General features: G+C 43.3%; 1 protein-coding gene across 2 annotated transcripts; it reads left to right on the top strand.

Moving 5' to 3' along the window:
• The first annotated feature begins 11851 nt into the window (after positions 1 to 11851).
• LOC121282232 (kelch domain-containing protein 8A-like) lies at positions 11852 to 47663 on the top strand. Of its 2 annotated transcripts, XM_041195837.1 has the most exons (6): positions 11852 to 11957; positions 32795 to 33341; positions 37162 to 37326; positions 38766 to 38981; positions 41241 to 41342; positions 44672 to 47663. In XM_041195837.1, the coding sequence occupies exons 2-6, from the start codon at positions 32966 to 32968 to the stop codon at positions 44863 to 44865; spliced, it is 1053 nt and encodes a 350-aa protein (XP_041051771.1). In that variant the 5' UTR covers positions 11852 to 11957; positions 32795 to 32965; the 3' UTR covers positions 44866 to 47663. The 2 variants fall into 2 exon arrangements, with proteins under 2 accessions (XP_041051771.1, XP_041051770.1); XM_041195836.1 differs by lacking the exon at positions 41241 to 41342.
• The last annotated feature ends 13285 nt before the right edge of the window (positions 47664 to 60948 follow it).

Here is a 60948-nt window from a genome sequence, read left to right as displayed (position 1 = left end):
GAGGGGCTTTTTTATTCTAAATCCATGACCCAAGATATCTCAGAATCGCAGAATTGAAGGAAATTAGTATTACTAAAACAATAGTGCCGGAGAAATTAATGTAACTGGAAGTCAATAAATCCCCAGAGCCCAATAATCTACTTCCCAGGGTACTAAAGGAGGTGGCCATGGAAATAGTGGATACGTTGCTTGTCATCTTCCAAAATTCTGTAGATTCTGGAACAATCCCGGCAGATTGGAGGGTGGCAAATGTAACCCCACTATTTAAAAAAGGAGGGATGGAGAAAACAGTGAATCACAGTCCAGCTAGCCTAACATTAGTAGTAGGGAAAATGTTAAGAGCCTATTATAAAGGATGTGATAACAGGACACTTAGGATTAGACAAAGTCAACATGGATTTATGAAAGTGAAATCATGTTTGATAACCTACTGGAGTTCTTTGAGAATGTAACTAGCAGAAAAGAGAATGGAGAACCAGTGGATGTGTATTTGGATTTTCAGAAAGCTTTTGATAAAGTCCCACATAAGAGGTTAGTGTGCTAAATTAAAGCATATGGGATTTGGGGTAATGTATTGGCATGGATTGGGATTGGTTAACAGACTGGAAACAGAGAGTAGGAATAAAAGGGGTTTGTTTTTTTGGAGTGGTAGGCGGTGACTAGTGGCGTACCTCAGGGATCAGTTCTTGGGCCCCAGCTGTTCACCATATACATCAATGATTTGGATGAGGGAACGAAATGTGGTATTTCCAAGTTTCCTGACAACATGAAACTTGGTATTTGAGCAATGAGGGTGTTAAGAGGATTCAAAGCAATTTAGACAGGTTGAGTGAGTGGGCAAATATATGGCAGATGCAATATAACATGGGTAAGTGTGAAGTTATCCACTTCGGTAGGAAAAACAGAATGACAGAATATTATTTAAATGGTGATAGATTGGGAAATGTTGATGTACAAAGGACCTGGATATCCTTGCACACCAATCACTAAAAGCAAACATGCAGTGTAGCAAGCAGTTAAGAAGGCAAATGGTATGTTGGCCTTCATTGTGAGAGGACTTGAGTACAGGAGCAATGATGTTTTACTTCAGCTCTACAGGGCCTTAGTGAGACCACACCTGGAGTATTGTGTGCAGTTTTGGTCTCCTTACCTAAGAAAGGATATACTTGCCATAGAAGAAGTGCAGTGAAGGTTCACCAGACTGATTCCTGGGATAGCAGGATTATCGTATGAGGAGAGATTGGGCCATCTAAGCCTGTATTCACAAGAGTTTAGAAGAATGAGAGCGGATTTCATTGAAACATATAAAATTCTGACAGGGAATGACAGACTAGATGCAGAGATAATGTCTTCTCTGGTTGAGGGTCTAGAACAAGGGGTCACAGTCCCAGGATATGGGGTAGACCATTTAGAGCTGAGATGAGGAACTTCTTCACTCAGAGGGTGGTGAATCTTTGGAATTCTCTACCACAAAAGGCTGTGGAGGCCAAGTCGTTGAATATATTTAAGAAGGAAATAGGTAGATTTCTAGACCCTAAAGTCATCAAGGGGTATGGGAGAGAGCGAGAGTATGGCATTGAGATAGAGAATCAGCCATGATCATATTGAATGACAGAGCAGGCTTGTGGGGCCTGCTATGTTTCTATGATGCAGAATGAGCCAATCGACCCATCTTGTCAGCACTGCCTCTCTAAATGAGCAATATGCTGAGTACCATTCTTCCTCCTTCTCCCGTAACCCTGCACTTTGTTCCTTTTCTCATAAGTCTAGTTCTCTTTTGAATGCTTCAATTGAAGCCTGCCTCCACCATACTCTCAGGCAGTGCATTCCAGGCCTTAACGTTTCGAGTCCATATGACTCTTCTTCAGAATGCGAGTCATACGTACTCGAAACGTTAACTCTGTTTTTCTCTCCACAGATGCTGTTAGACCTGCTGAGTTTTTCCAGCATTTTCTGTTTTTGTTTCAGATTTCCAGCATCTGCAGTATTTTACTTTTATCACCCCAGGCCTTAACCACTTGCTGCATAAAAAAAGCTGTTTCTCAGATCACTTTTGCTTCATTTCCAAATCACTTTAAATCTGTGCCCTCTTATTCTTGATCCTTTAATGAGTGGGAACAATATCCCTTTATCTTCTCTGTCTAGGCCCCTCATGATTTTAAACACGTCTATCAAATCTCCTCTCGGCCTTTTTTTCTGCAAGGAAAACAGTCCTAACTTCTCCAATTTATCTTCATGCTTGAAGTTCCTCATCCACAGGACCCTTCTTGTGAATCTTTTCTGCACTCTCTCCACTGCCTTCACATAGTCCCCAAAGTGCGGCACCCGGAACTGAACACAAACTCCAGCTGAGGCTGAACCAGTGTCTTATACAAATTCAATATCACCTCCTTGCTCTTGTACTCTATGCACGTATTAATAAAGCCTAGGATACTGTATGCTTTGTTAACTGCTTTCTCAACCTGTCCTGCCACCTTCAGTGATTTATGCACATATACACGCCGGTTCCTCTGCTCCTGCACTTCCTTTAGAATGGTACCCTTTATTTTATATTGTCTCTCCTATGTTCTTCCTACCAAAATGAATCTCCCCACATTTCTCTGCATTGAACTTCATCTGCCACAGTCTGCCCATTCCACCAACTTGTCCTTTTGGAGTTCTACACTATCCTCTTCGCAATTTACAATGCTTCCAAATTTCATATCACCTGTAAATTTTAAAATTATGCCCTGTGGACCAAGATCTAGGTCATACTAATGTTGGGACATTTACCTTTCCTTTTTTTTATATGTATATATATATATATATATATATATATATATATATATATAAAAGAAAGGTGAATGTCCCAACACTGACCCTCAGGGAACTCCACCACAAACCTTCCTCCCTGCACTCAGCCAATTTCATATACATTTTCTTTTCCTTTAATTCCATGAGCTATAACTTTGCTCACAAATCTGTTGTAAGGCACTGTTATCAAATGCCTTTTGGAAGTTACAAAATAAACTAAAGTCTATCTCTGTAGTGTAGCAAAGTGATTAAGGGCTGGTATGTTGGCCATAGATGATGGTTCTGCTCCCCAAATAAGAACCTCCTCTTTAAAGACGTTTGCACCTGGGGTGGAAAAACCGGAGTGGGAGGAGACATTCCCCAACCAGGTGAGCATAAAAGGGTTGGTTAAGGGAAGTAAGGATGGAGGTAAGCTGAGCTGAAGATGTAACAAAGACTTTTGTGTTATTTTGCTTTGTGTTGTGCATGTTAGAAGGTATTTGGAAACACAGGCCAGTTAGCTTAACATCTGTCATAAACCAATTAGATTATTATTAGAGACATTATTTGGGAAAATTAAAGGTAATCATGCAGAGTCTACATGGTTTTGTGCAAGGGAAATTGTGTTTAACCAATTTATTGAAGTACTTCTAAGAAACGTGCTATAGATGAAGGGGAACTGATAGACGTACTGGACTTAGATTTACAGAAGGCACTTGATAAGGTGCAACATCAAAGCCTATTGTGAAAAATGAAAGCTCATGGTGTAGGGGAAAATATATTGGCATGGATAGAAGATTGGCTAGCTAACAGGAAACAGGATAGGCATAAAAGGGTCGTTTTCTGATTGGCAAGATGTAACGTGTGGTGTGCCACAGGGATCAGTGCTGGGGCCCCAACTTCTTGCAATTTATATAAATGACTTGGATAAAGGGACCAAAAGTATGGTTGCTAAATTTGCTGATGACGCAAACGTAGGTAAGAAAGTAAAATGTAAGGAGGCTACAAAGGGATATAGATAGGTTAAGTGAGTGGGCAAAGATCTGGCAACTGGAGTACAATGTGGGCAAATGTGAAATTTCCCCATTTTGGCAGGATTTTTTTTTAAAGCATATTACCTAAAAGGTGAGAGATTGCAGAGCTCTGAGATGCAGAGGGATCTGGGTGTCCTAGTACATGAATTGCAAAAGGTCAGTATGCAGGTACAGCAAGTAATCAGGAAAGCTAATAGAATGCTATTGCTTATTGTGAGAGGAATTGAATACAACAGCGGGGAGGTTATGCTTCACTTATTTGGGCATTGGCATTGTTGCTTATTTAAGGAAGGATGTAAATGCATTGGAAGCATTTCAGGGAAGGTTTACTAGACTAATACCTGGAATGGGTGGATTGTCTTATGAGGAAAGGTTGGACAGACTAGGCTTGTATCCGCTGGAATTTAGAAGACTAAGAGTCGACTTCATTGAAACCTTTAAGATCCTGAGGGGTCTTGACAGGGTGGATGTGGGAGAATCTCCTCTTGTGGGAGAATCTAGAACTAGGGGTCATAGTTTAAAAATAAAGCATTCCCCTTTTAAGACAGAAATGAGGAGAAGTTTGTTCTCTCGGAGGACCATGAATCTTGGGAGTCTGTTCCTCAAAAGGCAGTGGAAGCAGAGTCTTTGAATATTTTTAAGACGGGTAGATAGATTCTTAATAAGCAAGGGGTGAAAGGTTATCAGGGCTGGAAGGGAATGTGGAGTTGAGGTTGCAATTAGATCAGCCATGATCCTTTTAAATGGCAGGCTCGAGGGGCCGAGTGGCCTACTCCTACTTCTAATTCATATGTTCGTATGAATTGATTAATGGTCACTGCCTTCACAATGGTAGAACCCCGTAACAGTAAGTATCCCATCATCAATGCTGATAATATGTGGCATGGAGGGAGCAGGGAAGGGTTAAAATTTCTCAAGTAGTTTAACGGTTTTTGGCACTGGGAATGGACCGGCCAGCTAAAGGTTCCAAATTCATATCCCACTGTGACAGGTTGTGAAACTTCATTTAATAATTTTGGTAATTTGTAGGCTGATATGATATTATTGTTAAAATTCAAACTGCTTCACTGATGGTATTTGGGGAAGGGAAACAGCTGCAGGAACATTTAAGAGTCAATCTGAATGCATTAGCTAAGATGGGCTGAATTAAATAACATTATAATAAATGTTGCTTACAGCTTCCTCATTAATGCTTGGAATATACACTATGTTTTGATGCACAGACACTAACGTGTTTATGAAATTAATTCATCCATTATTTAAATGGACTCATTTGAAGTAACAGGTCTGTTAAAATAGGCAAAGCAATAAGGCTTTAAGGGTTTGTACAGGAATAATGAACGTCATCATTTCTGAGCTTATCAAATATGTAAAGTGGTGTAAAGTCTACCTATTTCCACTTGGTTGTTTTTTTAACGTAGCTCCGAGTGTAACTATATTGTCATATTCACACAGTAATATTCCACGTTTTCCTTGAGAAATGGTATTGAATTTCCACCCATTCCCACAGAACAGCATTGACTGAGTTATTAATGGTGTGAGATTATAAGTGAGGATATATTCTTGCCAATAAATATCTCCTGGGACCAAGTTCAAGGGCACTGATTTGTTATGCTAGACATTCTTTGCAATCCTACTGTGCCTGAAGGCAGACAGATCTTAATTATCCAGTGTCTAGCTTTCCTTTCCTTACCTCAGTTGAAGCCTTTGCTTACACTTGTTATTCATTTTTTAAAAACAAAGTGAATGTCCCTGTGGCTGAGCACCATTAGGTTTGTGACGTCCTGTGTTGTATATGATGTGGACAGTGCATTTTTTTCAATATTATCAGAGTTTATTTCAAGTGGGCAAAAGCAGAAAAGAGACAGTATTGTTATTTCTATCGTGAAAGTAATTGGCCAAGAATTTGCTGGAGCAGAGCATCTCACTGCATGTTTTGTTAGTTAGATTTTTTCTCCCCTTACTCTACAGCTTGACAAAATTTTACGCTGGAGCTTGACAAAATTTTACGCTGGAAATTGCACCAAGTGTGAACTGGTAACAGAGCAGCAAGAGGAACTGGATATCTGGGATCAACAGTGAGAAGAAACAGATAAAGTAGAGAAGGAACTCGGGTGAACTAGAGTCAAAAGGGGCACAGAAAGGGAAATAAAGAAAGGAAAAGAAAGATTGGATTAAAAGAGAGAAAGAAAGAGCCAAAAAGGCAAAATAAGAAAAACAAATTTCAAACCTCTAGAAACAATTTACTACCTGAAGGAAAGAGAATTTTTAATGTTTTCTTTCTGGGTGGCGATGCTGAGTATCATTGCAGGAAAATAAATTTAATTAAAAGGATCCTTATATCATGGCAATATACTGCCTAACCTTTTGTATAGTTCAATTAATTTTAACAATAATTTGTATTTATATATCACACCTTTGAATGCAATAAAACAGCAAAGGCACTTCACAGAGGTATTATAAAGTAAAATAGGACTCTGAGCCACATAAGGGAATATTAGGGCTGATGAACAAAAGCTTGGTCAAAGATGTAGATTTTAAGGATGATCTTAAAGCAGGAAAACGAGGTGGAGAGTTGGCAAGGGAATTCCAGTGCTTAGGTAGCTAATACTCAAGAGGCTAGAATTAGTAAGGTGTAGATATCACAGATTGTTGTAGGGGTGGTGGAGATTCCAGAGATAGGGAGGGACAAGGCCATGGAGAGATTTGAAAACAAGGATGATTTTTTAAAATCAAGGCATTGCTTAATCGGAAGCCAATGTGGGTGAGTGAACACAGGAATAACGGGTGAATGGAATTCGGTGCGAGTTAGGACATGGGCTGCAGAATTTTGGAGTGACCTCAAGTTTATGGACCAGTAGAACAAGGGCTCTCAGCCAGGAGTTGATTAGAATAATAAAGTCTGGAGGTAACAAAGGCACAGATGAGGATTTTGGCAGCAGGAAAGCTGAGGCAAGGTGGAGTTGGGTGATGTTATGGAGGTGGAATGAGGCGGCCAAATTGATACTATGGATATGTGGTTGAACACATAAATGCAACAACTTGACAGTGACAGGGAGACTGAGAGCAAGCTCCCATTTTCCTGAAGTTAATGCTGGAGCAACACAACTTGCTTATTTGCAACTAGCAGTCACCTTCGCCACAAATTTCTGGGTTATTTGCACAGTGATAAAGGGATCAAACTCACCGTTATTTTCTCAGCAAATTCTACATGTTTCTGTTCTTGCAGCAAGTTAATGTGTTCTCTTATTATCATCTTCTTTCCCCGCTCCACTGCATTACGCACTTCCTTCACCATGAATAAAACATACTAAGCTCTCCTCGCTTATGGGGAAGGATTTGGCTTACAGCCAGAGAGAAGCACTGGCTTCATGGTAGATTCAAACTTCTTTAAAAACATTCATTCGTGAGATATGGTGGTGGCTAGTAAGGCCAGCTGTTACTGTCTATCCCGAGTTGCCTTTGAGAAGGTGGTGGTGAGCCGCCTTCTTGAACCACTGCAGTCCATATGGTGAAGGTGCACCCAGTGTTGTTAAGCAGGGTGTTCCTGATCCAGTAACCATGAACGATCCAGTAACCATGAACGAACTGATGACATATTTCCAAGTCAAGGGCGATGTGTGACTTGGAGGACAACTTGGAGTTGATGGTGATGCACCCGCAACCTTTGTCCTTCTAGTTGGTGGGAGGTGCTGTTGAAGTGTACGAACTTGTAGAAGGAATGGTTCGTGTAACTGTGGTGTCGGTGTTCCAGAGCTCTGAGCAGTGCCAATTGAATTGTGCTACATTTATCCCAATGTTAAATGTTGCTTTCTATTCTCAAAATCGTCTCAGCCAGCTGCAGGTGATGTTCTTTAACTAACTACTAGGTTACATTTTAAAATGGCATGGGCTGATGTGTGTACAAACACTTTTTCTTTTGTCTGAGCTTCTTGAGTACTGTATGTACTGCAGAGCATTTGGAGTCCAATCAACTAGCCTATATAACTCAGGTTGCTGTTGGTAGCCAATATGGATGTTCTGATGTAACATTCACCCACTATTAAGGCTAAAGCATTAAAGGTAAACTTCTAAACTTCCAGCTTCATGGAATTTAAACAGGACCAACCAGGAAGGAACAAAATAGAAATGAATTGATTCCACCTTTTATAGTACAGTGCTCATCAGCCACAGTTTGAACACTAGACTTAGCTTCTGCTTTGTGCACCTCCATCAACCCAAGGAAATGTCTGGTGCTTCAGCTTAAATCAGTGACTTCCCCACCCCACAATTAATTTAGCATCATATTAGGAATTCACTGTTGGTATAATAGGAGTTTCAGCAATCCATAGTCTAGTTCCTTGGGCACACTAGACTTCTTAGACTGCCAATCCTACTATATTTCACTAAATTGTCCCAGACCCCACAATTTGCAAATTTTGATCTCGTATTGAACATTTCGATCACTGAATAGGAAGATAAAAATGGCCAATACCTGGTAATTTATGTGACCTCAAATGCATCCCATCGTGTGAGATGCCAGTGCAGATCCATAATCAATATCCATCTTAATAGGGAAAATATGATATCGAAGAAATCCCAGCTCAGCAATGGAACAAAGCTCAATGAAATGGAAACCATTCCATGAATTCAAAGCAGCTGACCCGAAAATAAACACATCAGAGAGGGTCAAATACAGTCAAAAATATCAGAATTGATTTTATATTTATCTTCTGACATTCTCAAAATTGCTGTTCAATTTCATTTTATTTAAAAAATGCAACGGCTAGTTCAAAATTAGGTTGGAGTTTACTGTATGTTGTTATTTATTACCTTAATAAATATTTGTACATTCCCCAGTGGAAACGCTTTAATAAAGTCTGGCTCATATTGTTGATTTTTGAATCTCCTGCCTCTGATAGAAAAATATTTTATCTTTCTGAGTTTCAAAGAGGAGTCATAATGGACTCAAACTTCAGTTTCTATATCTACAGATGCTGCCAGACTTACTGAGTTTTTCCAATATTTTCTGTTTTTATTTTATCATTCTATTGTATAATCCCATTTTAACAGGATTAAAACTCTAGGGAGAAATGAAAGGTAAAACAAGAAACCCCCTCCCCCCACAGGGCCATCTGTCACTTGTTTCGATATTGTGCTTTCACAGAGCACTGAGTCTTGTTCTGCTATTAGCACCTTCTGCAATCTTGCCTTTATGCCACTATCAGCACCTTCACCACTACCATTAACACTCTCTTTGTCTTGTGTCCATGGACATCTTTGTCAATCTCTCCTTAGCTGTCACCTATCCTTGACCTTCTAGCTCGTTCCACTTGCTCCAGCCCCTCTTAAACCGTATAAAATCCATCATATTTCTACTTCTCTTTAGCTCTGAAGAAGAATCATACAGACTGGAAACGTTAACTCTGTTTCTCTCTCCACAGATGCTGCCAGACCTGCTGAGTTTTTTGGGGCATTTTCTGTTTTTATTTTAGGTAAAAGAAGATCTTGTCTTTCTGCAGCATCTTTCACTACCTCAAACCACTTGATAGCCAATGAAGTACTTTTGAAGTGTAGTCACTGTTATAATGTAGGAATGGTGCCATGACAAGGTGCAGGATCATGGGCTATCTTTGAAAAAAAAAGTCTCATTGCCCAAATGGTTATTGGGATAGGAAGATCCTAGGATTGAATCTCAGTCTGTGCTGAGCTGGCAAATCTCAGTTTAGACTGCTGCAATAACCACAGTGTCACTGAGTTCAGGAGGGGAAGAGAAAGATATGGATTCTGCTGTGGTCTCCAACCAATGACTCTTACTGGAAAGCAAGTGTTTGAAATTGAACCATAGCCAAAAAGCAGTCAGTTCTGTAAGATTGCAAAAAGAAAACTGGACATACCAATAAAAGATAAAAATAGGAAGTGCTGGAAAGGCTCAGCAGGTCTGGCAGCATCTGTGGAGAGGGAAACAGAGTTAATGTTTCAAGTCCAATATGACTCTTCTCCAGAACTCATTCCAGTGCTTGGCATATGATAAACCAACAGGTATAAACCAGTGAATGACAGTACTTCAATGGCTATAAAGCATTTTAGGATGCCCTGGTATTGTGAAAGGAACTTTATAACTGTAAATTCTCTTTTTCTATAACTAGAATCTAAAAATTATTTCAAGAAAATTGTTTAAAAAATCATTTTTATGTAATAAAAACTATAGACCTATGGCTGACCTGTAAGCATTTAATGCTGGCTCTGGTTGCAAAAAGCATTCAACTCCCAAAATATTTTTTTTATTCTTTTATGGATGTGGGCATTACTGGTGAGGCCAGCATTTGTTGCCCATGCCTAATTGCCCTTGAACTGAGAGACTTCCTAGGCTTTTAAGAGTCAACCACATTGCTGTGGGTCTGGAGTCTCATGTAGGCCAGACAAGGTAAGGTGGCTGATTTCTTTTCCTAAAGGGGTATTAGTGAACCAGCTCTTAGTGAACAATCAATGATAGTTTCATGGACACCGTCACTGAGTCTGGGTTTTGATTCCAGATTGTATTAGTTGAATTTAAATTCCACCTGCTGCCTTGGTGGGATTTCAGCCCATGTCCCCAAAGCATTAGCCTGGACCTCACACAGTGGGTAGAAAATTCAACACAGATTTTTTCAAAAGCCAACAGCATTTTATTGCACTGTATTTTTCAATTAATCTGACTGTGTGGGCATTGCTTGCAATGTGCAATGATAGACATTTCTGGTAAATTTATTCATTTCTGTTACAGAGATATGACTACATAATCTACAATGATATTTCCAGTGCAGTACTGAGGGAGTACTGCACTGTCAGAGATGTTGTCTTTCAGATAAAATATTAAATCGTAGCCTGGCTTGCTGGATATTTCCAGTGTCTTCTGTTTTAATTTCAGATTTCCAGCATCCACAGCATTTTACTGAGAGTTGTGCTCATCTTTGCACCGTACCTGACATTCTCCATCTCAATTACAGCTCTTAAGGGGATGTCCCTCCTATTGCCAAGATGATGAAAGGGGATCAAATAGATCTATTATAGAGCCATAGAGCTATTACAGCACAGGATAAGGCCATTTGGCCCATTGAATCTGTGCTTGCTCTCTGTGGAGCAATCCACTAGCTAGCAATTCCCTGCTTTATGCCGTAATCATGCAAGTTTATTTTCTTCAAGTGTCCATCCTATTTCCTTTTGAAATATAGGAACATAGGTCTTAAGAGCAGGAGTAGGCCATTCGGCCCTTCAAGCCTGCTCCGCCATTCTGTAAGTTCATGGCTGATCTGGTTGTGCTCTCAGTTCCACTTTCCTGTCTGCCCCCACCCCCCCCCCCCCCCCCACCCCAGCCCATAGCCCTTGACTCCTTCATCTATCAAAAATCTATCTAACTCAACCTTGAACCAATTTAAAGACCCAGCCGCCACTACCTTTTGGGGGAGTTCCACACGCTAATGATCCTCTGAGACAAAAAGTTTCTCCTCTCTGTGTTAAAAGGGAAACCTCTTGCTCTTAAACTATGTCCCTGAATTCTATTTTCCCCATTCAAATCATTGGTTGCTTTGGTTTCTACCAAACTCGTGGGCAGCGAAGTCCAGGTCATTATCACTCGCTGTGTGAAACAGCTCTTCCTCACATCCCTCCAGTATCTCTTGACCAAAACCGTAAATCGGTGTCCCTCTCGGTCCTTGTCCTTTGCCTGCCTTATCTAAACGCATCGTCACCGTGTAGACCTTTATCAAATCCCCCCTCAACCTCCTTCACTCCAAGGAGAACAATCCCAACTTCTCCAACCCAACCTAATCAAGGGCTAAAATTATCCCCCCTCCCCCAGTCCCTGGAATCATGCAGGTAAGTCTCCTCTGCACCCTCTCAAGGAACCTCACATCTTTCCTCCGGTGCATTCGGAAGAGGGTTTTTTTTTGTATAAGAGATGCAATGTTCTGAATCCACATCCTTACCCAAATCTGCACGGGGGTTGGCTCTGAATGATGGGCAGGAGCAAGTCCGTCATCTCCTCCGTGGGGAATCTGAAACATCTTACAGCTCCAGCTGATTAAAGTAGCGTCAACCGTGAGCAGAGTCACGTTTGACAAGACCATCGACAGGTTAAACTCCTCTTACAGCCGGTATACAGACAAACAGCGTGAGGAGCAAAACCCTCAGGTATGGAGATACTTAATAAAAAAAAATATTCCTTCTTTACTTGTTTCACTGAAGGAGAAATCTCCCTCGTGTTCCCTTCTTGAAAGGAACTGGGAGTTGAGGCGAGTGATATCTGTCCCTCCCTTCACTGGTTCATTTCAGTGTGAGAGGCTTGGACGACGGGAGCGTCCTTCTGGATTGTTGGGATGTTTGGTAGAGCAGGAGAGGATGTGCCTGCATCTCCCCCTGCCAACAAGCCCGGTCCGCACCGAGCCAGCAGCTCACCCTCCACCCCCCCACCCCCCCCCCCCCACCCCCCTTGTCTGTAAAGTTCACTGTCGCCGCCGCTTCTACACGGCAGCCGGGGAGAGTTGTGACTGAATGAATGTCCGGGGGAGAGAGGGCGAGTGGGGTCGTTCGCTCCCCCACTGCTCCCCTCCTGCTCGCTCTCCGCATTGTATTCGCCCCCAAAGTGAATCGAGAGGGTTTTACAGCAGAGTCAAGTTTTCTGATTGTGACTAGTCTATTGGGCAGCCGTCTCTCGCGGGAAATTATGAAGAATTAGTTTCGAAAAATAAACAGTATGAATATGATCTCCTGGCTGTTGGGACTATTTGCCCAACTCTCGGCTATTTTAGACGTATGCACAATGGGTTATTGGCTTCCTCGCTGCCCAGAATTGGAATCTCTTTTAAACAGTATGATGCCAATGTTGTCACATTACTGTGTGCCCTGAATGCTGCTCTGGGGCATCAGCTTTGATCTTTGTCCTCAAATGTCTGGAGTGCGACTTGAACCAGTTCAGACAGGAGTGAGTTAACAACCTGGTTTGTCCCTTGATCCTTTGACTCATAGACCAAAACTGGATTTAAGTCGGTTGTGTGCTCTCTCTGCTGGGGCGTTGGGATGGACAAATCTAAATAAGGAACAAAAACAGAAACAGAAATACCTGGAAAAACTATGCAGGTCTGGCAGCATCGGCGGAGGAGAGCACAGTTGACGTTTCGAGTCCTCATAACCCTAGAATAGCTGCAGAGAAATGAGGGACTTCTGTATAAAAGCTTCAGTCCATTGGGGGGGGGGGGGGGGTCTGTTGCATATTTATACTCAATATTAAGATGTTGTCTACAGTATTAAAACTTACCATTGCTAAATGTACCTGAGAACAGTAAGTAACTTGTTCCAGAGACAAACTCGTTTGTACAGAGATGTGTGCCACAATGTATTTGTCAATATTCTCTGCTTTGTTGGTGAAGATGCCAACCTTGGCTGAGACCCTGGTTTATGGGCACCGTTCACTCTTCACGCAAGTGCCCCATGAGCATTTCACCAGGCTATTTGACCACGTAGGGCGTCACACCGGAGACTCATATGAACTCCAAGCATTTGTATTTTCTGGGTGGGGGATAATTATCAGACGTAAGAACTCTGGCTGATTTCCTCCACACCCACCCAGCAAGTGCCAAATCTTATCATGCCTGAACTGTTTCCTCATTTAAAAATCATGCAGCTGGCCACAGACTGTTTTTATACTGTTACACCAAGCAATATTTTTTCATCCTGCTGACCATTGCAGGATTGTACACTAAGAAAATCCCTCCATCATTAACACTGATCTATGCTGATCTCAGAACTCAGCCCCTTCTCCCATGACAGGTCCACCATTCGCCCAGCCTATAGCATGCAGACAGAGAGTGTAAGCAAGAAAAGCTGAACACCTGGAATGAGAGAACTGCAAGCTTTTAATGAGTCACACACTAGCTGAACAGGACAAGTTGTCCCCCTCTGCGAAGTATGACCTGCATCTGTCATCTCACTGGAACTTATTACCCAGGTTTAATTGATCAAAAGGAAGCTGCCTCATTTCCCACCTCCGTAAGCAGAGTAGATCTGACATGTTTCACTGAATTTGTTTCTCCCTCAGCTGGGATCTCGGGACTGAACCAGACCAGAAACATGCGAATCCCAGTATTCCAACCTGAAAGATAGCACACTTTTTTTTATCTAGCTGTTGCAATTTTAGCAAAAAACTTAAAGAGAGACTTAATCTCTCCCTAATATTTTTATATACAGTAATAACCATCCAGGATGTGAACTCCACATTGCGATGGTTTGGTCGACAATGAAAAAGAATTTGGATTTCTGTAATGCCTTTCAAACTATACAATTTTCCAGAGTTCTTTACAGCCAATCAAGTATTTTTGAGGCTTAGTCACTGTTGCAATGGAGGAAACATGGGAGCCAATTTGTGCACAGCAAGCTCCTAAAAACAGCAATGTGATAATGACCAGATAATCTGTAATTGAGGGATGTTGACTGAGGGATCAATATTGTCCAGGACACCAGACAGAGCACCCCTGGTCTCCTTCAACATAGTGTCATTTTACATCCATCTGAGAGAGCAAACAGGCTCCAGGTTTAATGTTTCATTCAAAAGACAGCACCACCAACTATATAGCACTCTTCCAGTACTGCACTGGACTGCCAGCGTGGATTACATGCTCAACTTTCTGATGTGGGATAGACTTACAACCTTTTCACTCAGAGTGGAGAGTGCCACACTGGCATCTGAAGTTAGTAAAGAACCAGTAGGTCAGTCAACCTTCTTCCTAAAGAAAAATAAAGGCTCAGAAATGAAGCTTGAGGGGTTTCCAACAAACCATTTACTGAGGGTTATTATGCCGGTATGTAATTCCATGAGGTGGCCTCATAACACTTGCCAGAAATGTGTTGACATATTAACAACCATGTCCTGGTTATACTTTATTACTACTGTTGATTTGATATTAGTTGACCCGGGACTAAAAAGGTTAATTTACAAGGACATGTTGCATAGACTAGGCTTGTAACCCCTTCAACATTGAAGAATAAGGGGCAATCTAATCAAAATGTTTAAGTTGATTAAAGCACCTTGTGTAGATAGGGAGAAAAACTATTTCCTCTAGTGGGGCAGTCTACAATAAGGGAGCATAGACTTAACAATTAGACCTAGGTCATTCAGGGCTGATGTCAGGAAGCACTTTTTCAGTCAAATGATAGTGGAAATCTAGAACTCAGACCCCCAAAAAGCAGACGAGGCTGAGGGTTAATTGAAAATTTCAAAACTGAGATTGATAGATTTTTGTTGGGCAAGGCTATTAAGATTTTTGGGGGCAAGGAGGGTAGATGGACAGATGAACAGACTCGAGGGGCTGATTGGTCTACTCCTGTTCATGTTCCATCAATGCAATCAACTGCATTTGAGTCAACATGTTTAAAAGCCTCATCAAAAAAAAAAAGCCTCTGATGATTTCCTGAAATCTACACATTTATTAATTAGGATGTATAGTGTTTATGGAAAAAAGGCCCACTGAAATGAGTAAGGCCACTACCGAGTTAAATCTATGTTCACTGGTCAAACACTCTCAACGTAGCTTGGATTCAAGGTCTAGGCCCCTGACAATGTCACTGAAATATCCAACCTTTGTGTTCTTAAAAGAGCTTCTCATACTGTGACAATATCAACAACAACTGCATTTATGTAGCACCCTTGACATAGTACAAACATCCCAAAGTGCTTCACAGGAGCATTAGCAATCAATATTTGACAAGAGGAGATGTTAGGATAGGACAAAAAAAGGTCAAAGAGGTAGGTTTTAATGAGTGCTTTAAAAGAGGGAGAGGTAGAGAGGGATTTATTCATTCACAGGTTATATTTACCTGATAAAATTTGACCTATTCCATTGGAAATGCTTTTGTTGCAAGCTCGGAGACTGTGAAGCCTGTTAAAACCAAACAGGGAAGAAATCCTCAATCATTTTGTTGCCAGTTACAGCGAGCACGAAGTTACATTAAGAATCATGCACGACACAGCAATAGTTCAAACACATTGAATACTTCAGGGTAAATATTCTCTCAATGGTTTAAGATGAACTTGGTCAGCTTCCTAAATGGCTCAGTGAATTTATCCGGTAAGCAACAGAACCCTGAAGACGAGGAAGTGACAGGTTTAATTAACACTGCACTGAAATCAGTGAGGGCTTTTACCAAAATTGGCCTCAGTACCCTTGAGCTGGCAATGGAATCATGGCCATGGTTCAATGAATGGCACTCTCAGTCAAGAGGATGTAGTTGGTTTCATATAACAATCAGACAGCTTCTTGGCCACTTTTGCTGATACCAGCTTTAACTGTGCTGGTTTTTGAAAACTGAATTCAAGTTGTGGTGAGGTTTGAATTCATTTTTTTGTGGAATACTAGCTAGTGACATAATAAGTACACTGATGTACCTATTAGTACCAGCCAGCCCCCGTCACTAGTCCTGGGCTGTGAGCATTGGAGCAATGCCAGCTTTTATGGTCTATTCCTAATTGCTCTTGAGAAGGTGGTGATCAGCCACCTTCTTGAATATAACTGACATTTTTTATATTTGCTCATGGGATGTTGGCGTCACTGGCTAGGCCAGCATTTATTGCCCATCCCCAATTGCCCTTGAGAAGGTAGTAGTGAGCCGCCTTCTTGAACTGCTGCAGTCCCTGTGTTGTAGGAACACCCACTGTGCTTTTAGGAAGAGAGATCCAGGATTTTAGCCTAGTGACAGTGAAGGAACAGCGATTCTACTGCACCATTCTACTGTTCCGATTAGAATTTAGTGACATCGTTGCTGTCTGGACTGCTAATTAGTGTCTAATTATAGGTGATTTGCCAAAAAAAGTTAACACTCTTTACAAAATCTATTTTAAAATTTAAACAAAAGATGCTGGAAATACTCAGTAGGTTTGGCAGTATCTGTGGAGAAAAAGCAAGAGCTAAAGTGAATTCTGATGAAAGGTCATTGAGCTGAAACATTAACTTTTTTTGTGGTATCTCCAGCATTTTCTGTTTTTGTTTTAGATTTCCAGTAGAATCTGCAGTATTTTGCTTTCTTATTTTCAAACTACCTGTGCTTTACTTTTCAATTGCTATTTTTCCTACTGAGGTATCATGATTCCGGAATACAGTTTGACCTTGAGCTGGACTCCACGGTGAGTAAGGTTTTCAGTCATAAAAGAAAACCAATCACTATCAATAGTGAGGCTGAAGGGGAAGTTTAACACAGCTTTTGTATTGCATGAGTAAGTGGTGTCAGGGAATGAGAAAACAAACTGATCTTTAAACGGCATTAATCTGCAATGATTTATAGCAGTGAAATTATTTAAATGATCCTACATTGTTTCCTTTCATCACAGTTTCCAAAGCTGCATCATCCCTCTGCAAGCCAGCTGCCTTCGCACTCCTTTATTGTTGGCCAAGGCATTTATTTCCATTACGTACCTGAATGTATAAACTTTTGGTTCTGTCTTCCTGTAAGTCAGTAGCTAATGTTCCACCCAGTGTAGAGCTAAGCTATTCAAGGCAGAATGTCAAGGCAGGTAGTACTGGTGCTACAAGTGAACACTGTGCCCCTTGACCATTGTTTCCCTCTTCAGCACTGTGCAGTGAGAGCTAACTACCAGAAAGGATGAGATGCCAACCGCACCCCCGTCCCTTGTCCAGAAGCCAATCTTCATGGATAGGTGTTAGTAAGGAATATCACAGTTAATCCTGATCTGACATCCAGCCCTACCCATGTGTTCCATAAGGAGGCGCAGGACAGAAAACCATGGCAGGAAATATGACAAAAAAAAAGAATTTGCATGTATATAAGGGGGAGGCAGTGGCAGTGAATTTGAATTCAATAAAAAATCTGGAATTGAAAAACACCAAAGACACCAAAAAAGGAATGAAAGCAGATGGACCACTCAGCATCGACCTAGGCACTGGAAACAACAACAGCAACTGCAATTGCAGCCCTGTTGACCCTGCAAAGTCCCCCCTTGCTAACATGGGATGGGGAGAGCTAGTGCCAAAATTGAGACAGCTGTCTCACAGACTAGTTAAGCAACAGCCTGACATAGTCATCCTCATGGGATAATATCTTACAGAAAATGTCCCAGACTGCACCATCCCTGTGTATGTCTTGTCCCACAGCACAGTCATTGTGGAGATGAAGTCCTGCCCTCACATTGAGGATACCCTCCATTGCACTACAACTGTGCTAAATGGAATAGATTTTTGAACAGATCTAGCAACTCAAGACTGGGCCTCTATGAGGTGCTGTGGGCCATCAGCAGCTGCAGGTTTGTACTTGAACACAACCTGTAAGCTCATGGCCTGGCATATCCCCCACTCTATCATTACCATCGAGCCAGGGGATGAACCCTGGTTCAAAGAAGAGTGCAGGAGGGCATGCCAGGAGCAGCATCATGCATACCTAAAAATGAGGTGTCAACCAGGTGAAGCCATAAAACAGGACTTACTTGCATGCCAAACAGCATAAGCAGCAAGTGATAGATAGAGTTAAGCGATTCCACAACCAACGGATCAGATCTGCAGTCCTGCCACATCCAGTCGTGAATGGTGGTGGACAATTAATCAACTCACTGGAGCAGGAGGCTCCACAAATATCCCCATCCTCAATGATGGAGGAGCCCAGCGCATCAGTGCAAAAGATAAGACATTTGCAACAATCTTCAGCCAGAAGTGCCGAGTGGATGATCTATCTCGGCCTCCTGCGAAGGTCCCCAGCATCACAGATGCCAGTCTTCAGCCAGTTCGATTCACTCCACGTGATATCAAGAAACGGCTGAAGGCACTGAATATTGCAAAGGTTAGGGGACCTGACAACATTCCGGCGATAGTACTGAAGACTTGTACTCCATAACTTTCCCCACCCCTAGCCAAGCTGTTCCAGTACAGCTACAACACTGGCATCTACCCAGCTATGTGGAAAATTGCCTAGGTATGTCCTGTACACAAAAAGAAGAACAAATCCAACCCGACTAATAACTGCGCCATCAGTCTACTCTCCATCAACAATAAAGAAATGGAAGGGGTCATCAACGTGCTATTAAGCAGCAATTGCTCAGCAATAACCTGCTCACTGATGCCCAGCTTCGCTTCCGCCAGAGCCACACAGCTCCTAATCTCATTACAGCCTTGGTTCAAACCTGAACTAAAGAGCTGAACTCCCGAGGTGAGATGGGAGTGACTGCCCTTGACATCAAGGCAGCATTTGACCGAGTGCGGCATCAAGGAGCCCTAGCAAAACTGGAGTCAATGGGAATCAGGGGCAAAACTCTCCTCTGGTTGGAGTCATACCTAGCACAAAGGAAGATGGTTGGAGGTCAGGCATCTCAGCTCCAGGACATCACTGCAGGAGTTCCTCAGGGTAGTGTCCTTGGCCCAACCATCTTCAGCTGCTTCATCAATGACTTCCCTTCCATCATAAAGTCAGGAGTGGGTTGATTGCACAATGTTCAGCACCATTCATGACTCCTTAGATGCTGCAGCAGTCCATGTCCAAATGCAGCAAGACCTGTTCTTGGGCTGACAAGCAGCAAGTAACATTCGCACCACACAAGTGTCAGGCAATGACCATGTCCAATAAGAGAGAATCCAACCATTGCCCCTTGATGTTCAATGGCATTACCATCACTGAAACCCCTACTATTAACATCCTGGAGGTCACCATTGACCAAAAACTGAACTGGACTAGCCACATAAATACTGTGGCAACAAGAGAAGGTCAGAGGCTAGGAATCGTGCGATGAGTAACTCACCTCCTGACTCCCCAAAGCCTGTCCACCATCTACAAGGCACAAGTCAGGAATGTGATGGAATACTCCCCACTTGCCTGGATGAGTGCAGCTCCCACAACACTCAAGAAGCTGGACACCATCCTGGACAAAGTAGTCCACTTGATTGGCACCACATCCACAAACATTCACTCCCTCCACCACCAACGCACAGTAGCAGCAGTGTGTACCATCCACAAGATGCACTGCAGGAATTCACCAATGCTTCTTCGACAGCACCTTCCAAACCCATGACCACTACCACCTAGAAGGACAAGGGCAACAGATAGATGGGAACACCACCACCTGCAAGTTCCCCTCCAAGTCACTCACCATCCTGACTTGGAAATATATCGGCTGTTCCTTCACTGTCACTGGGTCAACATCCTGGAACTCCCTCCCTAACAGCACGGTGGGTGTACCTGCAACACATGGACTGCAGCAGTTCAAGAAGGCAGCTCACCACCACCTTCTCAAGGGCAACTAGCGATGGGCAATAAATGCTGGCCCAACCAGCAAAGTCCACATCCCATGAATGAATTAAAAAAATACTGCTTTTCATGACTTCAGGACACCCTAAAGCACTTTATAGCCAATGAACCACATTTGAAATGTAGTCATTTTTGCAACATTGCAAAATGTCAGGTTTGCCCACAACAAGCTCCCACTGATCGTAATGTGAGAATAACCAGTTGATCAGTTTTAGTGATGTTGGTTGAGGGAGAACGCCCCTTGGTCTTCTTCGAAATTAGGGCAATAGGTTCTTTCACATCCACCTGAGGGACAGACAGAACCTCAGCTTGAAGTCTTATCAGAATGACAGCACCTCTGACAGTGCAGCACTCTGTCAGTATGGCACTAGGTTTGTCAGCAGGGATTGAGATGCTGAAGTCTCTGGAGTTGGCCTTGAATCTATATCCTCTTGACTCAGAAGCAAGAGTGCCATCCACTGAGTCATGGCCATGATTCCATTGCCAGCTCAGGGGCACTGAGGCCAATTTTGGTAAAAGCCCTCACTGATTTCAGTGCAGTGTTAATTAAACCTGGCACCTCCTGGTCTTCAGTGTTCTGTTGCTCACGAGATAAACTGAGCCATCTAGGAAGCTGACCAAGTTAATCTTAAACCATTGAGAGAATAATTACCCTGAAGGTTTAATTTATTCAATGTGTTTGAACTATTGCTGTGTTGTGCATGATTCTTAATGTAATTTTATGCTCGCTGTAACTGGCAGTAAAATGATTGAGGGGGCTTTTCCCTTTTCGGTTTTTAACAGGATTCACAGTCTCCGAACTTGCAACAAAAGCATTTCCAATGGAATAGATCAAGTATGATCAAGCCATTATAACTTTGGCAACCTATAGAGAAACATGTACAGAACAACAAGCTACATGTGCCTTCTTGAAACAGTGCACCGCTCTGATGAACCAGTTGGCTTCCTATAACAATCGGACAGTTTCGTGATCACCTTTGCTGATACCAGTTTAATCTGCAGGTTTTTGAAAACTGAATTCAAGTTCTCAAGCTGATGTGGTGAGGTTTGAATTCATATGTTTGTGTATCATTAGTGTAAGCCTCTTAACCAGTGGCTCTCACTTCCCTCTAAGGTCCAGACCCCGTACTTGGTATCAGTGACACAAAACAAACTTTGGATACAATTTCCACTTTATTTAGAAAACCTTTATTAACCCACTAAGCAATAGGGTATACTTACACCAGTTGCTTACTAAGACGTGTGAGCAGGAGCTCGTTCCCAGGTGGTCAGTCTGCTGAATTAATTCTTCCTCATGACATTTTTTTTTGCCAAAATATACTTTATTCATAAAATATCTGAAAGAACATTAGAAAACGTTCCAAAATGGTCATCACAAAAAGTGCTATCGTATTCAAGTTTTCCACATAGATCATGTCGCACCCTGAGGTGCTTCAACACAATCAATGAACATTACAGACATATCATAATAGTCATAACAGACAGTCAGACTGTGCAATGGTGTTTAAATTATCTCCATAGATCATGTTGCACTCTGAGGTGCTTCAATACAATTGTGATACATGTAGTATTCACTGCATACACTCAATGTGAGTCATACAGCCTGAGGGTTCTATACAATTCCCATGACTTCCTGTGACCGACCAAGTCACGATTCCCTGGCTGCAGCAACAATGTCCTTTATGGGCTGTGGCTTTATACCCCTTTCTGACCCTGGTCCTTTGACATAAGATGATTCCTCGAATCGGGTGATCCGATTGGGCTTCTGTTCTTTATTAATCCCACATGGCTATGAAAGACTGTCTGCATGTGGTCATCTCCTGCCTTCAGTGGGGGGTCAGGAAAGGGGATGGGCGGGGGTGTGATCTCCAGGTGCATACCAGGAATGGATGTAATATCTTGCATCTTGTTAAGGCAGGAAGAAAACCATTTACATATATCCAAAGAGACCATTGTCTATGAGAATTGTTGTGAACAGAATGTCTGGTGATGTAATTAGTCTGGGCCACCACCTTAATGACATGTGTGTGTTCCTGTTCATTTAAAACTGTGTTTATTTAAAGAAAAATGTCCAATTTGAGCCTCAGAGTTGATGTCTTAGGTCAGAATTATTCTCCTCTCGTCCCAATGTCCTCTGCATTCTATGTTCCTACCATCTGGTGAGCTCCACACGCTGGTCCACACCATGCAACTGGTTACATTTTATTTACAAACAGAAATAAAGAAGATATTAAAATGCCTTACATTAGTCCAGTGTTATAACCTACACACTATTGCATCCATTAGCACCAGGCCCCACCAGGTCCTGTCAATGATTGCTGTTCCTTTTGGAAAACGCACCAGTGTGGGAGGCAGGCAAGAACAGGTTCAGATATGACTTGTGATGTGCCCTCGCTTTCTTTGTCAAATAAGAACCCACTGTGTATGGACACGTGACAATGGGGAACTAGAGTCAGGTGCCAGAGGACAACCATCATCCTGTGGGACTGCACACTGTCCTGGGGAAAATTGCAGATGTGATTTTTTTTCCCCCTTTGTTTCAATTCTCAAGGTGAGCCCTCACAAATGATCCGGTGTAACTGAAATGTTGAGTGTGCAAGATTCAGAATGTGGTTCTGTCTGCACCACCTCACGGGGCCAGTCCTCATGACCTGTTCAGAGAACATTTCATCTAGTAAGTGATGTGAAATCCAATTCAATGCTGCCTGACTACTGTGTTATCTGAGGGAGACTTCATTAGATGCTGCTCTGGAAATGAGCTGAGAAATTCAGATCCTCAGTCAGCGCAGAGTCAAGATGGAAACGGCTGTCACCTTCTGCATTTTTCATCTCATCAATGCTTGGAGCGGGTCACTGCAGATGAGTTACACTTGATGGGATTATTTAGTGGAGAACTGACAGGTAATCAACAACGGAGGGAGGGTAGGGGAAGAATCTGTTGCCTGGCTACGGAAACGTCACATCAGCTGTTGCTAAGTCTCCTGGTTGCTGCTGAAAGTAACTGAAGAGGACAGGAGCTTTCTGGCACTTAACCCTGACTCTACCACGGGAGAAAGCAACCATGAGAGAATAGACTAGTCAAAGCGCTGTAAGTACTGAGATGTGTCATTGGAACTCAGAGCAGAGGCTTTGGAAATCTGAAAGACTCAGTAGCATGCTGAGAGAATGAAGTGCGTGCTTACGGTTACCTCCTGTGAACATTGTCCACAGGCTAGGTGTTTGCGGTGGACAGCAGGTTACACAGCTTCATGTCTAACTGTTCCCACAATTAAAAGTCGGCTAATAGAAAGAGCTTTCACTTTTAGAAACAATGTCATATTTAAATGGGGTGGGGAAGGAGAATTAGATTCTGTTGAAACAAATATTTCAGTTAGCAAATGGTCAATCTATGGAACAGTTTCCCCAGGGATACAAGTTGGATCTGTTTCTTTCAGAAAATAACAGTGAATAATAAGGGAGATGGTGGCAAAGTGGTAATGTCACTGGACTGGCAATCTAGAGGTCTGGACTAATGTCCTGGGGGACAAGGGTTCAACTCCCACCACAGCAGCTGGTGGAATTGAAAGCTAGGTTCAGTAATGGTGACTGTGAAACTATCATCAGTTCTCACGAAAACCCATCTGGCTCACTAATGTCCCCTTTAGGGAAGGAAATCTGCCATCCTTACCTGGTCTGGCCTATGTGTGACTCCAGATCCACAGCAATGTGGTTGAGTCTTAATTGCCCTCTGAAATAGCCTATCAGTCCATGCAAGATATTCAGTTCAAGGGAAATTAAGGATGAGAAACAAATGCTGGCCTTGCCAGTGACACCCACATCCTATGAAAGAATAAATATAAAAAAACATTGAGATGTGATGTCTGGTGAGTGTAATGTGGCTTTGGGCCACAAAGCTCTCCACTGCTGGGTGTTTTCCTTATCTCATGCCTGGGTCTGTTGTAGCCTCATTGATAGAGGTTGATCACTGTGATTAGTAAACAACCCCATTATTGTTGTATCCTGCAGCTACTACTGGGTGAACTAGATGGACCTTGGATCCAACAATCCCCATGTTTGTCCCCCAGTGGTTTACTGGGTAAAGGCACCAGCTAACAGAATAGTGATCCAGGCAGTGGTAGTTTGGCTCAGTAAGCGTCACACTCTCCTCTGAGTTAGACGGATCTTCATTCAAGGGCTTGAAGGCATTATGCAGGCTGATACTTTACTGCAGTATTGAGAGCTGGATTGTCAGAGATACCGTTATTTAGATGGGGCATTAAACTGAAGTCCCACCTGTCTGCAATGACCAGGGGAGGAGAGATCAATAATCCACTCGATCTGAGCCAAAGACCCCAGTGGATGTCACCCCCTTATTTAGAGTCAACGGACAGAATTTTAGCCCCCACCAGGGCCAGAAGCAGAGGCGTAATGAGTGCCTGCCAGCCCTGCTAGCCATCATGATGGTTCATTGGCTCCATGTCATCCTTCTACTGTAATTTTCCAGAGGTGTTAGAGGTGGGCTGCAGTAGCAACATCCTCTCTGGAGGTAGTGGGGTCAGTTTAGCTGCCTGGAGGCAGCCTTCCAGTGGCAGACTAGGGGCAAGTCTCCAGGAAGGCTTGAAGACCCACCCTGCCTGGCTGGGCTCAGTAGCAGCTGCAAGCTGCCCTATAGTGAATCTCAGAAGCAATCTTGTCCCAGACTCTTGTTTCCACCCTTTGGGGCTGTCAAGTGTGAGGTTGGAACACGTAACCTTCTGGCTCAGAGGCAGGACTGGGGCAAAGCTCACTCAATTTGCTGTATGCAAGCAGGCTGTGCTGTTTGCCTGTTCAGAACCTGGGATCATAGGAAATAGGAGCAGGAGTAGGCCATTTGGCCCCTCGAGCCTGCTCCACCATTCAATTAGATCATGGCTGACCTTCCACCTCTATGTCATTTTCACGCGCTATCCCCGTATCCGTTGGTGGCTTTACTACCTAGAAATCTATCAACCTCTGTCTTGAATATACTCAATGATTGAGCTTCCTCAGCCTTCTGGGGTAGAGAATTCAAAAGATCACCCTGTGAAAAAAATTCCTCCTCATCCCAGTCTTAAATAGCCTACCCCTTATTCTGTGATGGTGTCCCCTGGTTGTACACTCCACCCCAGCCAGTGGAAACATCCTTTCTGCCTTGTTGACATTCGTAAGAATTTAATATGTTTCAAAGAGATCATCTCTCATTCTTCTTAAACTCAGAAGTACTGAACCATTTGTTCGCTCCAAAAAGAAAGAATTGTCTGTAAACAAAAACAAAAATACCTGGAAAAACTCAGCAGGTCTGGCAGCATCTGTGGAAGGGAGCACAGTTAACGTTTCGACTCCATATGACTCTTTAACAGAACTAAGGAAAAATAGAAAAGGGGTGAAATATAAGCTGGTTTAAGGGGGTGGGGTGGAGGTGGGACAAGAAGAGTCGGATAGAGGGCCAGTGATAGGTGGAGATAACCAGATGATGTCACAGACAAAAGGACAAAGAGGTGTTGAAGGTGGTGAAAGAATTGTCTGTATCCACTTGGGGATGTCCTGAGGATGTGATGAGAAGCGATTGAGAATTCAGATTCACTCTATCATTCGAGACCATTTCCAGGTTGGATTAACCGCTGGGATGCAAGCTTTCTGTTTTCTGATGAGAGGTCATTAACCTGAACCATTAACACGGTTCCTTTCTCCACAGATGCAGCTTGGCCTGCTGAGTCTATCCAGCATTCCCGTTTTTATTTCAGATTTCCAGAAGTATTTTGCTCTTTTTTTTGCCTTATGCTGTTAATCACTTCAAAATTTCACAAATATGTCGATCTTGTTTATGTCATGGTGGTTAGCCAATAATTCCATAGTGGTATCTTTGTGGTCAATTTGTGGTCACACTACGGCAGCGTGTTGTAACCTCCCCCTGCTTTACCAATAATGCACACATTTTGTCCAATGTGGCATGCTGGCTGCTTTACTCCAGATCTGTTGGAATTTGAGGACTTGGCTCATTTCTGCTCATGATTTTGGGGTGAAGAAATACAACGAACGTTAAACAATTCACAGATTTAGAGGATTCAATCCTGGTTATACCACAGGGGGAGCAATCACGGGTACAGCAACAAACTAAACTGTCTCTTCAAACAATGTTTTAGGATGAGACGTTAAACCTGGCTGCCCTCTCAGTGGACACAAAAGACCATAAGGTGTGGGAGCAGAAGGTGTAGGCCATCCAGCCCATCGAGTCTGCTCCACCATTCAATGAGATCATGGCTGATCTGATAATCCTCAACTCCATTTTCCTGCCTTTTCCCCATGACCCTTGATTCCCTTACTGATTAAAAATCTGCCTATCTCAGCCTTGAACATACTTAACCACCCAGCATCTACAGCCCTCTGCGGTAAAGAATTCCACAGATTCACTACCCTCTGAGAGAAGAAATTCCTCTTCATCTCAGTCTTAAATGGACAACTCCTTACTCTGAGATTATGTCCTCTGGTCCTCGACTCTCCCACAAGGGGAAACAACCTCTCAACATCTACCATGTCAAGCCACCTGCAAGAATCTTATGGGACGAACCCAGGCGGCCTTCACATTTTTCATGAAACCTCACCCATGGGCGGGATGAGGTTTTGTGAAAGATTTATTAATTGAATTTAAAAATTTGAAAAAATTCATTGACATGTCCCAGCTCATGTGACACTGTCACATGAAGGGACATGTCTTAAAATATTTTCTTTTCTTCATTTAAATTTTTAAACCTTCAACAGAGGTGCCTCGGGGAGATTTCTGTGTTCTATAGTGCGCGAAAGAGCGCAGGCCCCGACTCAGGGAATCCCCCCACCCCAGCCCGCACAGGGAGCGCTCAGCGCTTCCAGGTGCGTGTCACGCTAGGCGGGCCTTAATCGGCCCACCCACGTAAAATGGCAGCACGGCCCCGATCAGGGATGCTGATCGGTTTCAGGCCTGCCCCCGCACAACCCCCACCCCAACAGTCCTTAATCCACCCTTAGTGGTTGACAATTGTGCGTGACATCATTTCTTCCCTCAAGCACATAGCAACTAAACCCAGAACCTTCTATTGGCTGGCTTCCAAGTCTGGCAATGTTACAATACTGCTTCACATAAGAGAGAACTGTTTACAGCATTGAAATTTGCATGGGATAAGTATGCAAATCTGAGATACTAAGAGTCAGATAACTGAGAAAGGGCAAAAATTTAAACAACAACTTTTAATCCCTTTACGAAAGGAATGTCTTTAAGAGCAGGTTTTAAACTTATTCTGTACTGTGATCACCTACATGACAACTATAGTTTAGTTAATTTCCCAACAGGGGGAAATTTCTGCCATATATGTTTCAATAAGGTCGCCTCTCATTCTTCTAAACTCCATTAAGTACAGGCCCAACCTACTCAACCTCACCTCATAAGAAAATCCCTCCATACCCAGGATCAACCTAGTGAATATTCTCTGGACTGCCTCCAATTCCAGTATATCTTTCCTTAGATAAGGAGACCAAAACTGTTCACAGTTTTCTAGGTGTGGTCTAACTAGTGCCTTGTGTAGTTTAGCAAGACTTCTCTATTTTTATACTCCATTCCCTTTGAAATAAAGGCCAACATTCCATTTGCATTCCCTATTACTTGTTGAACTTATATGTTAGCTTTTTGGGATTCATGCACAAGGACTCACAAATCCCTCTGTGCTGCAGCTTTCTGCAGTCTTTCTCTATTTAAATAACATTCAGCTCCTCTATTCTTCCTGCCAAAGTGCATAACCTCACATTTTCCCACATTGTATTCCATCTGCCAAGTTTTTGCCCACTCACTTAACCTGTCTATATCCCTTTGTAGGCTCCTTATGTCATTCTCACCACTTGCCTTCCCACCGATTTTTATGTCATCCACAAACTTGGCGATAGTACATTCACTTCCTTCATCTAAATCATTAATATATAATGTAAACAATTGAGGCCCCAGCACTGATCCCTGTGACACTCCACTAGTTACAGGTTACCATCCCGAAAATGCCCCCCCTTTCCCAACTCTCTGTCTTCTATAAGTTAATCCTCTATCCATGCTAGTACACTATCCCCAACACCATGGGCTCTTATCTTATTAAGTAGCCTTATGTGCAGTACCTTATTGAACACGTTTTGGAAATTGAAATATATTACGTCTACTGGTTCCCCTTTATCTAACCTGCTTGATACCTCCTCAAAGAATTCTAATAAATTTGTTAGGCATGATTTCCCCTTCATGAAGCCATGTTGACTCTGCTTGATTATATTATGCATTTCTGAAAGCTCTGCTATTACATCCTTTGCAATAGACTCCAACATTTTCCCAATGACAGATGTTAAACTAACTGGCCTATAGTTTTTGTCTCCCTCCCTTTTTGAATTACATTGCCATTCTCCAATCCCCTGGGATTTTTCCAGAATTTAAGGATTCTTGGAATATTTCTACCAGCACACCCACTATCTCTATAGCTACTGCCTTTAATATCCTAGGATGCAATCCATCAGGCCCAGGGGACTTATCAACCTTTAGCCCCATTAGTTTCCCTAGTACTTTTTCTCTAGTGATAGTTATTGTGTGTATTTCCTCCCCCCACTTTTGCTCCTTGATTATTTAGTATTTTTGGAATGCTGTTAGTACCTTCTACTGTGAAGACTGAAGCAAAGTATTTATTGAACTGCTCTGCCATTTCCCGGTTCCCCATTATTATTTCCCTAGCTTCACTCTCTCAGAGGTCTATGTTTACTTTGGCCTCTCTCTTCCCTCTTGTATAATTAAAGAAGCTCTTATTATCCATTTTTATATTACTTGCTAGTTTACCTTCAAAGTTTATTTTCTCCCTCTTTATTACTTTTTGGTCATCTTTTGTTGGTTTTTAAAACTTTCCCAATCCTCTGGCTTACCACTAATCTTTGCCCCATTGTATGTGTTTTTCTTTCAATTTGATACTGTCCTTAACTTCTTTGGTTAACATGGTTGGTTTATCACCTTCCTTGAATCCTTCTTCCTCACTGGGATATATCTTTGTTGAGAGTCATGAACTATTTTCTTAAACTTCTGCCATTGTTCATCAACCATCTTTTCTACTAAACTCCTTTCCCAGTCCACTCCAGCCAAATCTGCCCTCATTCCTTTGTAATTACCTTCATTTAAATTTAGCACAGTTGTTTCCGACACAAGTTTCTCACTCTCAAACTGAATGTTAAATTCTACCATGTTATGGTCACTGTTTCCTAGGGTATCCTTTACTCTGAGATCATTTAATAAACCTGCCTCATTACACATTACCAGACCCAAAATAGCCTGATTCCAGGTTGGATCCACAACATATTGTTCTAAGAAACTGTCCCGAATACACTCTATGAATTCCTGCTCGTGTCTATCTAGATTTTCCCAATCTACATGAAGATTAAGGTCTCCCGTGATTAATGTACTGCCTTTTTTTACATGCCCTAATTATCTCCTGATTTATTCTCTATCCTACAGTATAGCTACTGTCAGGGGACCTATAGCCCACTCCCACCAGTGTCTTCTTCCCCTTGTTATTTCTTATCTGCACCCATATGGATTCTACACCTTCTGATCCAAGATCATTTCTTGCTATCATACTTATTCCATATTGTACTCACAAAGCTGCCTCACCACTGCTTCCTTCCTGCCTGTCCTTTCGAAAAGTCACATACCCCTGAAAATTTAGTTCCTACCTTTGATCTCCTTGTAACCACATCTTTGTACAGGCTATAAGATCACACTCACGAACCTCTATTTGTACCATTAATTAATTTATTTTGTTCCAAATGCTATGTGCATTTAAGTAAAGGGCCATTAATTTTGCCTTTTTACCACTTTTTCCCCTTTGACCCTATTTGCTGCTGTTTTTTTATGTTTGTACACTCTGTCCCTTCCTGTCACAGTCTGGATATCATTACCTAATATAGCTGCTCTGCCATTTCCTTTTGCTTTATAAGCCTACGTATCCCCTTTCCAGAACCCTCGCCCCTTATATTTAGTTTAAAGTCCTCTCAACAGCCCTAGTTCTTCGGTTCCCCAGGACACTCCCCATGGTTACTATTTTGAAGAAGAGGAGGGAAGCTCTCCCTGGTGTCCTGAGCCAATAATTATCCCCCAACTCCCCAACTGACCCTCCCCACCCCCCCCCCCCCCCCCCCCCCCCCCCCCCACCACCCCCCCCAACCAAACCCTCTCCACCTGACTTATTATCACTTTGCAGTTTCTGGGAGCTTGCTGTGCGCAAATTTGCTACTGCATTTCTCACATTACAACAGTGGCTACACTTCAAAAGTACCCCATTGGCTGTCAAGTGCTTCAGGGCATCAAGAGGCCAACAAAGGCCTGATATCAATGCAAGTCTTTTTGTGTTTTCTTTAATTCTTATAAAGCAGGAATGGATTTACATCCAATTACTTTGAGTCTACAGCACAGAACCAGGCCATTCACCCCAGCTGCCCCCTACTGCCATTTATGCTCCACACAATCCTCCTCCCACCCTTCTTCATCTCGCCCAATCAACATATCTTTCTAATCCTCCTCCCCCACCCCATCCCCACCACCATGCGTTTATCTAGCTTCCCTTTAAATGCCACCTCTGCTATTCACCTCAACTACTCCACGTGGTAACAATTCTACATTCTCTGGGTAAAGACATTTCTCCTGAATTCCCTATTGAATTTATTAGTGAGTATCTGACATTTGTGGCCCCTATTTACCACTTGCAAGTGGAAACATCTTCTTTACATCTACCCTATCAAATTCTCTCGTAATCTTAAAGACCTCTCTCAGATTGTCCTTCAATCTTCTCTTTTATGGAAAAAAATATCCCCAATCTGTTCAATCGTTCTTGACAGGTATAACTCTTTTCTTCTCCGCCGATGCTGCCAGACCTGCTGAGTTTTTCCAGGTAATTCTGTTTTTGTTTTGGATTTCCAGCATCCGCAGTTTTTTTTGTTTTTATTAGGTATATCTGGTATCATTCTTGTGAATCTATTTTGCCCTTTATCCAGTACTGTTATGACCGATGCAGTTGGTAAAGCAGAGTTATTTAAAAATCCCAGAGGGAAACTTTAGACAACTATCATAACCTATAATTTTAAGTATTATGTTTGAGATACGACTCTAAATTCAGGAACCAGACCATCAGTTCTCGAGCAAAAACAAAAATACCTGGAAAAACTCAGCAGGTCTGGCAGCATCTGCAGAGAGGAACACAGTTAACGCTTCGAGTCCGAATGACCCTTCAACAGAACTAAGTAAAAATAGAAAAGAGGTGAAATATAAGCTGGTTTAAGGGATGGGTGGGACAAGTAGAGCTGGATAAAGGGCCAATGATAGGTGGAGATAACCAAAAGATGTCAAAAGGACAAAGAGGTGTTGAAGGTGGTGATGTTATCTAAGAAATGTGCTAATTAAGGGTAATTAACATTGAATGTTAATTCTCATTGTATCAACAGCCTCTGAGCTAAACCTCTCTAACAATAAAACCCCCTTCATATGGGTTCATAATTTTATTATTAATATAAACATATGGCTTGGTAACTGCTAGAAAGGCGTTACGTTTTCACACCACTTCTTGAATGCTCTATTCAAAAGATACAAATATACGCTATCTCTCTTACATATCAAAACTAATACCCATTAAAGCACCCACACTAGCTGACTTTAATCCAATTAAGGCACACCCACAGACCAAACCTCTCTTTCAAAAGAAAAATATTTTCCATATACATTAATAGCTTCATGACCAGTACCTCTATATCATTTTTATAATACAAAGACCAGGACTGTTGACAATACTCCAACTGTGGTCCAACCAAGGATCGATACAAATTTAACCTATCTTCCCTGATTTTCAAATATATTCCTCCAGTTTTAACTATCCTTTAGCCTCTGGGAAGGGGATTTATACTGAAAGCAAAAGCAAAATGCTGCGGATGCTGGAAATCTGAAACAAAAACAGAAAATGCTGGAAAAACTCAGCAGGTCTGGCAGCATCTGTGGAGAGAGAAAATGAGCTAACGTTTCAAATCCGTATGCCCTTATGCTCTGAAGAAGGGTAAAATGGACTCGAAATGTTAACTCTGTTTCTCTGTCCACAGATGCTGCTAGACCTGCTGGGTTTTTCCAGCATTTTCTGTTTTTGTTTACACTGAAAGTACTTGGAGAGATACTTCTTTATAATGGATATAATTTTAACCAGATGCTTCCAGCATAAAAGTGCATTTCAGTAAAGGAAGGAAACTTAAAATTTTTACCCAACGTATTAAATGTGATTGAAACAGGGTTTGACAGTAGAGCTCCCCCTGATGGCTGAGTGGGTATGTGCAAGTTAGCCTTTTGGGTCAGGAAGGTAAGAGGCTCTTGCCCCCTCGGCACTCAGTTACGTGAATTGAATGGGTGCTGCAACTGATCCAAAGAGGGAGAAAAGCACACAAATTCATGCTCCTGGTGGTTATTTTTGACCTATGCTGTAAATTGTGTGTTTGCATCTATGTACTCACTGTGAAGATGGTCAGACATAGCCACGATGCCCCACACAATCGAATAGCCTGCTGCCATTCACTGTCCAGGCTCCCATAGGAAAAGCGGTGGTGTAGGTAAGATTCTGGTTGCCCTTCCCCTCCTGGATCTATATTCTGGAATAAGTCAAAGTCACTTACTACACAATTCAGCAGTTCCATCTTCATTTGCCTTGTTTTCATCTTCTTTTCAGTCTCAACCCCCGTCATATTGAGTAAGCACTTGCACCCGATTGATGCAAGAAAGGTCTCTGGAAGTAAAGACTAGACTTACCATGATGGTCTTCTAATTCTGACGCTTCGGAGAGCTGCTTGACAGGAAGAGGCGATGAATTCCTGCTAGCTAACGCACACGGTCAAATGCCATGGCTGTGCCCAGCGCCAAGTCATTCCACTGGCAACCCCTGGCACCCTTGCCTGTTGGCCGGGTCTACTGCACACCTGTGGAGAGCGGGGGTCAGCTTTACCTCATCGGAGGCTGCGATGAGGATGGGACCCCGATGAGCAACTGTGAGGTTTACTCCCCGGAGGCCAATCAGTGGACCACTCTGCCACCCATGCCCACACCACGAGCGGGCGTAGCTGTGGCTGGCCTGGGCAAACAGATATTGGTGATTGGGGGCATGGGAGTTTATCAGAACCCCCTGTCAACAGTGGAGATGTACAACGTGGAAGAGGGCAAGTGGGAACAGAAGAGTTCCTTGTGTGAAGCCACCATGGGAGTGTCGGTGACTGTAAAAGGTAACCTTGATCCTGGGAACAACTGACTTCAGTTACGTGGAGAGACTAGAGAAGCTAGGGTTGTTCTCAGAGCAGAAAAGGCTAAGGAGAGGCTTAATAGAGATGTTCAAAATTATGAGGGATTTTGCTGGAGGAAACAAAAGAATGTCAGTCTTGTATTTCTATATTGTCTCACAACGTCAGGATATCCCAAAGTGCATTACAGTCTATGAAGTACTTTTGATGAGTAGTCACTGTTCTAATGTCGGAAGTGTGGCCATCAATTTGCACACAGTAAGCTCCTACAAACATTAATGTGATAATGATCAGATAATCTGTTTCTTTGTGATGTTCATTGAGAGATAGATAATGGCCAGGACACCGTGGACAAGTTCCCTACTCTTCCTTGAATTTGTGCAATGAGATCTTTTACATCCACCCGAGAGGGCAGATGGGACCTCATTTAATGACTGATCTGAAAGACAGTTCATCTGACAGCGCAGCATTACCTCACTGCTGTATTGGAAGTGTCAGCCTTAATTTTTATGCTGAAGCCTTGAGTGAGGCTTAAACCTAAATAAATAGAAATTGTTTCCACTGGCAGGAGGGTGGGTAACAGATTTAAGATCATTGACAAAAGATGAGAGGTTTTTTTTGTTATTACATAAAGTTGTATTGAATATACAGCCCAGGAAAAGGCTATTTAGCCCAACCATCTATTCTCCATTTGAGAGCCCTCCAATCCTTCGTCTACCTCTAGCAGCATAATCCTCTATTCCTTTGTCCTTCAGGCTTCGCCTTAAATGCATTAATACTTTTCACCTCAACTACTCCGTATGATAGTGAGTTCCACATTCTAACCACTCTCTAACATAATAGCATGCAAAAGTGATTTTTTTAAAAAAAATCATTCATGGGATGTGGGCATCACTGGCTGGGCCAGCATTTATTGCCCATCCCTAATTGCCCTTGAGAAGGTGGTGGCGAGACAACTGAGTGGCTTGCTGGGCCACTTCAGAGGGCAGTTAAGAGTCATCCACATTGCTATGGGTCTGGAGTCACATGTAGGCCAGACCAGGTAAGGACGGCAGATTTCCTTCCCTAAAGGACATCAGGGTACCAGATGGGTTTTTTTTATGACAATCGGCAATGGTTTTATGGTCATCATTAAACTTTCAATTCCAGATTTTTATTGAATTCAAATTTCACCATCTGTCATGGTACCTAGAGCATTACCCTGGGCCTCTGGATAACTAATCCAGTGACAATATCACTATGCCACTGCCTCCCCTACCTAACAGGAAGCAGACGTTAGGGATAAATTGGCCCTTTTCGGGTTGGCAAGCTGTAACTAGTGAAACGTGAAGTGGATCTGTGCTGGGGCCTCAACTATTTAAAATCTAAGTCAATGATTTGGATGGAGGGACCAAGTGTACGGTAGCTAAATCTGCAGATGACACCAAGATAGGTAGGAAAGTAAGTTGTCAAGCGGAGGTAGAGAGTCTGCAAAGGAATATAGACAGGTCAAGTGAGTGGGCAACAAAATGGCAGATGGAGTATAATGTGGGAAAATGAGGACTTGTCCACTTTGGCAGGAAAAGTAGAAAAGCATTAAACGATTTAAATGGAGAGAGATTGCAGAACTCGGTGGTACAGAGGGATCTGGGTGTCCTGGTACATGAATCACAAAATGTTAGTAAGAAGGTACAGCAAGTGATTAGGAAGGCAAATAGAATTTTGGCGTTAATTGCAAGGGGAATGGAATATAAAGGTAGGGAAGTTACTGCAGCTGTACAGGGCCTTGGTGAGACCACATCTGGAATACTGTGTACAGTTTTGGTCTCCTTATTTGAAAAAGGATATAATTACATTAGACAAAGTACAGAGAAGGTCATTTAACTTATTCCTGGGATGAGGGGCTTATCCTATGATGAAAGGTTGAACAGGTTGGGCCTGTACCCATTTGGAGTTTAGAAGAATGAGAGGTGAACTTATTGAAATATAATAAGATCTTGAGGGGATTTGACAGGGTGGACACTGGAAGGATGTTTCCACTTTTGGGGGAGACTAGAACAAGAGGACAAGTTTATGAGTAAGAGGTCTCCCTTTTAAGACTGAGATGAGGAGACATTTTTCCTTTCAGAGGATTGTTAGTATGTGGAAGTCTTTTCCCTAGAAAGCAGTGGAGGCTGGATCATTGAATTTAATCAAGGCAGAGTTAGACAGATTTTTAATAGACAAGGGAGTCAAAAGTTATAAGGATGGGAGGGGTGGGGGCAGGATAGGGTGGGTGGGCAGATGACAAAGTGGAGTTGAGACCATAACCAGATCAGCCATGATCTTATTGAATGGTACAGCAAGCTTGAAGGTCTGAATGGCCTACTTCTGCTCCTATGTTCCTGTGCGTAAAAAGTTTCTTCTGAATTCCCTATCTGATTCCTTGGTAACATCTTACACTCAGACCATCTGCTTTTTGCTCTTCCCCACAAGTGGAGTACTCTTTCCTTCTTTCTGTGTACTCTGTCAAAACCTTTCATAATTTTAAAAATCTCTGTTAGATCACAACTCAACCTCCTCTTTTCAAGAGAAAAGTGACTCAGTCTGATCACCCTTTTCTGGTGGGTATAACCTCTCAGTTCTGGTATTATCCTTGTAGATCTTTTTGGCTCCCTCTCCAATGCCTCTGTATGCTTTCATAATAAAAGGACCAGATCTGTGTGGTCTAATCCCCGGCTAACTTCTCCATGATCTGAAAAGTGCTGCCTGAATGGATAGTGGAAGCAGGTTTAGTAGGGCATTGGATAAATATTTGAAATGCAAAAACTTGCAGGGCTATGGGAAAAGAATGGACTGAATGGATCACTCTTTCAGACTGTGGTCACAGGTATGATGGGCCCAATGGCCTCCATCTTTGCTATATGATTTTTTTTATTCTTCCATGGGACATGGGCATCGCTGGCTAGGCCAGCAATTTTATAGCCCATTCCTAATTGCCTTTGAGAAGATGGCGATGAGCTGCCTTCTTGAACCGCTGCAGTCCATGTGTTGTAAGAACACCCACGGTGCCATCAGAGAAGGAGTTCCAGGATTTTGATTCAGTGACAGTGAAGGAACGGCGATATATTTCCAAGTCAGGATGGTGTGTGGCTTGGAGGGGAACTTGCAGGTAGTGGTGTTCCCATGCACCTACTGCCCATGGTAGAGATCGTGGGTTTGGAAGGTGCTGCCTCTGGATCCTTGGTGAGTTGCTGCAATGCATCTTATACTGCTGCCACTGTGCGTTGGTGGTGGAGGGAATGGATGTTGAAGGTGGTGGATGGAATGCCAATCAATGGGCTGCTTTGTCCTGGATGGTGTTAAGCTTCTTGAGCGTTTTGGGACCTGCACTCATTCAGGCAAGGGAAGAGTATTCCATCACACTCTTGACTTGGTCGATTATATAAGAAAATTGCTTTGCTGTTTGTGGGAGCTTGCTATGTGCAAATTGGCTGCTGTATTTCCTAAACTACAACAGTGATTACACTTCGAAAGTACTTAATTGGCTGTAAAGCAGAATCCTGAGGTCTTGATAGGTACAAATGCAAATTCTTTCTTTCTTCTCTGTACATGTATGGACATCAAATGTGGTTCAGGTTGGTTTAAGCCTGGGACCCAACAGGTCACTGTCTAAATTCTGATACATTGATAGGCCATTAGTGGGGCTGAGGGAACAGGGAGACTGCATAGAGCTAGTTCCACCAGAGAGGAGGGTAGGGATTTTGTGGAGGATTATTTAAGCTTGTTGGATAACTAATGATTGGATTGAAACTTGCAATGTGTTCCATGGCTTGTATAATTCCAGACTGTTGCGTGTATGCAGTGGGCGGAATGGGATCAGACATGTGTCCACAAACCAACCTCCAGCAATACGATATCATGAAGGATCTCTGGCTCTCACTCCCTGCCATGCCTACACCCAGATATGCAGCCAGCACCTTCCTTCGAGGTAGCAAGATCCATGTATTTGGTAAGTCCTGGGACGTTAATAAAAAAACCTTAAATTTAAAGAGCATCTTTAATGACCTCGAGATATCCCAAAGTGCTTCACAACCAGTGAAGCACTTTTGAAATTTTAGAAATGCGGCAGTCAATTTGCGCACAGCAAGCTCCCGCAAACAGCAGGATAATGACCAAGTAATCTGTTTTAGTGGTGATGATGAAGGATCGATCAAAATAGCCCCTTGGGATCTTTTACGTCCACCTGAGAGTGCAGAGTTACTGTTTCGTCCCCAAAGATGACACCTCCGACAGTGCAGCACTCCCTCAGTACTGCAAGTGTCAACCTAAACTTTTGTGTTCATTAACAAATAATGGCGCTCCTGTGACAGCCAAGGACACTCCTCTTGTTGACACCGTGGGTGTGTTTTGAGACCTTTTGAGCCTCAATTGTTTCTCCTTTCCCTTTCTCAACTCTGTTGGTTTTTGATCTAACTATGACTGCTCGATTTGGGTCAGAACGGGAGTGGGCCATTCAGCCTGCTCTACCATTCACTGAGATCAGGGAAGATCTGGACCTCAACTGACTGTATCCAGCGCAAAAAACATTTTTAGTGCCATTTAAGTCCTAGCTTAAGTCCAGTGAATTGCTGAAAATCTACTTGGATATCCCCAATCTTTACTCAGGTTTCTGAATGGGCAGCTAGAGACTGCGGGATCCATCTTTAATTATGGGGATTGGGTCCTCACTGTGATTTTAACTCAGGTTTGAGCAGGGGGAAAGGCTTCAGGACTGTCCACTCGGGCTAATGAGAGTCAGGACCTGCTGGGTAGATGAAGAGGCTAAAGAACTCTTTTCTTTTTACCTTCTTCTGAAGTGTTGGGAAGGAGTGGGCACACTCTTCCATTCCCCGTAAGGTAAGTCTTTGTCTCCCCAGCCCTGGGCTCTCCCCTTCAATGCTTTGAGATCCTGCTGCAAGCTGCTTCCTCAAACCCACCTTCTCCAAGTTTCAGTAGCTGCTACCCACCCGTTCCAGGCTCAGGAGTTAAAATAGCTCAAGTCTCAAATTTTCAGCAGTGAATGCATTTCACACTCTTTCCCCAATATGATATTAACCACTTTAATGTTGGTTGACGGATAAATAATGGCCAGAGCACCAGAGATAACTCCCTGCTCTTCTTCCAATTAGTGCCATGAGATCTTTTACACCGACCTGAGAGAACAAACAGTTTAACTTCTCATCTGAAAGTGGACACCTCCAACAGTGCGGCACTCCCTCAGTACGGCCCTGGGAATGTCTAGTTTAGAGTTGGTTTTGAACAGTTCTGATCCTCTTCTCCCTCACCTTTCTCTCCCTTCCTACTGCTGAAGATTTTCATGTTTGGGATCTGCGACTGCAAAATCCTGGTGCTGTGATGATGCGATAGAACAGTTGGAGCTGAAATAATGTTGTGTTTCTCCTGTAACAGGCGGGAGACAAGCAAAGAATCCGGTCACCGCCTTTGAAGTCTACGACATTGAGGCCAAGTCATGGACCAAGTTTCCGAGCATTCCTGGCCGGCGAGCCTTCTCGAGCTGCGTGATGACTGAGAAGAATTTCTTTAGTCTCGGAGGCTTGCAGCAGGCTCGAGGCTACAAGAGGCCCAAGTTTGTTCGGACTGTCGATGTGTTTGACATTGAGCAGGGTATGTGTGGGCCCCCCCATAGAGGGTACTGGCCCAATGGGTAGAGCTCAAACTCAAAGAATATTTTTTATGTATCTGTGCCTAGTAGATAGAGAGTATGTGATGCCTGGAGTTCTTTTTTCATTCACCTTCACAATGTGGTTAGGCCAGTGTTCATTGCCCGTCTCTAATTGCCCTTGAGAAGGTGAGGTTAAACAGCCTTCTTAAACCACCACAGTCTACGTGGTGTAGATACACCCACGGTGCTGTTAAGGAGGCTGTTCCAGGATTTTGATCCAGCGACAGTGAAGGAACAGCATTGGAACGTAAGGGCAGGAGTAGGCCATTCGGCCCATCAAGCCTGCTCCACCATTCGCTTAGATTATGGCCAGGCATCTACCTCAACTCCGCTTTGCTTTGCCACCTCCATATCCCTTGCTGTCATTAGTATCCAGAAATCCATCGATAGCAGCAATATAGTTCCAAGTCAGGATGATATGTGTCTTGGAGGGAAGCTTGCAGGTGGTTGTGGAGGTGGATTTCCCGTGTGTCTGCTGCCCTTTTCTTCTAGTTGGTAGAGATTGCGGGTTTGGAAGGTGCTGTCGCAGGAGTCCAGGTGAATTGCTGCAGTGCATCCAGTAGATGGTACACACTACAGACATGGTACACTGGTGGTCGATGGAGTGGATGGTTAAGATGGTGGCTGGGTGGTCAATCAAGCTATACATAAAGAGACTTGTGAGGATATTATACACCGTATATGGTTGTTTTATGTCTGTGGTTTATACTCAGTTAGTGGAAGTTCCACCAAGCTATTCTATGCGCTTTGTCTTGCTAGGGTACAATCCCTCCAGAATGAATTTAAGCAATAAGAACAAGAGTAGGACATTCAGCCTTTTGAGTTTGTTCTGCCTTTCAGTTAGATCTTTGCTGATATGCAACTCAGCCCTATTTACCAGTCATTGCTCCATATCGGTAAATAACATTACCGAACAAAAATCCTTCCTTCATGGAGTTGAAGGCTCCAACTGTCCCCCAGTATTCACAGCGATTTAGGGGAGAGAGTTCCAGATTTCCACTGCCCAGAGCGTGAAGAAATGCTCCCTGATTTCCCTCCTGAATGGCTGAGCTCTAATTTTGGGATTATAGCCTCTAGTTTTGAATTCCCCACCAGATGAAATCATTTCTCTCTACCAGCCTGTTAAATCCTTTTATCACTGAGTGTGCAAGCTGTTCAGCAATGGAGGGGGGGGTGGGGAGCAGCCTAATCCTGCTCATATCTGACATCCACTCAAGCATATTTACTCAAAGGATCACTAAATAGTGATCAGGAGCAGGAATTTTGTCCTTTGCTCTTACTAGACCTGGGTCTGTAGTGGCCAGTTTCTGGAACCCCGCCTGGGAGAAGCTAACTTAATACAGGCCAGAGATTAATCCTGGCACTTCCCCAGTTTGTTCCTGATGTGTGAGTATTCAATGATATGTTTGCGCTAACTCTTTTGTTTGAGGGCATTTTGCTTACTATGCGTTCAATAGTGAGGTCTCCATGAATGTAAATTGTATTTTATAAAGGGACTATTTCGATTGAGCTGAAACTTGTATCACCAATATCCCCCAGGGCTAATCTTCAACCTTCCTCGATAGATTGCAGGTGAACCAAAACTAGGGGCCATAAATCTAAGAGAGTCACTAATAAATCCAATGAGAACTTCAGGAGAAACCTCTTCAGCCAGAGAGCGGTTAGAATGTGAAGTAGTTGAGGCAAAATTGTATAGATATGGGGAAGCTGGATAATTGTACGAAGGAGAAAGGATAGAAGGATAAGCTGATAGAGTTAAATAAAGAGGATGGAATAATGCTCGTAAGGACACTGTCCTAGAGCGGCTGGGCTGCATGCCCTGTTCCTGATCTGGTAATAATTTCTAGATCCGCACTGTGGGTGTTGGGGTTTATAGATGCAGCCTTGATCTTCGTCTTTATTTCTATGGAAAGCAAACTGAGCAGTGTTTAAAACAAGTAGCCAACCTGCAATGCCTGATTTAGGCTCCAGCAGTACTTTGGACACTAAGGGAATCGAGTGGTATGGGGATAATGTAGAAAAGCGGAGTCGAAGTAGAAGATCACTATGATCTTATTGAATGGCCCAGCGGATTTGAGAGACCATAATGACCGTAACGACCTACTTTTCCCTTCTCTCTCTCTCTCTCTTTCATTCTCTCCTCTCCGTGTTTTCCTCACGATCTGCTTTTGTTCTCTGCCCTTGTCCCATTTACTAATCAGGAGGCTGGATGAAGACAGAGCATCGCTTAAACATGAAGAAGAGGAGAGCAGACTTTGTGGCTGCGAATCTCCAAGGCAGGGTGATAGTGGCTGGAGGTCTAGGTAAATCACTCACTTATCCTATTGGAATATTAATCCACCTTTTGTACAATGTCAAGGTCCTCTTGTACCGCTTGGCATTCCTGGTTGACAGCCTGGGCTAGCTGGCTTCTTGCTGATGTTCCTCCTACATCCAGCCACTAGGTGGTGATGGAGTTGAGTTTTGTCTCTTGCTGCTTCTAAAATACACATTTGGATTTTGCTCTGTCTTTTTAAAAAAAGCTTCACTCATGATTTTTTTTTTTGAAAATTTATTCATTCACAGGATGTGGGCTTCACTGGCTGGGCCAGCATTTATTGCCCATCCCTAGTTGCCCTTGAGAAGATGGTGGTGAGCTGCCTTCTTGAACTGCTGCAGTCCACGTGGTGTAGGTACACCCACAGTGCTGTTAGGGAGTTCCAGGATTTTAACCCGGTGACAGCGAAGGAACAGTTGATATATTTCCAAGTCAGGGTGGTGTGGGGCTTGGAGGGAAACTTGCAGGTGGTGGCGTTCCCATGTGTCTGCTGCCCTTGTCCTTCTAGGTGGTAGAGATCACTCACGGGTTTGGAAGGTGCTGTCAAAGAAGCCTTGACGAGTTGCTGCAGTGCATCTTGTTGCCACTGTGCATCAGTGATGGAAGGAGTGGATGTTTAAGGTGGTTAGAATGGGTGTCACTGGAAAGGCCAGCATTTACTCTGCATCCCTAATTACCCTTAAGAAAACTTGATACAACTACTTCTGGCCACTACACAGAGCAGTTCAGAGTGAACCACACATTGGTGTGGGAGGGGAGTCACATACAGACCAGACCGGGTGAGGACAGCAGGTTTCCTTCCCTAAAGGACATGAATGAACCGATTGGGTTTTTAAGACAATCCAACAGCTTCCTGGTGACTGTGACCGATACAGGCTCTTTATTTCCAGAGTTCTATACACTTAATTTAAATTCTCAAACTTCCTTTTTGGGATTTGAATTGATGAGTCCAGGACTCTACATTACAAGTCCAGCAACATAATCACAGGGAGCCATCATGTGGAGAATTAATGAGAGCTTGATCAACATTTGAAGTGGTCTCTGGGCGGAATAATGAGGGGGATAGCTCAGGGATCATTGGGAGACGATTAGATACAGAAACTGGGCAGACTGGCAGGCTGCTATGGAGGGATGAATTGAGATGGGCAGGATGAGGTCCCTCACTTTCACAGCTGTTGTGACCATCCTGCCTGTTAAAACTGTCCTGGTCTTTAGAATGAAGGTCCAGAATCTTCTTACCAATATTTACAGCTCATAACAGGCCACTCAACCCAACTGGTCCATGCCAGTATTAATGCTCTACACAAGCCTCCTCCCACCCCCTCTTCATCTCACCCTATCAGCATATCATTCTATTTCTTCCTCCCTCATCTGTTTATCTAGCTTCCCCTAAAATGCATCTGTACTACTCGCCTCAACTATTCCCTGTGGTAGCGAGTTCCACATTCTCACCGGTCTCTGGGTAGAGTTTTCACCGCTACAGCCACTTACGTACCTTCCCCAAATGGGAACGTGTTTTGGGTGAGGAGACCCAAGAAAGGCAGGAGAGACCAGGGAGGACCTTTCTCTCTTTTACTTGCAAAGAAATGTCGGCAGCCTCTAACGCTGAGGCTGTGCAATTCTCAGGAGTCACCAGCAGGGGTTGCCAAAGGCAAAGAGAAGCAAAATAGTCACAAGATGGAGGCAAATGAAAAAGGCTGATTAAAAGCCATGGCTGGAATTTTCCAGCCCCTCACGCCAACAGGATCTTCCGGTCCAGCCGATGGGGGTGGAGATTTCAATGGCACCCGGCCCTCTGCGGGGGAATCCTCCACGGGGGGGCGGCTGGAAAATTCCAGTCCTTGTGTTCCTAGCACAGCATCAAGCTGCCTGTTAAATTACTCCAAAGCTTTTAGCCTCCAAAGTCCTATTGAGAGTTCCATTCCATTCATATGTTGATTACTCTTTGAAAGAATGAAAAAAAACTTGCAATTCTATAACACTTTGCATGACCTCCAGACAAAGCAAAGCACTTTACAGCTGACAAAGTACTTATTGAAATGTACATGGTAGGAAAAGCAATTTTCACACAACAAGCTCCCACAAACAGCAAGGTGATAACGGCCGTTAACATTTTAGTGGTTTTGAGGGATATTGGCTCCTCTTTGAATAGTGCCACACGCTCTTTTACATCCACCTGAGCGGGCAAATGGGGCCTCTCCAAAAGACAGCACCTCCAACAGCACCTTCGGAGGTTCCTGAGAAGACAACTCAGTTGTATCAAAAGCAAAATGCGGAGAGAGAGAGAGAGAGACAGAGATAACACTTTGAGTCCGAAAGACCCTTCTTCAGAGCATAAGGTCATACAGACTCGAAACGTTATCTCTGTTTCTCTCTCCACAGAGGCTGTCAGACCTGCTGAGTTTCCCCAGCATTTTCTGTCCTTATTTAGGTTCTATCAAAACTGCTGCAGTGACCTTTCTTCCTCACAAAGTGGCAGCTGTGGCTCAGTTGGTCATGCTCTGAATTTTGGCTCAGGGTCCACCCCAAGGACTTGGAGCACATTATCCAGGCTGACCCTCCAGTTGTAATGCCAAGGGAGTGCTGTGCTGTTGGAGGTGCTGTCTTTTGGAGAGGTCCCATTTACCCGCTCAGGTGGATGTAAAAGATCGTGTGGCACTATTCAACCTCGGAAGGCAGTTCAGAACCAACGCCGTTAGTGTGGGATTAGAGCCATGTACAAGCCAGATTGAGTACTCATCAAGCAAATCCGGGCAGTACTCACCCTTTCTCCAGAAACGCTTTCTATCTCAAAATAGCTCAGCTTACCAACGATGCTTTTCGCTCTGATACAGTCAGTGCAAGAGGTCCCGGTAACACTAGAATTAATCTGAGTCAGGAAAGGGTTTAATCCAGCTGGGTTACCAACTTGCTATTGCTTTCTACTGAGACTGTGCAAGCGTGTGGGGTTAAAGGATGATGGGAACAGGCGTGGCCGTGATGCTTTCTGCAGCTGAATAGCCTGCAAACACTCACCCCCTAAACCCCCACACATGAAAGATGGCGAACAATCTTGGGGTGGCAGGTTTCTATGGGCACCGTTACCCAGTGTGAATCATCACATGAGGGGGATAACCCAAGCGGAAGAACAAAGAAACTAAATATGGCAGACACAACATAAGCGTTCCGCTGAATTTTTACTCAGATCTTTTGATCCAATCACTTCCAATCTGGGTTAACCGTGGCATTGCCAGTGCTTGGGGAGTGGGGACGAAAAACTTTGCACAAGCTGAAGGGGCGGTCAGGATGCATTAACAGGTGTGTCTGTTTTACCAGGTGACCAGCCGATGGTCCTGGGCTCAGCCGAGGCCTTTCACCCGATTAAGAACAGGTGGGAGCACCTGCCACCCATGCCCACCGCCCGCTGCACCTGCTCCAGCATCGTCTTTAAGAACCGTCTCTTGGTCATTGGCGGGGTGTCACGTGGGCCCAGCAACGCTGTGGAAGCTCTGTGCCTGGCGGACTCGTAGATGCCAGCAGTGGCTGAGACAACAGAGGATCATTCGTCCAGGGCCGCGTACACAAAGCAAAAATACCTGGAAAACCTGGGCAGGTCTGGCAGCATCTGCGGAGAAGAGCGCTGTCAACGTTTCGAGTCCGAATGACCCTTCGACAGAACAAGCCTCTGGCTTGAGGGTTTAATTGCTTTTTGCTGCTGGATTATTCAACTTGAAGGCTGTTGCATTCTCTTCTCAGCCCCAGCGAAGTGTCGGAACACAGGGGGGGGGAGCTAAATTCCCTTCCATGCCTCAGGCCAGGGCAGACAAACCTCTCAGCTCTGTCATCTTCCTTCTGTGATTCAGTTCAGCCATTTCAATGAGGCCTTGGTTCACAATTGCACCGTTCCTTCCCCATGGAACACAAGGCTTCATCCAGAGAACTTTCTACACCCTCACTCCTTCCCTTCCCTCCTCAGCGTCTCCTCCAGACCTCAGGGAGTTTATCCAAGAGATTTTTTTTCTTCTCCTGGAAGTAGCGGCCGCTGATCTGTTAACTGCCTTGGAGATGGAGTACATTTTTCAATTGAGGAAATTGTTTGAAGGGCTGGGTCACCAGTGCCAATCGCGCCCAAATTGAACAGAGCGCATGGGCAGAAGAAGATTCATCACCCAACTTAATCGATTAATCAGGAGCAGGCTGGTTGAAAATAAGATTTCATCTCTTAATTGTGATGATATGCCTCGACTGAGAATGTGAACAGACCTCAGCTTTGTCTCGGTTATGTGAAAGGCCAGACAACCTTTCACATAACTGAATACAGAGTCTGCACAAAGGAACTAATTCAGACAAAGCCCCTGAGCACAAGCACCTGTGGACAATTCTTGATGTTGAATAAGTGTTGGGCTCATCAGTCGTGAACAAATGGGAAAGGCCCCTTGATTCCCAGCATGAACAGATGCTAGTTGATTTTGGTAGACACACCACAGGAGGGAATTCCAATTGACTTCTTATGGTTCTTCCCCATGGCACTGCTGTGCCACAACCCACACAAAGGGTGTACCGGTTCAGGGTGCAAGGCACTGAAGCTGTTAACCAACAAGGCAGCCAATTGGACAACCTAGCAAACACATATTAGGAAATTGCAGAGCGTGTGATCCGGCTGATTGTTCCTTCACACTGGTGTGATTATAATGTATTAGTGTATGTGCGTTGTTCTCTGTTTTGTAACTGTATACAACTGATGTAATTCAGCAGTATTACCATATACCTCAGCCCTTAGACTACAGTATCACAGAATCATTACCACACACGAGGCCATTCCACCCGTCGTGTCAGTGCTGTCTCTCTGAAGGAGTAATTCACCTTGTGCCACACCCCCACCTTCTCCTCTTAGACCCACACATTCCTCCTTTTCAGATAATAATCCAATTCCCTCTTGAATGTCTCGATTGAACCTGTCTGTGCCACACTCTCAGGCAATTTAGTCTAAACTCTGTGGCTACCGCTTATCAGTCTGAAATATCATTAGAGTTAGATAAAGGTTTAAAGTACCTGGACTTAGCTACCAGTGGAAGTCTGAACATGTACTTTAATCAGCGTGAGCAGTATTCATGTACGTTTGCTTCTGTGTTTGAAGATATTTCCACTTGTGGGGAATTCCAAAATTCAGCGTCATGAATATAAGATGGTCACTGATAAATCCAATAGTTCACTAGGTAGTAGTTGCTCGGAGAAACTCCTTTACTCAGACAAGACTGAGGCTGTTAACTAACCAGGCAGCCAACTGGATGAGCTAGGAAATTGTAGAAAAGTGCAAACCTGGCTGATTGTTCCCTCATACTGCAATGTCACTAGTGTGATCATAATATTAACTGTATTAGTATAGATACACTATTCTCTGTATTGTGACTGTGTATACAGTTGTTAAAATTCAGCAGTATTACCATGTACCTCAGCCCGCAGGCAACAGAATCACAGAATCATTGCAACACAGGAGGTCATTCCACCTATTGTATCTGTGCTGATTCCCTGAAGGAGCAATTCACCTAGTGCCATTCCTCCACCTTCCCCCATAGCCCTGCACGTAGAGTGTGATGTGGAGGAAAATAGCATAGGTGTCTTCAAGGGGGAGCTAGATAAGCACCTGACAGAGAAAGGTTATGCTGATAGGGTGAGATGAAGGAGGTGGGAAGGAGGTGTCAGAGCATAAAGACCGATATGGCCAGTTGGGCTGAATGGCCTGTTTCTGTACTGTAATTTTTTATGTAGGGTATTACATGCCCACACCTTGTCACTCCACATTCCTGATAATGGGATGTATTGCCAAAACAGAAGGAGCAATTGGAGCAGCGAAGTCCGGCCCTTTGGAATTCTTGCCCCTCCAGGGCTGGGGATGCTCAGTCATTGAGTATACTCAAGATTTTTGAATACAAAGGAAATTCCAGGATATGGGATGGGTGGAATGGGAAAGTAGGGTTGAAGATCAGCCATGATATTAATGAATGGTGAAGTAGGCATGAGAGGCCATCTGGTCGACTCCTGTCCCTACTTCTTATTTCCTTGTGAGTTATAAAGAAAATGTAGTAAAGTGGATACCACGGCTGGAGTTTTCTAGCTCCCCTCCTCCTCCGCACACGCACCCCCCCTCCCTGCGGCAGGTGGGTGGAGAATTCCAGCCCACATATCCAATCCCACATCCTGCACATCCACCAGCCCCCGCGCCCCCTTCATTCCCATTGGGATGGGCCTTGAAATGAAGATCAGGTGTGCCGAGACTCAAATTCCAACACCTGGAAACCTTAGAGAGGAAGAGAAAGTGGAATAAGGTGCTTGAGCTTTGAACTAGAGAGGGTCAGGATTCTGACGGCGAGGGGGGTGGGGGGGGTGGGGTGCAAGAGATACAATTTGGAGGGTAAAAGTGAGAGCATGTGACAGTCATCAGTTCCTTGTATTGTTAGTCTCGGCTTCTGTGACACTGTCAGGCCTGATTTTAACTCTGTCTCGGTGAATGGCCTTTGAGTGAGTTAAAATTGGGCTCACGTGTAAGTGTCCGGCTTATTGACGGTCCAGCCTTTCTTGAGCAATGTTCCAATTTCCAATTGCACAGTAAAACTGGGCGAGGACATACAGTGTGAAGAATTTTGGGCAGACACCTGTGCCCTCTGGCACAGACCAGTGCTTCTGGTCCAAGCATAGCTGTTGCTCCTAATGGATCGTAAGATTGATTTTAGACTGCAGTGGGGTCATTTTAACCAAAATTCATCCGCTTCAAGTGGAAAAGCTGGAAGTGCAACTTGCACCTGAATTATTGACGTAAGGTCGAAGGCTTAATTTTGGACCAGTTGTGAGCCTCAACTGGGCAGCCTACAAGGGGCCATTTACCAACTTACAGCCCTGGGCTTGTATAATAAGAGTGGCCTGGTGGGTGAAACATTGAAGAGGATTGCACCACTGCAGCAACACCAACAAAACCTGCATTAATACAGCACCTTTAATGTAGTAAATCATCTCAAGGTGCTTCACAACAAAGTTTCACGCCTACCCACATAAGGTGATATTAGGACAGATGACCAAAATCCTGCTCAGAGAGATAGGTTTTAGTGACCTTACAGAGTCATAGAGTCATAGAGGTCTACAACACAGAAAAAGGCCCTTCGGCCCATTGAGTCTGCGCCGGTCAAACAAGAACCTAACTATTCTAATCCAATTTTCCAGCACTAGGCCCATAGCGTTATATGCCATGGCATCACAAGTGCACAGCCAAATACTTCTTAAATGTTATGAGGGTTTCTGTCTCTACCACCCTTTCAGACAGTGAGTTCCAGATTCCCACCACCCTCTGGGTGAAAAAATTCTTCCTCACATCCCTTCTAAACCTACTGCCCCTTACCTTAAATATATGCCCCCTGGTTATTGATTCCTCCACCAAGGGGAAAAGTTCCTTTCTGTCTACCTTATCTTTGCCCCTCATTTTATACACCTCAATCATGTCCCCCCTCAATCTCCTCTGCTCCAGGGAAAATAACCCCAGTCTATCCAATCTCTCCTCATAACTAAAACTCTCCAGCCCAGGCAACATCCTGGTAAATCTCCTCTGCTCTCTCTCTAGTGCAATCACATCCTTCCTATAATGTGGATTCCAGAACTGCACGCAATACTCTAACTCTACCTAGCCAGTGTCTTATACAGTTCCAGCATAATCTTCTCAAAGGAGGAGGTGGATAGAGAGGTAGAGAATGGTTAGGGAGGGAATTCCAGAGTTTAGGGCCCAGGGAGTTGAAAGCACAGCTGTCATTGACGGAGTGATTAAAATCGATGAATTGGAGGGGTGCAGAGATTTCAGAGGGTTGAGAGGTCAGAGAAGAATATAGAGAATGGGAGAGGCGAAACCTCTGCAGACGAGATTTAAAAAGTATTTACAGCACAGAAACACATGCACGCTAGCATTTATGTTCCACACCTGCCCCATTCCTCTTCAACTAACCCTATCAGCATATTCTTCTATTCTTTTCTCCCTCATGCAATTGCTTAGCTTCTAAATGCATCTATACTATTCATCTCAACTACTGCTTATGGCAGCAAATTCCACATTCTAACCACTCTCTGGGTAAAGAAGTTTCTCCTGAATCTCCAACTGAATTTATCAATGATTATCTCATATTTATGGCCCCTAGTTCTGGTCTCATGTGCAAGTGACCTATCAAACCCTTTCATAATCTTGAAGATCTCTATCAGCCTTATCTTCTAGAGAAACAAATCTCAGCCTGTTCAATCCTTTCTGATAGTTATAACCTCTCAGTTGTCTGATAAACTGCAAATTGCAACAAGGCCATGTAAACTAGAAGGAAACAGCCATGGGCTTATGTACTTAATTAAGCTGCCCTTGGAACTTAATTGTTGACCGTGATTATTTATTACCATATGGAGTCATTTCCATTAAAATGGGGGCTAACTTCTCATTAACACCATCGTTTTCCTTTGATGTATTAATACAGTAGGCAATGAAAATGTTGATGTTTACTGTGTGTTTAGCAATAGTCTCTTTTAAATTTTGTAATTTACAGAATCTCTTGCAATTTATTTGAAAGGCAGATAAGGTAAATTGACTATCGCACTACAAATCAGAGGTGGCAAAGTCATCTCACAGCCACCACCTTCTTCCCTGGCCCTTTATATTACAGAGCATTACTCAGCCTAGAAACATTTTCTCCAACTTATAGAGGTTGGGGTGGATGAGGGGGTGGTGGTGGTGTGGGAGTGGAGAGGAGTGTGGGGTTGGGGTCCTAGCTCCAATGTGGTCAAGCAAACAGACGTGGCATTTACAATCTTCACCAGCTAACTGTCCTTCCGAATGATCAGGAATTTATGAACATTGGGAATGACTGCACAGCGCAACCATGTGAAGCACAACAACTTACTTTTGTATCGCATCATTGAGAGTAAAAAAAGTCCCAAAGTGCTTCACCAGAGCATTATCAAACAAAACCCATTAAAAACCCTATTTGGTTCACTAATGTCCTTCAGGGAAAGAAATCTGCCAACCTTACCTAATGTGGTTTAGATGTGACTCCAGACCCACAGCAATGTTGCACAGACTCTTAACTGCCCAGCAAACCACTCAGCTGCTGTCAAGAAGGAGACTCACTATCTGTTTCTCAGGGTCAGTGAGGGTTGGCCAATAAATGCTAAGCCTTGTCAGTAATGTCCAGATCCTATGAATGTTAAAAAAAAAGGGTCAAAGGAGCGTCTCCAAAAGAAGGGAAAACCAACACTGGCCATCAACCGTCCCGGTCAGCTGGCTGACTGAGTGCTGGTATGTGAGAGAAATGCAATTTCCGCAGTGCTCGCTGACCTGTGTTGGCTGCTGGTCTGATGATACCTCGATCTTAAAATTCTCGCCCTTGTATCCAAATCCCTCCATACCCTTTCCCTTCTCTCTAACTCTGTAACCTCCTACAGCACTCTGAAATATCCGATATCCTCCATTTATGGTGGCTGTGCTTTCAGCTGTCTGGGCCCTAAGCTTTGGAACTCCCTCCCTAAATCTCTCCGCCTCTCTCTCCTCCTTTAAGATGCTTTGTAACACCTACGTCTCATTTGTCCTACTATTTCCTTGTGTGACTCGCTGTCAATTTTTTTTCCTGATCATTAATTCCGGCCTCTGGATTACTAGTCTAATAACGTTACCTCTATACTACTGTAACCCATACGCCTGGTGTGTTCGAGGGTGCACAGGAACTTGTAATGCAGCTCTGGGGGAAGGTGGTAAAGGTGATTAGTCATGTTATTTGACTTAAACCTGAACTGGGGAAAGGGTAGAATCTTGGAATAACCATCTTGTTGGCTCAAGTGTGACTTGTTCTTGGTGAAATGCAAGAGGGCAGAGGATTTACTTAATTAGGAAAAATTCACAGTTGAAGCTTAGAGGTGGAATGGCGAGAATGAGATTGTTGATGCGTCAGTCTGTAACGAACAGTGACAACAAAACATCAAGATTAAAATTTTCTAAAGAGGAAATTAAGAAAGAAAATGAGAAGCAGGATTAAAGACTAACATATTATCAATGGTGTCACCTTCTTTTAACTCGCGAGGTTTCAGTGAAGTTTGTAGCTCTCTATTGACGCCCTTTTGTTTTCTCCTCCTGTAGCACAGAACCATGATTACTCAGTGTCTCAGTCAACCCCCTGCCTGATACCAGACGGCAAGTATCTGGCTACTCAGTGATGGGCCATGAAAGTCGAGGCCAATCCTCTCTTTGCCAATATCCACACAAATGCAAACAGAAATCACATTATGGTGATTGGGAGGAGAAACTCTGACTGATTCTCCCCACGTTCCTTCATGTCGGAGCCAACTCTCATATTGCAACTCATTGAATTTTACAGCACAAAGGGAGGCCATTTGGTTCATTGTATTTATGCTGGCTCTTTGAGGGCGATACCTAATTAGTTCTGACAGCATCTGCGGAGAGGAATACAGTTAACAGTTCGAGCCCGTATGACTTCAACTTTTCTTGTTGAAGAGTCATACGGACTCGAAACGTTAACTGTATTCCTCTCTGCAGATGCTGTCAGACCTGCTGAGCTTTTCCAGGTATTTTTGTTTTGGATTTCCAGCATCCGCAGCTTTTTGCCTTTAACCTAATTAGTTCTGCTCTGTTTGCTCTTTTTCCATAGCCCTGCAAACCTTTCCTTTTCAACTATATAAAGGAATGCTTAACCTGGGGCTCAAACCCAGAACTCTGGGATTAAGAGCCCAACGCTTCATTGAGCTAGCCAAAATGCATAACTCAATGCAGACCAGGGGTTAAACCAGGGGTCTCCCTCATTGGTAGGGGAGGAATGCCTAGTGACCCTGCAGGAGAAACATGTCTGATACGTGTTATCCTAGCCCACACCAAATCCCATTCACCCAATCCCCTGACTTAAACTGGCTGCCTCTCCAGAAAAACATTGATTTTAAAATTTTCATCCTTGTTTTCAAATCCCTCCATGGCCTCACCGCTCCCTATCTCAGTAATCTCCTCCAGGCCTACAAGCCTCTGAGATATCTGCACTCCACCAATTCTGGCTTCTTGTGCATCCCTGATTTTAATCACTCCACAATTGGTAGCCATGCCTTCAGCTTATATTTCACCTCTTTTCTATTTTTATTTAGTTCTGTTGAAGAGTCATACGGACTCGAAACGTTAGCTGTGTTCCTCTCCGCAGATGCTGCTGAGTTTTTCCAGGTATTTTTATTTTTGTTTTGGATTTCCAGCATCCGCAGTTTTTTGCTTTACCTTCAGCTGCCTAGTTCTGGAATTCTCTCCTTAAGCCTCTCTGCCGCTGTCTCTCTGTCTTTCTGTCTCTGTCTCTCTGCCTCTCCCTCTGTCTCTGCCTCTGTGCCTCTCTGTCTTTCTGTCTCTCTGCCTCTCCCTCTGTCTCTGCCTCTGTGCCTCTCTGTCTTTCTGTCTCTCTGCCTCTCTCTGTCTCTGCCTCTGTGCCTCTCTGTCTTTCTGCCTCTCTGCCGTTGACTCTCTGTCTCTTTATCCCCTCCTTTTGAGACTTCTTAAAACCTACCTCTTTGACAAGTGTTTGGCAGAAACACCCCCCACCCCCCTGGCACCCCCCCCCACCCCCCCACCCCCCCCGTCCTAAAGATTTCTTAAGTGGCTCGATGTCAAACTTGCTTGATAATGTTCCAGTGAAGTGCCTCGAGATATTTTATTATGTCACAGGCACTCTATAAATGCAAGTTGTTATTGTATTCACTTATTCATACTTTTAGATGTATCCGTTTTCCTGACACTGGGTGTCAGCAATCAATATCCTTTATCGTGGTAGCACAGAGACATGAAGGAAGATTGAAAACCAGTCGACTGATTTTTCAGCCTTCAGAGTGTCAGTTGTAAAGTTGTGTGTTTCTGCGGATCCCCAAACACAGCTGATCGGACAATAAATGCAAAACCCACCAGACTCTATACTGCTTAAATTGCAAATCGGCCCTGGCAACCCCAGGATGGTTTGCATTCAGCTTCCAGCCACAGATATAGAGCCGTGCCAGTGGATGCCAATGTCACTGGCAGTAGCACTGGCACTGGCTTCGAGCACTACAGAAACCCCTTTGGATAGCACAGCATGCTGTCTCCACCACCTAACAACGCGATTATTGACTCCAATGTTCTGGGATAGGGACAAAAAGGAAGGAGGAAAATGAGAGAAAGAAATGTTGCTCATACAGGGGTTATATCCGTAACCCTCAGATTGTTGCAGGGTCAGGCTTGACTGTGATGCGTCCACAGTGGAATAGTCCATCAAGACAATTGGCAACTTGGGGAGCTGCTGATAGGAGGCCAATGCCTGGGAAATGGCATCCCAGTATGTGGCGGGCTGGACTACAGGAAATGAAGGGAGAAAGGTGGAAATAAGAAAGCCGGCAAGTCTAACAAGACAGCAATCACAGGTTGGAATAAAAGCAGAAAATGCTGGAAAAACTCAGCAGGTCTGGCAGCATCTGTGGAGAGAGGATCAGAGTTAACGTTTCGAGTCCACGTAACTCTTCTTTGGAAGAAGTATCATATTGAACTTGAAACGTTAATTCTAGTTTCTTGCTTCACAGATACTGCCAGACCCGCTGAGTTTTTCCAGCACTTTCTGTTTTTATTTCAGACCTCCAGCATCCGCAGTGTTTTGCTTTTATTATAGTGTTTAAACCACAAGTTGGGCATTGTTCTAGAAAAAACAAAGTTATTGGGCTCACTCAAAAGAATTCTTCTCTTCAATACATGTCTAGATTTGCAGTGAGCAAAACCAGAGTCTCATGTCTGAAAAAAATGTTAATTATTCTTTATTTCTTATTTGCTTTAAGTTAAACAGCATTGCGCTGAGTTAAGTGTTCTTTACTGTTTTTGAAACAGAAGGATTGTTTTAAAGGTTTTGTATTGAGGTTAAAGACCCTTTCCTATTGAATTGTTGATTGTGGCTGAGTTAACTATTTATAACATCAGAATCATCATCAGTAAAAACTGCAGACGTTCATTTAATGAAGTGTTTACTGATCACTAATTATTCCATTGGCCTTTTTCATGTCCCTTCCCATTTCATTTTGCACACACAGCAAACTTGCACCATGCTGAGATTTGTTTTTTAACCCAGTATTTACAGCTTCTGGAATTCTCTGTCATCTGTGGTGCACACTGGGTGGATCCTTCCATATACGTATCCCTGTGGAAAATTCCATCAAAATAAAGGAAAAAAGAACTTGCGCTTAACGAGCACCCTTCTCGCCCTCAGGATGCCCCAATGTATTTTACAATTAACAAAACACTTATTGAAATAGAGCCACCGCTGTTATGTAGAGAAACGCAAGTCTATTTGCGTATAGCAAGCTCCCACAACCAGCAATATGATCGTGGTTTAATAATGTTGGTTGAGGGAAAAATATTGACCAGGTTACCAGGCAGAGCACTTCTGTTCTTCTTCAAATAGTGCACTGGGATTCCTCACATCCGCTTGAGAGGTCAGACGGTGCCTAATTTTAAAGCCTCATCTGAAAGGTAGAACCTCTTCGGTACTGCACTGGGGGTATCAGTCCATTTTATGCTTAAATCTCTGGCGTGGGATTTTAACTCACAACCTCATGCCAGCCCAGTCTCCTGGATAGACATAGACTCCTGGCATCACTTGAGCCTGAAGGAAGACACATGTGATTAAAGTTTCCACTTTTTTTCCCCGATTATTATTAATTATTTAAAGATGTGAGTGTCCTGAGTGTTAAAATGATATAAAGGCGCAGATTACTCCCAAGTGATTGTGCAAACACGTTGTGGGTTAATTTATTAATTCTAGGCACACGTGAGCAGATGTACATGAAGGAAAGTTTGAAGGTATCAGCAGCAGAGCCATGCCTGCGGTGTTCTACTCCAGGCTGAAGTGAAACTGGGGCTAGATCACATGACACACTTCCCTTAAAGTAATGGCATGCTGCTATCCCTTAAAGGCATATTACAACAGTAAGTACTACTCACTGAGCCATGGCACATAAACCATTGCCCCTGGGGTAATTGCGAACTGTTCCTATGTTTGAATCAAACAAAGGAATATTTGAAGAATGTCAGAGATAGTTTTATCTTTTAATTGCTCTCAGGAGGTCAGGGATTTATTGTCCATTGTTAGTTGCCCTGACCACTCAGTTGGTTTACTAGGCCTTCCCTGGGGGCACTGAGATTCAACCATATAGTGTGGGACTGGAGTTCTCTGAAGTCCATTAGTGAGTCAGTTGTGTCATTCCAGGAGCTTTCATGGTCACTTTTGTCTGGTGCTCACCCAGAGATAAACAGTTTTATTGAATTCCATAGGAATGTGGTTAATGCTGGACAAAGAAAGACCAGGATTCATTTAGTCCTGTTAGTCACATGATACAACAATAATGAAGTTGCTCAAAAAAGACACGTCCTGTCAAAGCTTTTCGTCCTATACCCATCAGGATAATTAGCAAGAATACCAAATTGTAAAGGGAACAACAATTCATACTGCATGAGAAGAGAGTGCTGATTTGTTGGCAAGTGTCTTTTTTCAGCAATAATCAAGGTCTGTTCTACCAGATGAATAATAAAGATGTTGACTAATTACAGCGAATAATCTGTATTGAATAGCCTACAACAGACCCAGACATGAGGTGGCTAGCTTTGGGAACCATAGGTTCAAAGTCACCTATTTCTCCCAAACCTGCTACACTTAGAATATGGCAGGTGTAGAACCCCCAGTTCTTTGAACATGTTCCACCATTGGGCAAGATCACGGCTGATCTGCTACCCTAACTCCACTTTCCAATTCTATTCCCATATCTCTTGATACCCTTAGTTCCCAAAAACTAGCAATTTCAATCTTGAATGTACTCAATAACTGAGAATCCACATCTCTCTGGGGTAAAGAATTCCAAAGACGATGGCTTTGGTCTTCCTGAAATTTCAGTCAACCCCTGTACAAAGTTTGGTCATTGTGTCACCAACGCCTGCACAAATCTGAGCCCTAAACTGAAGACTGGTGGTTACGAGTTGGCACAGTTAGTGTCAGCGGAAAAGGGAAGGACACTGGGGCAAAATTGTGAAGCCAAAATGGCAGAAGAATAAAGCAGACTGTGAAAATGGGGTAATTTCCAAGGCAGTAACATGTAATCTTTTCCTGGGACTGATGTGGTCATTTGTGGACAATTAGATGACAAGTTGTTGATGTTTAGAGAATGACAGCAACAAAAGAACATTACCCATGTAAATGATAATGTCCCGGAATAATTAAAGTCACTGAAACCAACAATCGCTCTTTGCACTATTTAAACTACTATTGAAATGCGGAAAATTATTAGTTCTGTCGAAGGGTCATGAGGACTCGAAACGTCAACTCTTTTCTTCTCCGTCAATGCTACCAGACCTGCTGAGTTTTTCCAGGTAATTCTGTTTTTGTATTGAAATGCGCGTTGATGAAAAGGATGGTTGACCTTAAATCTCAAGGTCAAAGCTTAATTAACTAAAGCCATCGTCAGTAGTCAAACAATGGGTGAATCACTTTTGGGATCTATAAGAAGGAGATCTGTATCTAGTTAGCAAAGCTGGCACAAGCACACACACACACACACACTGTGCTGAATCCATAGCAGACAGTTGTGTATTGGAACAACATCAAGATACTCAAATAGGTTACATTTGAGTCTCTTAATGCACACATTAAAATTCATGACTGCTCTTTCTCTAAGTGCATTTGTTTGAGCAGTGTTCATCTAACTTTAATTGCGTGCAGAGATAAGACCCCAGGGTGAGAAGAGGAAATACTCAGTGTGATTGGGGTGGGGATTTGGGGTTGGGGAGGGGGTATGGGGGCAATGCAAGGAAGACTTCTGGTAAATTTTAATGGCTATATTTTGCTACCCCTCTCTTGCCCTTTCCTACAGTTTCCCCCTTTTGTCTGGTCAATGGCTCTTGCAGGTAATGAACATCTGGAATCTCACACAGGAGCATAAACAACAGGTCAGTCCATCATCAGGGGGAACAGTGTCTCTGGAGTCACCAACTCTGGTCGGACACATTCCTGGAGGTTTGATCATTTAATCTCCAGCATCCAACTGCCCCACCTCCATATTCCCAACATTGTGCATCTTGCACACTAATCTTCCCTCCTCCAACTGCTTGCCCCATCGTCCTCAACCAATAGGAAAATAAACAGATACTTCATTACTTAATTGGCTGATTCTTCTCTGTCAATCAACATTCTTTATTCTCTGTGATTTTTTTTATATATAAACAATAGTGTTCAAAGAAAATAAAACCAATTTTTAAGGATTTTCTTTTCTCTATGTTGCTCTCAGCAGTGTTCTGGAGGTTAATCTTTAATTCCAGAAGGCTCCTGGAGGGTTGGCAACAGTTCAGCCCTAACTTCACTCCAAAATCAATAACTGGACATTGTCCAACATTAGTCACTGAGTGGTAATTGGGAAGAGGTGTCTGGGAACTAGCTGCATAGCTCTACAGCGGGATAAGCAAAGTGAGACACTGAGGAATTCAGCTCCTTAACAAAAAAAGAATCTCTTTTTTAAATGAATCAATGTTGGTTAGGACTATCTGACATGCTTTGTGATGTTTAGGAGCCAGTTGTGGCTCAGTGGGTAGCAGTCTCATGTCTCTGCATCAGCAGGTCATGGATTCCAGCCCCATTCCAGAGATATCAGTGCATAATCTACTCCAGTGCAATACTGAGGGTGTGCTGCACTGTCAGGGTTGCCGTGTTTCCAATGAGAAGTTAAACCAAGGCCCTGTTTGTCCTCTCAGGTGAATATGAAATATTTCCATAGTACCATTTCAAAGAAGTGCAGGGGAGATCTCCCTGATGTCGTGGCCAATGTTTGTCCTTCAACCAACATTGATAAAACAAATGATCTGGTCATTATCACATTTCTGTTTGTGGGAGCTTGCTGTGCACAAATTGCTTGCTGAGTTTCCAGCAGTGACTATGCTTCAAAAGTACGTCATTGATCGAAACGCACCTTAGGAGGTCTAGGGGACATGAAAGATGCTTTATAAATGCAAAGTGTTTTTTATAATCTCAGGGTTAATTCTACACAAAATAGCTGCCAGCCATTTTAAGTCATAAAACATAGGAACAATGAATAAGTGAAGGACTTCATTAAGTGTGCAGTTATCTCACTCGGTAAACTTTAGGAATTGTGTAGTAATTCAGATGACTATAGTCCACCATTAAGATACTTTGATTTACGGCCAAAATGTAAATGTATAGACAATTGGAGACTAGTTTACAATCCTTTCTATGCTTCAATGAATGTGATTGTTTCTTTGTCTTTGCCTTGTGTGGGTGTACTTTGCTATCTCACTGAACAAGTCACATGATGAATGGATTACTCCTTGCCAATAAATATACACGGCTGGATAAAAGTATCATTTTAACTTTAACTGAACATTTCACTCCCTTCCCCACAGAGCATGAATTTTAAATTATCGCCCTTAAATAGTCACTAATTTTATTCCTACCTCAAGATAACAGTACAACCTTTATGCATCAAAAACAGACAATGCTAGAAACACACAGAGGGCCCCTCAGAATCCATATATATAAAAAAAGACAGAATTCCTCAGAAATTATAACACAATCTGTCCAGTCTGTGTTGGCACTGATCCTCCACGTGAGCAGTAGCTCTAATCCCACATATCCACCCTGTTATCAAATTCCTTTGTTCCTCTCCTAACCCTTTCCCATCAGCCGCCTACCTAATAACCTATTGTTAGATAGTGACATGGTCTCTTCTTCAGTCACTAACTCCAGGAGCATATTCCACAGTCACAATGTAAGAACTGAAGAAATAGAAGCAGGAGTAGGCCATTCAAGCCTTTGACCTGCTTTGCCATTCAATAAAATCACAGCACATGAACCCCAATTTCACACCCTGTTCCCATAGCTCTTGATTCCCTTAATATCAAAAAATCTATCAAACCCAGTCTTGAAGACACTCAATGACTGAACACTTTCAGCTTTCTGGGGAAAGGAATTCTAAAGGTTCACAACCCTCCGTATAAAGAAATTTCTCCTCATCTTAGTCCTAAATTACCAACCCCTTATCCTGAGATTATGACCCCTCGCTCCTTGTTCTCCTTTACCTTCAGTAATTTTCACTGTTTTTAAATGTTGACATGCTTTCTGCTTCAATCGCTAGCTCTAGGAATGTATTCCACAGCCTCACATCCTTCTGTGTAAAACAAGTAACTCATACTCTCTGCCCCAAATCCTTCATAGTTAATCTTACACCCATGTCTCCTCTCCCTAAATCTTTCAGTACCCTCGGCGGGATTTTCCGCACCCGCTCTCCGTTGGGATCTTCCGGTCCCGCCGCAAGTCAACGGATTCCTGGCTGGGACGCCACCTCGCCCATGGAGGGTCCCGCCCACAATGGGGCCGGAAAATCCCAGCCCCTGTTCCTATCTACTCTGTCCCATCCCTTCACAACTTTAAACAACTCTACCCATTCAGCCTGTAATTTCCTTTGTACTAAGAGAACAGTGTCCTTCTTCAAAACGGAATTCAGTGTGAGGAACAGGCATCTATTTCAAGCATTTAGCTCACTTTTCCTCTCCGTGATTGCTGACTTGCAGTACCAGTGCGGAAATGAAGAGGAACGTTTTTCCTCGCAACAGGTTGTTGTGATCCGGAACACTCTGCCAGAAAGAGCGGTGGAAGCAGATTCAACTGTAACTTTCAAAAGGGATAAAAGCAAAAAAAAAAACACCTTCAGTTTGTCCGCAAACATGACCCAGACCTCCCTGTCGCTTGCCATTTCAACACTCCACCCTGCTCTCTTGCCCACGTGTCCGTCCTTGGCCTGTTGCAATGTTCCAGTGAAGCTCAACGCAAACTGGAGGAACAGCACCTCATCTTCCGACTAGGCACTTTACAGCCTTCCGGACTGAATATTGAGTTCAACAATTTTAGATCATGAACTCTCTCCTCCATCCCCACCCCCTTTCTGATCCCCCTTTTTTCCAATAATTTATATAGATTTTTCTTTTCCCACCTTTTTCCATTATTTTTAAACGTATTTCCGTTCATTGTTTTATCTCTACCTTTTAGCCTATTTCGATCCCTTCCCCCCACCCTATCCTCACTAGGACTATCTGTACCTTGCTTGTCCTGCTTTCTACCCTTAATGTCACCTATTATCACATTCCTTAAATAATATCACCACCTTCAACACCTCTTTGTCCTTTTGTCTATGACATCTTTTGTCTATCTCCACCTATCACTGGGCCTCTATCCAGCTCTACCTGTCCCACACCGCCCCCACCCCCCCCACAAACCAGCTTATATTTCATCTCTTTTCTATTTTTCCTTAGTTCTGTTGAAGACTTATACGGACTCATAACTTTAACTGTGTTCCTCTCTGCAGATGCTGCCAGACTTGTTGAGTTTTTCCAGGTATTTTTATTTTTATTTTTGTTTTGGATTTCCAGCATCCGCAGTTTTTTGCTTTTATTTTACTTTCAAAAGGGAATTGGATGAATCCTTGAAAAGGAAACACTTGCAGGGCTGATGTGCAAATGTGGGGAGGAGCGGGACTAATCAGATAGCTGTTTC

Source organism: Carcharodon carcharias, chromosome 9 (assembly GCF_017639515.1).
Source record: "Carcharodon carcharias isolate sCarCar2 chromosome 9, sCarCar2.pri, whole genome shotgun sequence".
NCBI lineage: Eukaryota > Metazoa > Chordata > Chondrichthyes > Lamniformes > Lamnidae > Carcharodon > Carcharodon carcharias.
The sequence above is the reverse complement of the archived record's forward strand: the minus strand, read 5'-3'. Positions and strand labels throughout refer to the sequence as shown.

What these genes read in the sequence shown, in the direction of transcription:
- LOC121282232 (XM_041195837.1), top strand. Translation starts at nt 32,966, where the DNA reads ATGGCTGTGCCCAGCGCCAAGTCATTCCACTGGCAACCCCTGGCACCC. An exon ending in AGTGTCGGTGACTGTAAAAG is followed by an intron (nt 33,342 to 37,161) that starts GTAACCTTGATC and finishes GTATAATTCCAG; the next exon opens with ACTGTTGCGTGTATGCAGTG. An exon ending in TGTGTTTGACATTGAGCAGG is followed by an intron (nt 38,982 to 41,240) that starts GTATGTGTGGGC and finishes TTTACTAATCAG; the next exon opens with GAGGCTGGATGAAGACAGAG.